The sequence below is a fragment of the Ovis aries genome, chromosome 2 (assembly GCF_016772045.2).
Source record: "Ovis aries strain OAR_USU_Benz2616 breed Rambouillet chromosome 2, ARS-UI_Ramb_v3.0, whole genome shotgun sequence".
In the NCBI taxonomy this organism is placed as follows: domain Eukaryota; kingdom Metazoa; phylum Chordata; class Mammalia; order Artiodactyla; family Bovidae; genus Ovis; species Ovis aries.
Genome location: NC_056055.1, coordinates 245814485 through 245884667, shown reverse-complemented (window position 1 = coordinate 245884667; position 70183 = coordinate 245814485). Strand labels below are relative to the sequence as shown.

At 51.0% G+C, this 70183-nt stretch overlaps 2 protein-coding genes and 2 long non-coding RNA genes across 4 annotated transcripts in view; 1 reads left to right on the top strand and 3 right to left on the bottom strand.

Moving 5' to 3' along the window:
- The window catches only part of LOC132659356 (uncharacterized), a 15169-nt gene extending 5240 nt beyond the window's left edge, over positions 1–9929 (bottom strand). The window contains exons 1-2 of the long non-coding RNA XR_009599681.1: positions 9871–9929; positions 1–8477 (exon numbers count right to left, since the gene is read on the bottom strand). The exon at positions 1–8477 is cut by the window's left edge and continues 5240 nt beyond it. This is a non-coding gene — a long non-coding RNA (uncharacterized LOC132659356). The remainder of the gene's footprint in view (positions 8478–9870) is intronic.
- A 7901-nt stretch (positions 9930–17830) lies between these two features.
- On the bottom strand, positions 17831–21838 carry CAMK2N1 (calcium/calmodulin dependent protein kinase II inhibitor 1). Its single transcript, XM_027965576.3, has 2 exons — positions 20738–21838; positions 17831–19155 (listed from the first exon to the last, which is right to left on the bottom strand). Exons 1-2 carry the CDS (start codon positions 20901–20903, stop codon positions 19085–19087), a joined length of 237 nt encoding a protein of 78 aa, XP_027821377.1. The 5' UTR covers positions 20904–21838; the 3' UTR covers positions 17831–19084.
- Positions 21839–33948: 12110 nt separating this feature from the next.
- Positions 33949–41721, bottom strand: MUL1 (mitochondrial E3 ubiquitin protein ligase 1). The gene is made up of 4 exons (XM_004005160.5): positions 41507–41721; positions 37924–38011; positions 37157–37277; positions 33949–35884 (listed from the first exon to the last, which is right to left on the bottom strand). Exons 1-4 carry the CDS (start codon positions 41624–41626, stop codon positions 35161–35163), a joined length of 1053 nt encoding a protein of 350 aa, XP_004005209.3. The 5' UTR covers positions 41627–41721; the 3' UTR covers positions 33949–35160.
- A 98-nt stretch (positions 41722–41819) lies between these two features.
- LOC105611487 (uncharacterized) lies at positions 41820–45899 on the top strand. The gene is made up of 2 exons (XR_009599465.1): positions 41820–42068; positions 42316–45899. It is a non-coding gene; the product is annotated as an uncharacterized LOC105611487 (long non-coding RNA).
- The last annotated feature ends 24284 nt before the right edge of the window (positions 45900–70183 follow it).

The window sequence follows — 70183 nt, the reverse complement described above, 5'->3', positions numbered from 1 at the left end:
GTTAAGCACTGTAGCAGCCCCACTTGCCCCCCACTCCGTCTTTCCCACCCAATCCCGAAGCCCCTCTTCCATCCAGCAGCACCAGTGAGCGTTCAGAAGCTGAAAGCGAGCCACGTCACCACCCTGCTCAAAGCCCTTCGCACTGTGTGCCCAGACGCTCAGTCATGTCCAACTCTGCGACCCCATGGACTGTAGCCCGCCAGGCTCCTCTGACCATGGGATTCCCCATCAAGAATACCAGAGTGGGCTTACCATTTCCTTCTCTGGGGGATCTTCCCGACCCAGGGATCAAACCCGAGTCTCGTCAATCAGTTCAGTCGCTCAGTTGTGTCCAACTCTTTGCAACCCCCTGGACTGCAGCACGCCAGGCTTTCCTGTCCATCACCAGCTCCCTACCTCTCCTGAATTGGCAGGCAGATTCTTTACCCCTAGTGCTGCCTGGGAAACCCCCTTCTCACTGTGACCAGAACCAAATCCAGCATAGCCTGCGAGGCTCTGAGCACTGGGGCTCCTCCAGGCTCATCTCCAGGCCCCAGACTCCCTGTCCTCTCTGTCCCTGGAAGGTGCCAGGTTCTCTCCCCCAGGTCTCGTCACGCATGCCTCCTCCTCAGAGGGGCCTCCCCCGCCCACCTGAGCTAAAGAAACCCTTGCCCCTGTCATCCCTATCTCATCGCCCCCATTACCGCTGAGTTAGCTTTGTGCTGTGTCTGTGGAGCTAACCCAGTGCAGCTGAGATCCTGTGCCCTCTCCCGAAACTCCCTCCCCCGGCTGGTGCTGGGGTGGCGTGGGCAGCGAAAGTCAGCCTGCACGGGGTGTGGAGGGCGAGCGCGGAGGGGCAGCAGCTGGAAGCGTATAGCACAGTCTGAAGGCCGGTGGGGTGCGCCCTGACTGCTGCTCTGTGGCCCACCCTTGGCAAGGAGCAGCCCCTGACCCTGCAGCCCTTCCACCTCCCCGATCGCCTCCTTCAGCCTCTGGGAGTCCTGGACCAAGTGAGTGCGCAGCTCCACGGTGACAGCGGCCAGCTCACCCAGGAGGTCACCCCGGCATCAAGGTGGGCGTTGGGGAGACACGTGGGTGCCAGTCTGTCCTTCCCTCCTTCCCAACCCCCAGACCGGACCTCAGAAGCAGAGGAGCAGCCTGCACACACGGCCCCACTTGAATAAGGTCTCTGTGTGTTAACAAAGCCTTGTTCTGGACCATTAGTAACAATGCTTCTCTCTGATTAAAGCCTGGTGGCTCTTATCTCCGTTTGATCTCAAAGCCAGCTGAGTTATAATGTGCTCACTGTCTTTGTCCCCACTAGAGGGGAAGATCCTTGAAGGCTAGGATCCTGCCCACTTTCTCTCAGCTGTACCCTCAGCACGTGGAACCGATTCTGGCACATAACAGGTGCTTAGTGGTTACTGAGGGATGGAATAGCTGCCATTAGACAAAGGTACCATTGACCTAAAAAGGTGACTGGTCAACACTGTGTCCACACCAAGGTATTGGATTGGCCAAAAAAGTTCACTTGAGTTTTGTCTTTAAGATGGTATGAAAAACCTGAACGTTTTGGCCAACCCCATATATGCACAGCACGAAGGAGACCCTTCCCTCTGCCTCTAACTGCGTCCTGCCCAAAGATGGCCCTCAACTCACGAGCACCCCTCCCCCTCACTGCCCACCTCCTCCAAAGAATGGCCGAGGCCCTCCACCTCCCCAGCCCACCTCTCCCGGCTCCCAACCTCCTGCGTTCTGCTTCCAGCCTCAAGGTCACAGAGGTGACCAGCCCCGAGGCCACCGTGCCCGGGTACCACCAGGCCCTGGATCTCCCCTAACCCTATTCCCACTGCCCTTTCCTCAAGCTCTCATCCCATCTCTGAGAACAGGCCTCTTCTGGCCTCCCAAGCTTTCAAGGGACTGTTCCTCAAGGCTCTCCCCTCCATTCCCCCTTCTCTTCTCTTCTCCCCCCAGCTTCTCACCATGTATCCCCCCCCCAGACCCCAGCCCAGTAATACCCACCCTCATCATCTGACCCTTTGCCTCCAGGATCATAACCTCAAATCAGTAGTATCTCCCAGTCACGACGTCTCTCTTGCTAACCCCCATTCCCAACGGTCTACCAAAAGTGTGACATTTTGACACAGTCTCAAATGCAGGTGCAGCAGGCGGACGTGTCCAAGCGCAAGTTTATGCTTCTTGCTGAAGCTGAAGCTCCAATACTTTGGCCACCTGATGTGAACTGACTCATCAGAAAAGACCCTGATGCTGGGAAAGATTGAGGGCAGGAGGAGAAGGGGACGACAGAGGATGAGATGGTTGGATGGCATCACCAACTAGATGGCCATGAGTTTGAGCAAGCTCTGGGAGTTGGTAATGGACAGGGAGGCCTGGAATGCTGCAGTCCAGGGTGTTGCAAAGAGTTGGACACTACTGAGCGGCTGAACTGATTATCAAGCAGAAGTCCCAAGCCACATAGCTGACCTTCAGTCTATTGAGTCTTGAGAACAAACGTTGGGACAGGGAGGGGAATGTCTCAAACCACTCATCAGACGGAACCAAGCTCAGTACCATCCCTGCCATCCATGACACCCTGTCTCATGTGCAGGACTCAGCACACAGTAGGACTTTAGAAACATGGGCTGAATGAAGGTGAAGATGGATTAACACATGGAGAGCAAGGCCTCTCTGAGGGATCTCACTGCCGGGAGACTGTCTTTTTTGCTGATTAAAACCCAGGGAATGGGCTTCCCCGGCGTTTCGGTGGTGAAGGGTCTGCCTGCCAATGCAGGAGACATGGGTTTGATCCCTCATCAGGGAAGATCCCGCATGCCCAGGAGCAACTAAGCCCAAGCACCATGACGACTGAGCTGTGCCCTGGAGCCCAGGAGCCCCAGCGTGTGCGAGGACTGAAGCCCGCATGTCCTAGAGCCTATGCTCAGCAGCCAGAGAAGCCCCACCACGGAAAGCCTGCACACCACAGCTAGAGAAAACCCGCGCAGCAACAGAGACCAGCACAGCCATAAACTGATAAGCGAAGTTATAGATTAAAAAACAGAGGAAAAGGAAGTTCCTCAGTTTTCCTTGCATCTCCCATGTATACAGGAGGTCTATGTGTTATAAAACTCGTGCCTGTTTTTCTCTGTTTTAAAAGAAAATAAGGAAGGGGGTTGGACTACTTCGTGGGAGGCCAAAGTAAGGACAGAGAGGCATGGGGGCATGATGTGAATCCCCAAGGGAGAAAGTAAGAGAGGGCCTCCCAGTAGTGATGACTGAGACCCAGGGGTCATTGAGTGGGTGAAACCTCTACCCTCAGCTTGTAAAACTTCCTGCAAGGCTTTGTAATTAGACCCAGGGGAGGACAATCAGATATCAACCACTCTTAGGCCTTTCTGGTTACACCACCCGCCTGGACCCCACAACACAGCCAGCCCAGGGCACAGGCTGCGAGATGTGAGCTGAGTCCGAACACTCCCCCAGTCTCCAGCCCCTCTGCAGGGGGAACACGGGCAGGGCATTTAACACTCCTGGGGGGACTCTCCCACTAATACGATACCTGACTGTTTGCAACAGGCCCATCATCCAGGTAGGTGTTACTGTCTCCATTTAACAGATAAGCAAACTGAGGCTCAGAGATGTTAAATGCCTTACCCAAGAGCTAGCAAGAGGTTTTATGAGATCTGAACTCAGGCCCGCCTGACTGGGACCTCCTCCTCCTCCCTACTCCAACGTGCTGAAATCTAGACCCAAATGAAATTCACAGTACAGGCCCACGTGAGAAGTTCAATCATGGAGTTAGTGCTCACATTTGGTGCTCAGAATACGTGATAATGACACACAGTTGGTGTTGTTCACAATAGGCATTTCACGGCGCACAATAAACGCACACACTAGATCACGGTGGCGATGACAGAGAAAGTGTTACAGGAACATGGCAACACCCAAAGGCCCATCTTCACAAGTCGGTTTATCAATCTAATTGTCATCTAGCAAGGATCAGGGCTCTGCGGACTGGTGCCCTTGACAGGTAGGGGGTAGGGATGGAGGAGTCAGGGAGAGTGGAGAAGAGAACCAGGAAAGGCAGGAGAGTAGGCAGGAGGGACCAGACGGCAGAGAGGTCAGAGTGCAGGGACGAGGAGGCGTGTCAGGGGCCTATCCCATCTTTGCAGCTCTGATGGGAAAGAATCCGCCTGCAATGCGGGAGACCTGGATTCGATCCTTGGGTTGGGAAGAACCACAGGAGAAGGGAAAGGCCACCCACTCCAGTATTCTGGCCTGGAGACTTCCAGGGACCGTGTAGCCCATGGGGTTGCAAAGAGTCAGACACAAATGAGCGACTTTCCCTTTCACTTTGTCAATGACTCTGTTGGGCTGAGGCCCCACCACTGGTCAGAAGAATCTCAGTGGCGATGGTGATGGCAACGATGGTGCCCAACATGAAGTCTCTCCTGAGGCTCCAGGTGGGTGTCGGATTCCACCTCTCTTTACTCAGGACTTTGAGATTGCCCTGCCACCTCAGTGCCTGGCCGCCTCTCTGCATCCCACACCACAAGCAGATCTGAAGCCCTAGGATCTAAGTATTTATCCACCATTAAATAGCTTGCTGGACTTCCCTGGCGGCTCCAAAGGTAAAGAATCTGCCTGCAAGGCAGGAGACGCTGCAGTTTCATCACTGGGTCGGGAAGATCCTCTGGAGAAGGGAATGGCAACCCACTCCAGAATTCCTGCCTGGAGAATTTCATGGACAGAGGAGCCTGGTGGGCTATAGTCCATGGAGTCACAAAGAGTCAGATATGACTGAGTGACTAACACATAGATGCACGCGCACACACAAATAGCTTCACGATGGACCATGGATGGAGAGACAGATGGAGAGATGGATGGGAGGATTAATGAAAAATAGTGGGATGGGGATGTGAGAACTGGTAAGATGTTGCAGTAACGGTTATCATGGTCACATCAACCCTTATCCTAAAAAGAATCCAGAGAAAACTCAAGGTCTACCATAGACCCGCTAGGTCTGGGACCATCATCCCAAAAGACTAGGATTCATGCAACTCTTGGTAGAAGAACCTGAAAGAATCCATGGGCCCTTACTCTCGAAAGGTCAAGACAGCTTTTGCACACCCTTCTCTCCACCAGGACGCAGGACAGTGTCCACGATGGAGTCGTGCACATTGCCAGACCTAACAAAATTGCACTTGCATTGGCCCAGGAGTAATTACTGAACGCCTACTGTGTGCTCAGCACAGTCATTTGCCGGCCAGCTGGCCAGCCTTCCCTGGAAGACTGCCGGCCCGGCCAGCTGACTGACGGAGCCGTATCAGCTTACACAGCAGTTGGCGTTTCCTTCACTGTAAATGCCCTTGTCTCGCTGGATAGAGGGAGCGTGTGATGATGACAGGGTGGTCAGAATGATTTAGTTTCATCTCTGACGCACCCTGCCTGGGGAATTCTCACTGTCATCAGGTGGTGACAGCTTGTCGTTGTGGGTATTAAACAGCTCAGCTCCTTGTTTCAATAAGCATCATATAAAATTATTAAACAAGCCGATGAGAGACAAAAGGGTCAGCCTGATCTGTTTGGGGAAAGACTACCCTAGAACTGCTGACCCAGGCAGAAGAAAAATATATTGACATGCGTGTGTTCTCAGGGCGTCCCAGGTGTTAATTATGGAGGTGACCTGTGATCACGCCCCTTGAGTCCAAAAGGAAAGGATTCCTGAGTCTGTCTCCCCACTATTGTGGTTTGGGGGGAAAGCAGTTTATTATCCTCTCAGGATAATAAAAGAAATACATCCCTACTGTAAAATATTTAGGCAATATATTTTAGAGACTATTTAGGGAAATGGGGAAAAAAGAAAGTAAAAATCACCCAGTAACCTCATTCCCGCAAAAATACAGCGCTGACCTTTTCTTCCATCTTTTTTTCTTGTATATATTTTCCATAGCTGCAAAGATAACAATAATTATTAAGAGTAACTAGGGCTTCTCTGATGGTCCTTGCAATGCAAGGGACGCGGGTTTGATCCCTGGTCCAGGAAGACCCCACATGCCATAGCAACTAGCCTGGGGGCCACAACCACCAAAACCCTGGAGCCCTAGAGGTCATGCTCCGCAATGAGAAGCCATCTAGCAAGAGTACCTCCCACTCACTCACTGCAACTAGAGAGAGCCTGGGCGAAGAGACGAGGACCGAGCACAGCCAAAAATTGATACAGAAGAAAAACTAAATATGGGGAAAGAATCTGAAAAAAAAGTGGATATGTGTACGCGCATCACTGATTCCCTTACACGCATCACTGATTCCCTCTCTGCACACCGAAACCAACACAGCATTGCAAATCGATACTCTGAGAAAACGAATTACTAAATCTTAAAACAATATACACCAGGCATTGCTTTAAGTGCTTTACATCTATTTACACACTTAATCCTCCCTAAAGAGGGAGGACTATTGTTACGAGTATTTTACAGATGAGTAAACCGAGTCTCAGAGAGATCAGGTTGCCTGAGTTTGCAGGACTAAGAGGCAGAGCTGGGATTCAAACCATTCCTGCACACCGTTCTCCTATCTCAGGTCCAATTTATAGTCTCCTTTTTGTCTTCAGCATTATGACATATACACTTTCCCAAGGCAAGAGCTACAGAAACATTATTTTTAATGGTTGCTAAATATTCCAAGTCGATGGACTACAGTTTACTTAGTCATTTCTCTATTTTAGATATATTTTTTTCTCCAAATTTTCAGGGTTCTGAAACCCTCTCCAGCACAGCAGTGAACGAACCCCCGCAGAAGAGAGCCACTGCCTCCCACTCTTTCCCTTCCAGAGAATGCTCATCCCCACACAGCCCATCACCGCCACACAAAGCTGGCCCCCGCTCCTTCCCAGGGCTTGGAAGCAACAGCTCCTGGCCCCCAACTCTCCACCCCATCCCCCGAGGCAGAAAGCTTGCAATCAGAATTATGAGCAGACTATATTACACCCTGGACCAAAAATATTACATTTCCATGCTTGCTTTAGGCAAGACAGTGTGGGCAGTGCGCCTGTCCACTGGCCACCTGGACAACACACCTCAAGTCTTCCGGCCTCGGTTTCCTCCTTGGAAACAGAAACACCAGTGGGACCCCTGCCTCCCTTGAATGACAAGTGCTCAGTGAAGATCAGATGACACAATTGCCATAAAAAAGGCTTTCAAAACTGAAAAAGAGCTCTACATATGCAAGAGATTGTTATTATAGCGTTAAGTCGACAGTGTTCCCTGAGGAGCTGCTTCGTGCCAGGCATTTGTGTGAAGCCCTGGGGACATGGAGACCCACAAGAGAGCCCCAGGGCCAGCCCAGAGGGAAACACAGTCTGATAGTGGCGGACTGACCAGCAGTGACACACAGAGGAGCGAGTGCTTGGGCAGAGAGGCGCACAGGGCCGCAGGAGCCCAAGTCAGGGAAGGCTTCCTGGAGGAGGTAACAACTCGGCTGAAACCTGGGGGATGAGTTTGGCGAGATGCAAAGAGGTGGGAGGCTTGAGAGAACAGCATATGCAAAAGTGCGGAGACAGAAAAAGAATGACATTCTGGAAAGAACAACGTGGCCAGGGTGTAGCGGGTTTCTGGAGAAGTGGAAGGAGAGGAGGTTTGTGGTCCACACCAAGCATCTGCTCTTTTAACTGCTGCTGATCCTGTAACCGTTGAGAGGATGAGGAAGGGGAGGCACGACCCACACCCAGCAAGCAGCACCACCCTCTCTCCAGCCTAAAGGCCGCACAGCATCAAGGGACCGGACCAGGGGAGACAGTCTGGGATTTACAGGTGCCACAATTCATCAAGCCGAACATGGCAGGGTTTAGAGGCCTCTTCCCAAGCCTCTGCACACCCTCACCGCCCCCCATCCCCGCCTACCAGCTCCACTGCATCCCCGGGATACCCCAAAGCTCAAACTTGATGGATTCCCCAAGAAGTTCAGGCAAAGAACCTACTAAGGCGCTGGGTATTCATTGTTATCGCCTTTAAACCTTTCCAGGACTTCTCTGGTGGCTCAGACGGTAAAGCATCTGCCTACAATGTGGGAGATCCAGCTTTGACCCCTGGGTCAGGAAGATCCTCTGGAGAAGGAAATGGCAACCCACTCCAGTACTCTTGCCTGGAAAATCCCATGGACGGAGGAGCGTGGCAGGCTACAGTCCATGGGGTCGCAGAGTCGGACGCGACTGAGGGACTTCACTTTAATCTTTCCAGCAAGCCTGTGAGACCTGGATTCCTGGTTCCATTCCACCAATGAGGGCCAGAAAAGTCAAGTAATAGGCACTCGTGAAATGAAAAGTGGGTTTAGGATTCAAGGTGGTGTAGGCATCAGAGGCGGAGATTGAAGCCTCTGAACAAGTCCCCACCTGGCTGCTCCCAGGCCGGGCTGATATTTGCACCTCGAACAAGGAGCCTGCAGACGGCACGGCAGCTTGGGCAGGGGACGCGTCGGATGCCACATCTGTCTCTCCCAAGGCCCTGCAGGTAGGGGACCAGGATCAGATTAAATCAGGATCTCTCCGCATTCACCAGGGGATGTGGTACAAACCCCATCCCAGGCCCTAGACACATTCTCGCGCAGACTGCCTTCCGGGTTTGGTTCAAGTCCAAGAATCTAGTCCTTTCTGGCTCAGCTGGGACTCCAGGGAAACCCCAACCCGCTTGCCCTCTGGGCATCTCAGAAATGCTCCCACACAAGCTCCCTTCTTGCCAGCGGAAGAGCCAGGCTCTAGGGGCCTGGAGGAGACGAAACCACCCAGCGGCTTCCTCGGCCAAAAGGCAAGGGAGGCAGGAACTGCTTTGTGTCTCCAAACGAGATCCTCAACCTTTCTGCGCCTCAGTTTCTTCACAAGGGCAGGAGACTCATGGGCCCACTGGAGTCCATTGGAGGGTATCTGTATTTCCTGCTCAACAGTTATTTAGATGCTGTTCTAGACACTGGTGGGCTTCCCTGGTGCCTCAGACGGTAGGGAATCTGCCTGCAATGCAAGAGGCCCAGGCTCGATTCTTGTTTGGAGAAGATCCCCTGGAGAAGGGCACGGCAACCCACTCTAGTATCCTTGCCTGGAGAATCCCATGGACAGAGGGGCCTGACAGGCTGCAGTCCATGGGGTTGCCAAGAGTCAGAGAGAGAGAGGGAAACACCATCCTCGGGAACCTTCCATTCTCTGGTGCCTCTGTTCAATGGAGCTGTTCAATGGAGATTGTAATAGTGCCTTTCTCATGGAGTTGTTGCAGGGATTAAATAAATGAGTATCTGTAAAGAACTTAGTATAGGGCCTGACACTTAAGAAGTGGCTGTAAAAGTTGACTGTTAATAGGAGTAATACCCTCCTCCCTGGGTTATAAGGATTAGATGAGATCATATCTGTAAAGTACTAGGGTGTGACCAGCTACTTCCTCAAACATCAGCCAGTATAATCAGCCCATTTTAGGGAGGGGGCCACTGAGGCATGAGACTAAGGGACTTGCCCCAAATCTCACTTTGGTTCCTGGTAAAGGCTCTTAAGTAGATTCTAAACCAAGAGTTAGCTTTGGTGCGCTGGGGGCTGGATGGTTCTGGGTGCCATAAGAAGTTTAACAGCATCCATGCCCTCTACCCATGGACCCCCAGAGCTCTACCCTCCTCCCACGCTGTCACAACCACAAAGGTCTCGGGACATCGCCAAATGGCCCCTGGAGGGCAAAACTGTTTCCCAACCCCACAAGCACTGCTCTAAACTGACCCTTGAGCTCACATTTCAAGAACCGCCCTCCCCGCCCCGGCCCCCCCTCCCCCCGCCTTCCCCGCCCCAGATCTGACCCGAAGGCCCCTCCTCTCCCCATCGCCAACATAAATGCCCTGTTCCAACCACCCTCCCAGAGAACCCACCCTTTCTCAGGCAAACCTCAAACTTGCCAGGCTCCCTCCGTCTGCTCCGGGTCTTCCCCACCCCCGCGCCCATCCGAGGCGGGCTGAAGCCCCACCCACTCACAGAAGGACCTCTCAGGGCCCTAGAACTCGCTGGCTGTGGCCAGCCCTCCAACCCCTATCACGATCAGTCACCAACCCTCCAACCATCACGATCAGTCACCAACCTGTCTGTGCTTGCCTGCTCCCTGGGCCCCACCCCCACCCCCACCCCGCCCCCGCTCCAGACAGAAGCAACTGGAGGGCAGGAGCTGTCCCCGACTCCTCTGTGTCCCCAGCACCCGGCACAGCGCTAGGCATGGCCACTCACGGGTGCCACTGGCCCTCAAACCAAGGTCAGCATCAGCTCACTCTGCTTAGCAGTGGCTGAGAGTTCAGGGCGAGAGCCAGCCTCGGACTGCTCCCACTTGTGGCTCCTTCCTGACTGTGGACAGGATAGTAAAGTCCTCCAGGCCTCAGCTTCTTCATCTGTGAAATGGGGATGATGTACCACGTTGATAGGCAGCACCGCTGGGACAATCAAATGCTCCTGACTCCTAACCCAGTGCGTGCTCGCTCTCGTGCTCGCGCTCTCTCGCTCGCTCTCTCTCTCTCTCTCCCCCAAGTTCCCCCTGAGGCCTGACCATCGAACTCCCTCCCGGGATGGGGAGGAAGAGGGGCTACTGCGAACTAGGATGTGAACAAGCCGCGGGGGCAGGGAGGGCGGAGGCCGCCGGGGAGGCCGCCAGACGCGGTAAATAATTCACGCAGATGAACTGGAGATAAAGTGCGGCTTCGTGGGGGATTGAGTTCAGGTCGGAGGAGGCTCAGACGGCTGCAGGGCACTTGTGGTCTGCCCTGTGTGAGAGGGGAGAAGTAATGCGGCTCGGTCTGCCGGGAAAACGCGGCCCCAGGTGCCCGGCCCCGGCCACTCCCTGTCGGTGGCGGGAGCTCCCCGGAACTGCCCCGCGGGGCGACCAGCCTCGGCCGGCGGCCTCCGCCCAACCGTCCCCATGGCAACCGGCTGGCCTGGTCCAGGGTTCACCGCCAACCGGATCCTCAGCCTCCCCTCCCCCAAGGGAGGATGGGAGTCGTAGGCCCAGAGCCTTGCTGCTCTCCCGGCTGCCGCGAGCGGTGCAAAGTTGCCTTCTACCCTCGGCTCTTATTGGAGCTCTTGGGCTCAGCCTCCCCGGGGTCAGTGCCAGCTCCACGACTGTCTGGCTGTGCCACCTTCGGCAGGTGACTTCATTGCTCTGTGCCTCGATTTCCCTTATCTGCAAAATGGGAAGAACAATACTAACTCCCTCCTAGTGCTGCTGTGAAAAGTAAATGAATTAAATACAAAGAGTGTAGAACCTGGCCTAGAGCCAGCACCTGGTAAATATTGCTTTCCACTTCGGGTACAGGAGCCCCAGAGCCACAAAATGCCTGAACCCTGCGAGGAGCAGCACAGTGTCACTGACACATTTGTGGTCGGGACGCTGCTGCCAGTCTTTTCCAGGACACCCACTGCGGATGCTGGCGGCATGCCCTTGGTGTTCCCCAAGGATTTCCTAAGCTTCCTGTGGGCCCACCCCACCCCACTTCTCAACCTCTTGAGGCCTCAGTGTCACCAGATGGTCATTGACCAGACTCTGAGGTCTCTGAAGGCCAGAAGAAGCCTTGTTTTCATCAGCCCTGTCTTCCTGGGGCCAAGCATAATACCCTCCCCACCCCACCCCTGGCAGTTGAGTCCTTGAATGAATAGGGATTTAATTAATTAATTAGTTAATTTCCTCTACCCAAATGCCGGCCTAGACTGCCTCTTTCAGCCCTCAGCCACGGGGCTGTCTGTCTCTGCAGACGTTCATTTCCCTGACAGCTTTTGGCCATCACTGCCTGACCCCACCCGCCCAGCCCCCTTCCCAGCTCTGCTAGGATTTCCCATGGCCCATTTCCCAGGTCCGCCTGGCCTCCCCGACCTCCCTTCCCCTCTAGTGACCCTTTGTCCTCAAACAGCTGCTTCTGGGTCGAGGACCTTCCTCCAAACCCGTGGGTGTGTGCGATCAACCAAGTCCTCATCTCAGAGAGGGAGGGTGAGCTGGAGGTGGGGGCCTAGTGCCGGCAAGGTGGGACTGTCTTTCTGGGACTCCCGGTCCCTCTGGAGAAGCGATTAGGGCCCATGGACGCAGTCTGTCTGTCCCTGGGGGCCACCCCACGAGCTCCAGCCCTGTCTCCCAGCTGCCAGGTTTCCCCGGATACAGCCCGGTCGCTGAGGATTTATTTTTGCATATGGTTTGGGAGAATCTCTGTTTCTGGAATAATGACAACCTTCTCCCCACCGCCTTCCCTCCAATAGGCGGATTTTATAAACCAGAGCAGCTGCCTGAAGGTTTCCAAGAGAAAATTCTGCACAGTTTCTAATCAGGGTGACAGCTCTCCCTCCACAGGAAGTTGCTTTTATTAATTTTGTTTAATCTTTTTCTTTTTTTTTGTAAGGCTCCATCTATCGGTTATCAGGCAGCACCTTGGGTCTCGTGGTGTTTTTGTTTTTCCCCCTTTTGCCTGGAACTCATGATTCCATCTAAACCCCAGTGGACTTGCCCAACACAGGGGCAACGTCAATCAGCTGAAAAGTGGGTCACGCATATCGCCTAGGCAGAAAAATCCCAGTAATTTATGAAGATAGTCCCCTCTCTGGGCCTCCCTGGCGGCTCAGCTGGTAAAGAATCCGCCTGCAATACGGGAGACCTGAGTTCAATCCCTGGGTTGGGAAGATCCCCTGGAGAAGGGAAAGGCTACCCACTCCAGGATTCTGGCCTAGAGAATTCCATGGACGTCCATGGGGTCGCAAAGAGTCAGTACAACTGAGAGACTTTCACTTTCACTCCCCTCTCTAGGAGAGGGAACATAACTTCCCACCCCTTAAGTGGGCCAGAATGAGTTCCTTCCAAAGAGCACTGTATGGAAACCGGAAGGAAATGAGTAATTTTGCCGTGGAGGATACCTGACAAATGCTGCCTCAGCCAGGTGATCAAGGTCAGCATCAACAGTATCCGTTATGTTGATAGCGTGTACCCTTGATGGGCTTCCCCGGGGAGCTCAGCTGGTGAAGAATCCTTCTGCAATGCAGGAGACCCTGGTTCCATTCCTGAGTCGGGAAGTTCCCCTGGAGAAGGGATAGACTGCCCACTCCAGTATTCCTGGGCTTCCCGGGGAGCTCAGTCGGTAAAGAATCTGCCTGCAATACGAGAGACCTGGGTTTGATCCCTGGGTTGGGAAGATCCCCTAGAAGAGGGTATGGCAACCCACTCCAGTATTCTTGCCTGGAGAATCCCCATGGACAGAGGAATTTGGTGGGCTACCGTCCATGGAGCCACAGAGTCGGACACCACTGAGCAACTGAGCACAGCCTTGAGAGGATGTGATGAGAATGGTCTTCCTCTCAAAACCCATAACCCCAATGGAAGCATGAGAAAAGCTCAAACAAACCGCAATTGAGGGACAGCCTACAAAATACTTGAGCAGGACTCCATCAAAAACAAGGAAAATCTGAGAAATGCTCACAACCAAGAGAACCCTAAGGAGACATGATGACTTAATGTTATGTAGTATCCTGGGTGGAATCCTGGAACAGGAAAGGACATTAGGTAAAAACGAAGGAAATCCGAATGAATGGTGGATTTACAGTTCCTAGTACTGTGCCCATGTTGGTTCCTTGGTTGTGAAATGTCATCATGGAAATGTCAGATGTGTGAGAACAAATTGGGGGTACTTGACAACTGTCTACTACCTTCATAACTTCTCTGTAAATCTAAAACTATTCTAAAGTAAAAGTTTGTATTTTTTAAAAGTGGATCCTGTGTTTGGGTTTCAGGCTGTCCCCAAGACCCAGTTTTCTTAGCTTCCTTTTTGCCAGCAAGTAGGATCTGAGCTGCTGATTTGGGGGATCTCCAGGCTCCTGGCTCCCAACCTCATTGCCATGGCAACTGTCATCATTTCTCAAGCCTAGGGAAAACTCCCATTTCTTCACCATCGGATGCTCAATTAGCCTAGCACAGGACCCGCCCCAAGGTGGGTGCTAAGTCAGTTTTTGTCAAGTGAATGAAAACTTTGGAGGACCTGTTGATGGAGGGGGTCCAAGAAGAAAGCCAAATTCTTTCCTTCCCAGGGCAGGAAGTCAGTATCTGCTAGCCTCCATCCAGAGAAGGAAGGCTTCTGGCAGTCTGGTTGGAAGGGGATAGGAGACTCTTCTCAACTGCCTTTGGAGAGCACACACACAGGTTTACTTAGGATCGTATTGATTAGGGTATTTTGGGGAACCGACGGGGTAATGAGAGGCAAAAGGAGTCCTCTACCCTACCCCCTGCAGTGACACCTCCCCTCGCCTCTGTCCCCTTGGAGTATCAGCCCTGGGGTACCAAAAACCATCTGCAAAGAAGCTTCACATACTGTGAACTGTTTGCTAGGTCTTGAAAGTCCATTGCCTGGCACGCAGTAGGCATCTCTTGTGCAATCGTGTGATGACTGCCCTTTATAAGGCACCAGACCCTGTGCTCAGGTGGAGTGGGAGTTCCTGTTTAATCCTTTGTGCCTTTGGCACAATCCCATTTTCCAGAAGAAGAAACAGAGGCCCTAAGAACTTGAGAAACTGGCCCCGAGTCTCAACGAGAAAGTATATAAGAGAGGTTTCAAATTCAAGTCACCCAAGTCCCAAACTCATGCCCTCTGCGTGCCCAGGAGCCACCCTGAAATCTACCCCTTCTTTACAAATTTTATTTATTTACTTAGCTGTGTTGGATCTTAGCTCGGCACGCAGGCTCTTTGCTTGGGACGCGGTGTCTTTCCCTGCAGCGCAGGGTTACTCTCTAGTTGTGTACAGGCTTGGTTGCCCCAAGGCATGTGGGATCTTAGTCCCTCAACCAGATATCAAATCCTCATCCCTTACGTTGGAAGGTGGATTCTTAACCCCTGGACCACCAGGGAAGCCTGAAATCTACCCCTTCTGCTAGGTCTTGAGGGCCAAGAACCAGCTGCCTGCTGTCTGCAGAAGTACCCTCAACTCGCCCCTTCATCTGTGGCCTCCAGACCAGCAGTAATTTTCGAGTCTCTTTCTTTTAAAACTGACTTTGCCAATTTCCCCCTTACAGGTGTTTTTGGATATTCCTTCAGGCTGTCAGCCTGGACAGGCCAAGGAGGTGGAATCCAGAGAGCTGGATGCTTATTACAAGCATTCAGTTAGTGAAGTTGGAACAATGCGACCCCCGATGTTCGATTCATGCCTGGAGGCTTCAAGACACCCTCCCCCACCTCAAACCTTGAGTGGCCTTTTCCATATTTATTGATACCTAACCAACCAGATACTTCGAACATATCCCGTATTTGGTATAACAATTCGATGTCTGCCCAGTCCCCAAAGTGCCTTCTCAACAAATGTTTGTCCCAATGTTCCAGTGTATTTAAAAGATTTATATCCTTCTTTCGCTCGGGAAGGGCAGATTCAGCCTTCCCAGCCTGAGAATCCTGCCTTGGCAAAGGGGAAGGCCTCCAGCAGGAAGATTTTGATACATCACTTATCAAGGAGGACCGGAGCCTTGCCTGAGGGCTCACAGGCTCCCCGCTTCCCAGCAGAGGGCAGCTCCAGCTCTTAGCTGACCACATCCCAGCCCTGCCTCCCTCTGACCCCTGATGTAGTTATCTGTTGTCAGAATAGCGGGAGAGCCCAGGCTGAGAAGAAACAACCAACAAAAGGATCTTTAAGGCTGAAGGACAATGGCTGCAGCTGGGACTGAGCCTGGGGTCAGATGACCCTGTATCCCCATCCTGGAGCCTGGACTCCGGGTTCAAGTGCGCTTCATGCCTTACTAGCCGAGCGACCTCATGTGTGTGTGTGTGCGCACAGTCGCTCAGTCATGTCTGACTCTTAGCAGCCCTTTGGACTGTAGCCCACCAGGCTCCTCTGTCCATGGAATTTCCCAGGCAAGAATCCTGGAGTGGGTTACCATTTCCTCCTCCAGGGGATCTTCCTGACCCAGGGATCGAACACACGTCTCCTGTGTCTCCTGCATTGCCGGCAGAGTCTTTGCCCAGGGCCACGGTGAGTGACCTCGTACAAGACACCTAGTGCCCCTCCCAGCCCTGGTTTCTCCTGTCTCATCAGGACATGGTTCGTAGAGCTGTGGCAAGCCTGGCATACAGTAGGAGCTCAATGGGAGCGGATGTCGTGCCGTCCTTTTTGCCCCTCTGGGGTGTCGAGTCCCTCATCGACTGAAGAGACGGAAGGGCTGTGAGTTTCCAGGGTTGCTGGGCTTGGATTCTGTAAGGCTCAGAAAGGAGAGTGTTTCGTAATTGCATGGTGCTTTGATCAAGTAAGTGGTAATTACTCCTGGGTGCGGACAGAGACCTACCTTCTGAAAGAATCTTTTCCTTTGGCTCCTACCCTTCTTGGCAAATTGCTGCTGCGCAGAGGGTGGGCCCAGCCCCTAACTCTCCAGAGCCGGGCTCCCCAGTGCCTAAAGGTCATCAGCTCTGAGCCCTGGGATTCTCTGGGGTCAGGAGGGACGAGGGCCAGGTTTGGGAACAGAGTCTCGCCCCTGGGAAGATCAAGCTGGCACGCCCCCCGGCATCCTGAAGGCCCCACCAGCTCCACTTGGCCTGCCATTCCTGATGACGACAGATACGGACTCCACTGGTTCCCTGGAGGCTCTGGGCCTCCACTTCCTGAGAAGCAGGATGAGCCATCCCCCTCACTCCCCGCAGGCCCTCTGGAACCCCTCTTCCTCCCGGCTCCCCCGCCCCCCACCCCGGGGCCTGTCTTACCTGATGTCTGAGTCACACTCAGGCTCCTGCCACCAAGAGCTGTGTTGTGACTCCCTGGCAGACAGTTTTACAACAAACACATTAAAAGCTCCCCGAGCTGGAACTCCTGGATGCCAGCAGCCCAGGAGGAAAAAAACCAAAACTCTCCCAGCCTTTCTTCAGCCAAAATCTTTCTCGGAACCCCTCCTCCCCTAAGGACCTGCTCCACTGTCATTAACTGTCCTGAGCCCAACAAGGGGCTGAGAATTTTTCTTCATAAGGAGACTTTTTGAGCAGCAGTTGAAGGAGGGCCAGAGTCTGGGAAGCCTGAGACAATGGAATCAGGCTGCGGGCCTCGGAGGACCAGGCTGTTCCCTCCAGAAAGGACCTGGGGACTTGGGAAGGCGAAGGTGCCGGGCAAAGAGCACAGCTCCCCCTCAGTCCTGCCTTTGAGGAGGTGGCCCATGATGGATGGTCTGGGCATCTCATGCTGAGTGCTACTGTGCGCTGGGTGCTGTGTTCATCCTCCCATCAACCTTTGAGGTGGGAGCTGTATTACCCCCATTAAACAGATTTGAAAACTGAGGCTTCAACAAGTGAAGTGTGTGTTAGTCACTCAGTCGTGTCCGATTGTTTGCGACCCCATGGACTGTAGCCTGCCAGGCTCCATGGGATTTTCCAGGGAACGCTGGAGCTGGTTGCCATTCCATTCTCCAGGGGATCTTCCCGACCCAGGGGTTAAACCCGGCCTGGATCTCCTGCATTGCAGGCAGATTCTTTACTGTCTGAACCACCAAAAATGAATAGACTTGCTCGAATGCCTAGAGCTAGGAAGTGAAGGAGCTGGGATTTGAATCCAAGTCTGCCCGCCTCCAAACTTTGCCTTTCACAAGACTGACTCCCTGCCAACCAACACACCCCACCAGGGAACTCAGGGAAGCAGGGAGAGCCCAATGCAAATCCAGATTGGATGCACTTGCCCTTAGGGGACGGCCTTGCCAATCCACTTGTCTTTTCTATCATTTGAGCCCAACCCACAGTGGCCTCCACACTGCCTTTTTGCCTCTCCAACCAAAGCTACTGTCCCCTCCTCCCTTCTCCAGCCAGCAGAGACAAAAAGCAAATCCCCCCTTCCCTCCCAGCCAAAGCTGAGAAAAGAGCGCAGTGAGACACAGGAACAGCTCTTTTATTGTACATTGGAGAAATAGCCCTGTGTGCTGGTTCAAGGTGCAACATACAGAATATCGAATTAAGAAAAGAGGGGACAACAGGGTAGGGTAAGGAAGAAACCTCTTGAGGTCCAAAGTTGCAACAACAACAACAAAAAAAGGGCAGAAGATTTCCTCACGCAAGAGGCATTTTTGCAAATACCATGCAAAACAGGCAGCTGGTGTGCCTTAAGAGAACCCCTATAAATAACAGAAAAAGACACTCCAAGCATTCCTTTACGTGGACTCAGAGCACAGGGAAAAGAAAAGAAACCAAAATGCCTTTTGGCATTTCAAGATATTTGGCACTCTCGTGATTACATTTTTTTTACAGTCCATTAAAGAGAATAAACTGACACAATATTAGAGAAAAAAACAGGCTGCTCACACAACAGACTGCAGGGAGAGGTTAGAAAAAGCTCAAGCATTTTTTTTCTCTGCTTTTTTTATGTGTTTTTTTTTTTTCCTGACATATAAAATGTGTTCATTTGCATTAACTTGGGCAAATAGCTTGTAGCAACAAAGAAACACAAGCTTTACAATTCATTTTAAAATAAAGCAAGGATTCCTTCTATGCATGATTCCTTAGAAAAGTTCTCTTCTTGTTTTAAACACACTCTTGATAACTTCAAAAGATGACCAAAATAGGATGGAATATCTATAGAGATATTTTCTGATTTGTTTTGTACATCCAAAGATAACAACATAAAAAAAAATAACCGAACAGCATTTCACATCCAAGTGCACAGAATCATTTTTGCAAGATTAAATAATGTAAACATTGGGAACAGCCAAATCATTGAAGAATGCCAACACCTCAAAACACCCGGTGTTGCTTCATTATTTAAGTGGTTCAAAATCCAGATCTATAATTGCGCAATATTCACTGTATATAAAAAGAAATGGATATTAACTTTGACAAATAGCTGCAACTGAGACTTTTTATTTCTTTACATGTGTGTATATAGTGATTTCTTTAATTTTTAAAAATTTTTTTTTCATTTTTATTTTTGCAAAGGAGCCCAGAGCCTTCTCCTTCTCGCCTCATCTGTCTCCCGGCCTGACACGGATACAGGTTGTTGATTTCCTCGCGGGTAGCAAGCTAGTAATCAATTTCAAAGTGCTTTCTCTTTTCATGCTCTTTTTGCCAATATCTGTTAACCGCCGGTCTCACTCTTATTCTCTCCCTTAACTCATTGTCTTTGGGGGAGTTAGACACCAGGAGGTGCCTTGTCTGTCATATTTTTCAGCACGTCATCAATCCTATCATCTTCAATAACAACTGCAAAAAAAACGGGGAGAAAAGCAGAAGTGAGCGCTCTTATTTGGGCCTAGCCGGGGGAGGGTCTCTGACAGGCAGCGACGGAGGGAAAGAGAGGGAGGGGGCTCCACACTCGCCGAACAGCCCCATCCTCCTCGTCTCAGCCCGGGGTCCGTCTCTGGCTTTCCTCTGACCCACCTCCACCCCGAGGCTGCGTCCCAACACGGTTCTGAGAACTGGAAGCTGAAAGGGCACAAAACCCGCAGCCCTGCCTGCAGCCCGGGCGCGCACCGGCCTGGTTTTCACCCCGCGGCATCCCCACCGCCACTCATCCTGGAGAGCGCATCTCTTTCGAAAAAAGGTTCCGGGGTCAGAGAGGGGGCTGGGACCCTCCCCGGGTGCCCCGAGCGCCGCGCGGGGGCAGCCAAGGCGAGGGGGGTGGGTGGTGTTCAGAGGTGCGCGAGCCAGCGGGGACGTCAGGGGGCCGATCACACAGCGTGCAGCCCGTCGGGGGGTTCAGGCTTCGCTGGGGCCAGCCCCCCGCCCCTCCGCGCTGCCTGCGGGCGGACTTGGCCTCTCCGCACTCGCGGCTCCCGAGGTCGGAGCCTCTCTCAGCTGCCGGCCGGGGGCTCGCCCGCCTCTCCGCATCCGCCTCTCCATCTCTGCCTAGCCTGCCCATCCTCGGTTTCTCCATCATCTCCCAGTGCGACGGTCACCTGTCGAGGTCTCCAGGCCTCTCTCTCTGTGTCCGGGGTGTCGACCGCCCTCATTGTTTCAGCGGCTCCTGCGTCCCCGCTAGACTCGCGGCCCCGGCTCGCGGTCTCCCCGGCCCCGGCTCGCTCCCTCCCGAGCTTTGTCTCGGGCTCTGCTCTTCCCGGCCTCCCCCTGCCTCCGCCAGCGGCTTCCCTCCCTGTCTCTGTGCCTCGGTCTCTCCCGGCGACCGTCGGTCTCCCTCTTGGTCCCCGCGCCTCTGGAGCTCCTCTTGGAGCCTCGCCGAGTCCCGGTCTCTCCCGGGCTTTTCCAGCTCCCGCGCCGAGCCCCGGGGCTCCGCAAACACCCTCCCCCGGCCAAGTAACAATGAAAAGCCCCTGCGATCCGGAAGCCCCTCGTATTCCCCGCAGGAACCGGGCCTCCGCCCGCAGTCCCCGCGCCGTCCCCTGGGGAGCCCTAGGACCCCCCCCCCAGCACACACACACACACACACACACACACACACACACACACACACACCCGGGCTGTAGATGGAGTGCAGCTGCAATTACATTGCGCAAAAGGGGCGCAAAAGGGGGCAGGACTAGAAATCAGAAAGCAAACTTTGGCTCGGGCAGGGACCTGGGAAAACCTTTCTGCCCCCTGCGGCAGCGAGTGGCCGCCACGCCCCCTGGGTGACCCCAAACTCGGGTCGGGCTGAGGGGGAGGGGATCCCAAGGCCAGCCGGAGCTGAGCCCGCAGTGCGGGATCCCCCAGCCCCCACTCCCCGCAATTCTGCGCGACGAGATTTTAGTGGGTCGGAGCGGTCCCCCGGGTGCCGGAGACCCTAGCGAACAGCCACCAGGCCGGGGTGCCCGAGAAACGGGAATCGGGGAGTGGGGCGCGAACTCACCCCGCTTGCTCCGACCGATCTGGCCCAGCTTGGGCGGCCGCTTGTTCTGCCCGGCGCCGAAGAAGTTGTTGGTGTCCTGCAGGCGGCAGGAGAAGACCTGGCCCACGTCGCCGCCGTCGCCGTAGGGGCTCAGCTTCTCGTCGCCGTAGGGCAGCACCTCCGACATGGTCGCGTCCGGGGGCTCCGCGGCGGCACCTCCTCCGCCCGCGTCCCCGCCCGCGGCGGACAGGGTCAGCGGCGCTGGGGCCGGGGCAGGCCGGCCGGGAACGGCCCGCGAGCTGCGGCGGCGGCGGCGGCGGCGCCGGCGAGAGGCCCGGGGCGGCGGTGCGGTGGCGGTGGGGTGGGGGCGCCGCTGGATCGGGAGCGCGCGGCCGGCCCGAGCGACCCCGCCAGCGCCCGCGGCTGCGCTGCGCTGCGCTCCGGCTCGGCGCGCCGGGGAATGCTGCTCCGGGAGAGGCGAGCGGGACTCACATCCTCGGCGCGCTCGGGCGCGGGGCTGCTGCCGGGCCGGGCGGGGCCGAGAGCCGGAGGCGGGGGGTAGGCTGAGCCGGCGAGCCCCGAGGGCGCGGGGCCGAGGAGGGCGCACCCCGGGGAGCCGGGCCGGCCGGTCCTGCGGCGGCGGCGGCGCAGGTTCGGGGAGGCTGACTGGGGAGCTGCGAGCGGCGGGGCTGCGAGGGGCGGAGGGGGAGGGGAGCGAACGAGGAGGGAGGGCACGGGGGGCGGGGGGCGGGGGGCGGGAGAGGATGCCCGGAGGGAGGGGGGAGCGAGAAACCCGGAGGGAGACGCGCGGAGAAGCGGAGACGCAGAGAGAATGGGAGGCAGGGGGACTGACCGAAAGAGACAGGGAGAGGAAGGAGAGAGAGAGGGGGCGGAGGGAACGTCCAGCTCGGGATCCGAGAGGCCGGCGGGCGACAGGAGATGGGGATCGCGAGGGAGAGAAAGGGAAGGAGGAGAGGAAGAGGGAGCAGGAGGCGGCTGGGACCCGGAGCCAGCCCGCGAGCGAGATATGCCGGCCGCGGCGCGGAGGCGAGGCCGGGGGGAGCGCGGGGAGGAGCGGACCCGGGCCGCGGGGAGCGATCCCTGGAAGCCGGGCGACGTCACGGGGCCGCGGCTAGCTTCCTGCCCCCGCCCCCGGCACCCGCGTCCTGCCCGCGCCGAGGGGGCCCCCCGGCGAGCCCCGCCCCGACCCGGCGGCCTCCGGGAGCCTCCTCCCCGCCCGCTCCCCCCGCACCCCCTCCTGCGGGTGTTTACCCGGTCCCGAGCTGGTGCGCGGCGGCTGCGCGTGGGACCAGCCCCCACCCCGGCTCTGCCTCCCGCCGGGGCAGGGGAGGGGGGCAATGGGGGGGGTTCCGGGAGCGGGGTGCAGGGGACCTACGACGCGCACACGGGGAAGGACAGATGGATGCCGGTCTCCCTGGAGGCCAGAGACGAGACCAGAAGTCGGAGGGCACCCGGAGACCTGTGGACCCATCTCCCCTGCCGGCGCCAACCGGGGAGCCCCTTGCCCCCATCACCACGCGACCACTTTAGACTCTCGGGGCTTCGCCCCTTGGGCCTCACACTCGCCCTGGAAGGCCCGGCTCCCCGCCCGGGCTCTGGACTGGGGCCGCAGCGGGGCCTCAGGGTGGAGGCGGAGGTGGGGCGGCCCCGCCTCCCCGAGGAGAGGGGAGCACCTCATTACGCCGGGCTCGCCCGGGATGCCCGGCCCTTGGCGCCCGCTGCCTCCTCTAGGGACGTCGCAGGCCTCCAGCCCTCTGCCCTCGGGGACCTCCCTTCCAGCAACAGCCACAAGCCCTGGGGAGAGACGATGGCTTCGGGGCCGAGGAGCAGGCTCTGGATCCCGGGAAGGAGACACGGGGGCAGCCCCCAGAGGCCTGGGAGGCGTGCCTGCCGAGCAGATGGTAACTCCGAGGGGGGCAAGGTGCGTGAGGAGGGCTCGTTATCCTCACTCAGAGTCAACAACACCTGCCCTCCCCCCGGAGACGCCTTTAGCAGCAGAGCCAGCCTGACCACCGAAAGGGGCGGCTGTGCCAAGGGCACGGAGCGTGATGAGAGCAGGGCAGGGGAACACATCGTGGTCCCCCGATGAGTGTCAGCTGGCTAGACCAGCTGCCCTTTGAGGAGTCCCACCAATAGCAAAAGGGCAGCCTCAGCTTCACTTGCCCCTTAAATCTAGAACTCTGCGCGGTTTCAGTGCTAGAGGGGTAAAGGGGCATCCTGAGAGGGGCCAGTCCAGCCCCCTCCCCAAACTGTCAAAAGAGAGGCTGGCCTCCCCAGGCCAGACGCCCCAGGGAGATGGGAGGAAGGGGGCTGAGAACCCGGGAGGCAGATGCAGTGGGCATGGCCTCTGGACTCAGGCCTGAGCTTGAATCCCTGTCCTGCCATTGGCTCGCGGGGTTACTTTGGGCACGTCACATCCCCTCTCTGAGCTTCCATGATCTCAGCTGTGAAATGGGGCCTGTGGCTCACTAGCTGCCTGTGTGCCTCACAGGACCGTTAGGAAAATAAGGTGACATCAGGCTTCCAGCGCCAGGCCGGGCGCAAATGTGCACCGAACACTTGGGAGATGGCTTAGCGAGAAGGAACAGAAGCACTTCATTCATTCCCACTTCAGAGCCGCCAGAGCTGGAAGGATCCGCAGAGAGGACCCAGTCCAGTCTCCTCGTTTACGGTCTGGGAAACGGAAGCCCAGAGAGGGTCAGGAACCTGCTCCAAGTTTCCCGGCTTGTCAGTGGGAGAAGCCGCAGGCCTCTGGCCTCCTTTGCTTCGCTCCAGAAGCCGCCTGTCTCCATTCATTAAGGCTTTCCTGAGCGTCTGCTCTGAGGTTCGCACCAGGCCAAGCGCTGGAAGAGAAAACAAAAGCATCAGAAGTAGGATGATGGTTAAAAGAAGCTCTTGGTCTTGTATCAGGCTTTCTCTTCCTCCCCTACCCCCCAAAAGCATCCTCACATCCGTTATTGACCTTGCTTCTCAAACACATTTTGAGACAGAAAGAGGAGACAGTACATCCCTGTTTAACTGTTAGCAGAAACAGTATGAGTGACTTGCCAAGGTCACAGGCTATAGTGATGGAGCCAAGAAAATCTACTTTTCCCAGCTGTGACTCCAGGTCCCCATAGGGGACACCCCACACTGGCCACCGAACACGGGGCTGGGACCACCCTGCTCATCTCATACGCCCCCGGCTCCTTCCTTATTGCCGAGTAGCAAAGCGGTGTCCATGCTGAGCAGCCACCACAGTCCCACCATTCAGAAGATTCACAGAAAGGCGGAGAGGGCTGGTGAGTCCCTGCACGCACAGCGGGCGAGAACAAGGAGAGAAGCCATCTGTCTGTGTGTTTACCTTGTGCTGTTGTTTAGTTGCTCACTGGTGACTTTCTGCAGCCCCATGGACCGTAGACTGCCAGGCTTCTCTGTCCATGGCATTTCCCAGGCAAGAGTGGGTTACTGTCTCCTTCTCCAGGAGATCTCCCCAACCCAGAGATCGAACTCACATTTCCTGCATCGGTCAGCAGGCGGGTTCTTTACCACCGAGCCGCCTGGGAACCGCGATGTTTGCTTCGCCTTGTCCCACAGAAGGTGAAAGGGGGCAGCATCACACCTTCCCGACTCAGTTGCCACACCCTTACTGAGCCACGCATCCCTCTCAGGCACATGGCACTTTGCAATCAGAAAGGTGTTTCCATGACTGTTCCCTTCACAGAGCCTCCCTTTAGCCTTCAGAAGTGGCGGGGCCATGTCACGCAGGCCCATTTGACAGATAAGGTTCCTGGAGGTTAAGTGATGCCTCCAAGAGCACACACTCGCTCTTCAAGAGAAAGTGTGAGTCAGTATGGTGTTCCTCCCTCCCTACGCCGCCGCCCCCCAGCTGTCCCTATTTCAAAGGCCTCGCTCCGTCCTCCACTTGTTCAGCCTTCCGTGGGCCATTGCTTTATTCCGGAGCCCCAGACGTGTACCCTGGGTCTCCATCCATCCCTGTCTTACCTGCCAAAGCCAAGCGGCTGGCTCTGAGCCAGACGTCTAGAGCTGTGTTAAAGATGCCAGGTGCAGATGGAGGAGCGGACCAAGTAAGGCAGGAGTGGAGACCCCTTTGTACACAACCCATCAAGGAAGCCTGCGTCTAGGGCAGCAGTCCAGGGTGAAGGGAGCGGCCTCCATGAGGGCAAGCCAAGTTCAAATTCCTGCTTGTCATCTCCTAACTCCGTGGTTCTCTCACCTCATGGTGCCTCAGTTTCCTCACCTGTCAAATGGGGGTAAAATTGTTTCTACTTGGTGGCTTGTTCCAGGGAAGGAGATTATATATGTATCACGTGCCTGGCACACAGTAAGTCCTCAGTAAATGGAGTTATAATTATTAGCTGTTGACTCTCTTTGTGACTGAAGAAGCTGATTCTCTCCTCTAGGCCTCTAACTCTGCATCACAAAGTGGGAAACTTGGAGAAAAATCACATCTTTTTTTTTTTTCAGCTGCAAAATCAACCAGGTCTGTCAAATCTAACGTAGATAAAACCTTGCTTGAGGCCAAGGTGGGAGCTTCCCCCTCAAACCTCACCTGAAAGCCCTTTCACCAAACCCTGGGGCTCTGCAAACTGAGAACCACAGGACAGGGACCATCTCAGTGAGCTTTTTCAGCACGAATACTCCACGGTTAAAGATGCATGTTTGCAAGGCCTTGCCGTGCCCTGAGCCTGGCACTAGGGTCCGCACAACAGAAAAAGAGAGAGCCAGCCCCAGATGGGCCCCAGCGTCAAATAGATGCTCTGCCTGCCTTTGCTCCCTGGTTCCCTTCCCCTCTCTCCTGCCCAGATGGGGAAACCAAGGCATGGTCTGCAGCATCAGAGAGTAATGGGGAGACTTAGAGAAGAGGGAGGCTACAGGATGCCTCAGCCCTGGGGGTGGGGACTCTCCTGGCAGCTCAAGCCCAGGTTCCCGTGGGGCGGAGCCCTGGGAATGCTGAGCCTGATGGAGCTGGCTCAGACCCTTGATGGTCCATCAGGCTGGGATGCAGTGCTCCCTAACGGCCAGCGGGTCACCGCCAGAGATGCCAAGAGTCCTCCCAGCAGGGGACACCCCTCTGAGCCAAGGCTGGATAAACACCCGCGTTGCCTCCAGCCTTCTCACCTTGGTGACTGGAACCTGGTGCCACCAGTTCCCCACCCACCTTGAAAGGCTGGGCCTCTGCCGCCCCCCCCCCGCCCCCCGCGCATATGTACAAACACACACACGAACATAAGCACAGGGTGAATAAAAGCCTGGTAGCCTACTATGTGGAGAAGGCAATGGCACCCCACTCCAGTGCTCTTGCCTGGAGGATCCCGTGGACGGAGGAGCCTGGTGGGCTACAGTCCACGGGGTCGGGAAGAGTCGGACACGACTGAGCGACTTCACTTTCACTTTTCACTTTCATGCACTGGAGAAGGAAATGGCAACCCACTCCAGTGCTCTTGCCTGGAGAACCCCAGGGACGGGGGAGCCTGGTGGGCTGCCATCTATGGAGTCTCTCAGAGTCTGACACGACTGAAGCGACGTAGCAGCAGCAGCAGCCTACTGGGGGTGGCTCAGACCTAGACTCAAGCAACAACCCAGGAAGAGCTGACTCACCTTTCCTTCATTCAGCAAATACCTGCAGAGGACTTTCGTGACAGCCACAGTTCTTCCCTGCAAAAACTCAGAGGAGTGGCTTCTTCGCTTTGCCTTATTTAATCACCAAGACCCTTTCTTCAGATAAAATCTTACAGGAAACCTCAGTAAATACAAAGTAGATAAAGGGCAAGCTGCTGGGGAGCTAGGGGCTCAGGACCCCACCTTTTAGGTGGGATCCTCCCCAGAGGGTCTCCAAAGAGTGCCCAGAGTTCTAGAAAGCTCTGCACGAAACTGCCTCTAGAGTTCGTCTGGTCCCACCACCTCCATCACAGGCGGGGGAGTGGGGGCCCACGGTGGGGACTGGACTCCTGCCCTGGGTCTCACACCCCTGCACATCACTGCAGCTCAGAACGGTATCTGGAGGGGACCTCCGGCCACACACACAATCAGTCACAAAATAAGAGGGTTCTTTGCAACAACAAAGTCTGCTGTGTTCCTTTAGAATAAAAAGATCAGAGGGCAATTTTTAAAAAGATTTTATTATACCAACGACCCGGCAAAGTGAGAGTCCCACGGGCTCTTCAGAATGTCAGAAACAGTGAGGACAGGTGAGGGCAGCCAAAGAGCCCAGTTTCACCAGGAGATGGTGGGTGTGGGGTGAGGGGTGGATCACTGGTGCCCTGCCTGCACTCTCCCTGCTCAGCCACTGCACACCCTCACGCAGAGGGTGGGAGGGACGGGGGGGAGGGGGTGGGGGGGGGGGGGGGGGGGGGGGGGGGGGGGGGGGGGGGGGGGGGGGGGGGGGGGGTCCTCGGACCTCTGAGAGACCAGCCCAGAACCAGCAGGCGGGAGTCGCTGGGGCTCCGCGTCACCCTGGGGGACAGTTGCCTCGCTCAGGCCCAGGCCAGGAGGAGAGCTGTGGCCGTGTCTGCGTGACCCTGAGCGTTGCAGACAAGCCCAGGGATGACCGTAGCCTAGCGGACAGACGGTGGGGATTCAGGAGGCTGGCATCCGTGGTCTGGCTTCAGCACCTGGGCTCTGAATATCTAACCAGGCTCCTGAGAGGCCTGAAGTCTGACTCAAGAACCCCTGACCTCATCAGTGGATGAGCTGAGTAAACCATGACCACTAACGGGGACTAAGGAGGAGCTGACCCCATTGCGTTCAGAAAGGGTAGGCCCCTGACCACAACTCCATCTCTGGGAAGAGCTTCCCACACCCCGGGAACACATATCCACACTCAGTAACCACACAAGAAGTTGAGTGAGGAGCCCAAAGCAGTACACCCGGTCCTGGAGAGGCGGCAGGTCTGAGTCCGGGCCAGCCTCTCAAACGTTGGGTGATACTGCCTCCCTGTGGACACCTGGGAGTCAGGCAACCCAGGAAAAGCCTCTTCTAGTCTCACTTCGTCCCACCCACGACCGACCGAGGGGATAGAGGTTATGGTCCAAACCTCTTGCACACGGAGGTCAGCCCTGTGGGGGGTCAGCTCCGGGAAGAACCGTGTGACCGTGGCCTCTGAGCCCAGACTCCCAGCAAGGGCACAGGCCGCTCTGGCCTCTCGGGTCCCACACGGTTACTCGGGCACGTCCCCATCCAGCAGATGCAAGGTCGTTTGGTGTCCATGACAATCTGGAAGGTCGGCAGGACAGACAGGGATCTTGGTCCACTGCACAGTGGGAAGGAGTCAGCCCCAAACGAGGAAGGTGAGCTGCCCAGCTGGAACCAGAGCCTGGGCCGAGAGCCCAGGCCTCCCAACAACCAGCTCAGAGCTCTGTCCGCTGGACCTGGTGATGAGCAAGTGAAATGAGGGGAAATCAGCAGCTCAGCCCCAGCTCCACCCCTTCTTACCTGCACAGCCTTCCAGCGGTCACTTTGCTGTCTGAGCCAGATTTCCTCTCAGTGGTACAGTGGGGGTAACCAGATAAGCCTCAAGGGGATACTGAGGATCAGGTGAGGTGCTGACTGGGTCTCTAGGAGGAGACCTAGCAGGACAGCTGGCCAGCAGTCAGCTCCACGCGGTAAGTCCCACCACCTGGAGCCCTCCAGGGCCTGCGAGGGTGGAGAGAAGGGCTTTCTCTTCCTAGGAACTCCTTGGGTAGGAGGAAGGGCAGCAGCTGGAGAAGCCAGGGCCTGGACACAGAGGCCCTCCCTACCCTGCCCTGCCAGACCCTGGGCATCCAGAAGAGGAGAGACGGGTCTGGGAGGGGAGGTGCCTGGTGCAGGTGAGAAAGATGCGAACAGAGACAGACTCACAGAAGCAGATGGAATCCAACAGAAGCAGAGAGACTAAAAAAGCCCAGAGAGGAAGACAGATCCACGGGAAGAGGAAGAAACTCGTTCACACACTCAAAGACAAGAGGCAACAGGGTAGACGAGAGGCGGGCCTGTCAAGCACAGTCGCTGACAGTTCTATCTCTTTGCAGAGGAGGAGACAGAGAAACTTGATACCTAGGCAAGAGGGCAGAAGGCAGAGACAGGACAGAGGAGAGGATGGCAAGGGAGCAGGCCAGGCTGGGAGAAGCAGGATTTCTCCACTGAGAAAAAGCTTCTGGGGAGAAAAATCAAAATCTATGCCATGCAAATTTTTTCAGCATCCCTTACCAGTGTGAAGTCATCTGGGTATTTTAAGAACATGTGATGCATTATGCACGTCTTATTTTTTTGTTGAAAGAAATCATGGTTAGTATATTTAAAGATGTGAATGCCGGGAAAATTATAGGGAGGGAAATGTGGGGTTTTTTCCCCCCTGAATTTTCTGGGATTCTCAGTATTTTCACATCTGCACCCGGCTTCCCGGTGTGTTGGGCAGACAAAGGAACTAGAGAGAACATTCCTGCTCGTCCCCTTCCCAGCCTGTGCCCAGCTGCGTCTGGTGTCAGCAGCCCCAGGTCCTTCTCAGGCTCTGTCCTCAGGCCTCTTCTCCAGCCCCCAGGAAAAGGGAAACTTGAACCCGCCTTTGGAAGCGCCACCTCAGCGTCGCCTGCAAGGCCGCTGGCAGCCGCAACCATAGGAGCACAGCGCCACCTGGGGGCCATGGTGGAAATCAAAGCAAGAGAGGAATCCCATCACAAGCCCTGGGGCAGCGAAGGGCAGGAAGAAATGCATATTATGCGCCAACGTACCGCAAACACGAATGAAGCCCCATCTGATGAAACATCTTAAATACTAGGGAAGGCCGTCGGGGGGTGGGAGGCCTGACGTTATGGCCATGTGGACATTTATATTGGTGTGTACCCCTGTCTCCAGCCTGGAGACCATTCAGGTTCAAGATACAAGGTGTCTGGTGCGCTAGGTGCTTAATAAGACTTCAGCTGAGGCCCTCCAGGGTCACAGCCCAATCCAAGAGGACTCTGGAGTTGAGTCACCGAAGGTGAGGCCACGGCTCCGGCGGGAGCAAAGGGTAAATGTCAAGAGCAGAGGGCCCTCCCCCAGGCCGGGGCAGCTCCTGGGACCGGTGCCAGTGTCCCTGGCTTGGCCCCATGTGACCCACGCTTGCAGAAGGGAAATGCCAGGTCCCTCGGCTGGCATCTGAAAGACAATAAGGCAGCAGCTGCGAGCGAAATGACTAATGAGCACTCTGGGGAGCAATTCAGGACACTGCACACGGAAACTTATCTCATTCAAAATTGATCAGCTATCACTCTCTAATTAGGGAGAAAATGTGCTGATCTCCCCGGCTTTCCGGGAACGTGGTCCTGGGGCTGCGGCAGGCAGCTCTGCTGAAGAGGGCCCTCAGGCCTCAGACAGCAGCCCTGAGAAGGGCTTTGAAACTGTCACCCTGCAGCCTCGCTCATCCACTTGCTGTGTCCCAGACAGGCCAAATAGCAGAACTGGATGGAGCCTTGGAGAGCTAATCCAGCCTGCTCCTTTTACAGACACAGCTGAAGCTCAGAGAGGTTACACCACTCCATCGAGATCACACAGCAACAGAACCCGAGAGGAAGTCAGCTCCCAGCCCAGACCATTTGCCACCAGGCAGTGATGCCGGCCCGACTTCTCCTGTGTGGAGCCCCGGAAGCTCTGGGCAGCTCATCGTACATGGTGTTCTCACGTAATGCATTGCAGCTCCAGGCACTGAGAGGCCCCTGCCCTTGTTCTTTACAATCAGGCCATTACCCTCACCTCTGGTCCAAAAACCAACTCCCACAGGCAGCTTTCCAGGATTATGGGCCCACATCCATCATCTCATTCACCAGTTTACTCATTCATTCCATGTACATTCAGCAGTTAAGAGCTGGGGTTCTGAAGTCAAAGTGCCTGGGCTTAAATCCTGTCTTTCCTGGGTGCTTGAGTGAGACACTTGACCTCTCTGAGCCTTGATTTCCTTTTGTTTAAAGTAAGAATAATACAAACACATAGCTCACAGTGAAGATGAAGTGACATTAATCATGTCCATTCCTTTGCAGGCCCTTAGCAAAGAGTAAGCCCTAATGTGAGCTCTAATTAGTGTAGAGTGACAGCCTAAAAAAATGGTGCTGGAGCAGAAATAAGACACAGTTCCTGCCCAAGCGTGGGCAAGATGGCTCAGAGAAAGAACAGGGGACTGGATAATGGACTTCAGAGGAAGGGCACCTAACTCCACCTAAGTGGGGAGGGTCAGGGGAGGTTTTCTGAAGGGAAAACCTAAGGCTGAGTTTTAAAGGGTGAGGAGGTGAAGAAAGCAAGCACCTAACACAGCAAGGTGAAGAAAGGACCAGAATGCCAGGGGCAAGACTCAGCAATAGCAGAGGCCAGGAGGCAGGAACAGCAAGCGCGCTTAATGACGCTCAGAGGCTCGGTGTGGCTGGAGCCACAGGTGAGAGACAGACGGACGGGGAAAGGCCTGGAGGGACGGCCAGGGGCTGGCTCACACACCTCCATGTGCCTTAGAGGACCCAGAGCTTAAGCCTGGAGGAGACAGGGAGCCTGGGGACCTTCCAGGCTCTGCTTCTCCTCAAGCAGAGAAGGCACGTGGTCAGACTGGTGTTTCTAATAGATCATTCTCAGCTCTGTGGGATGGATGTTCTCTGCTTGGCTCCCCTTCAGCAAAGATACCCTACCCTTGGTGGCTTTATTTTGAACTGTCAGGGCATCTGCTCTAACCAGGCCAATCTCAAAGGCCCTGCCAGCTACATTCTGTGAACCAAAAATGCTCCAACAGCCATCACCCATCCATCTGTAGGGCTTATTCATTTTCAAACAATCAGGCCACTTTAAAAGACAACGCTGAGTGCTTTGAGGGCAGAAACTGCGCCATATTCATTTCTGAATTCCCAGGCACAGAATACATATTTAGCTGATGTTTGGGGGATGAATAAATGCCCACCAAGGATACCAAAACTTGAGAGCTCTTCCTCTGAGCAGCCCCAAGGCCCTTCGTGCTCATCCACATCAGATCTGTCCACATCCAGGCTAGGACCAGGGTTGCAAACGGTGTCAGAGTTCACCCTAGTTTGTCATGATGCTTGCTGTTTGAATTTTCCATCGTAATTCTGAATGAACTAGGATTTCGAGGACCTGCCTTCTGGCTCCTCCTCCATCAGGATAAGCCTCAAACTGCTCTCTGTAAAACCAGGGGTGACTGGTGATTCTCAGGGTGCTAACAGGCTTCAAAAACACTGTGCGTAACATTCACTTCTCTCTTGGACAGTTTTCCTTCTTAGCCTGTCAGGTTCAATGCGATTTAAAGGGAAAGGGCTTTATGCTCAGACTTTGATAGCTTTGAGCAAATCACATAAGCTGCAAAAAGGGGTGATATAGCCTCCACTTCCAGTTCACTCTAAATCTAAAAAACACACCTGATACCAGGAGAGCCCAACACTACCAGGTTGGTGATGATGTGTGGCCATCAGTAAACTGTAACCCCACCAGGAAGTTCTCATTGGTACAACGGGGTGAACAATGCTCACTTTGTTGGACTGTGAGCATCTACCCGTATCAAGTACCTCGCAAAGAATTTCAAAACACCAGGAGCAATTATTCAAGACCATCCTGGCTGAATGCTGTCTGGGGCGGATTCAAGTGGCTGAGCCTAAGGGTTGAATTGAAATTCACCACAATCCCATGGTTAGTCCCCCACCACCAGCTTGCATGGACTTCCTTGATAGCTCAGTTGGTAAAGAATCTGCCTGCAATGCAGGAGAGCCCAGTTCAATTTCTGGGTCAGGAAGATCATCTAGAGAAGGGATAGGTTACCCACTCCCATATTCTTGGGCTTCCCTGGTGGCTCAACTGGTAAAGAATCCGCTGCAATGCAGGAGACCTGGGTTTGATCCCTGGGTTGGGAAGATCCCCTGGCGAAGGGAAAGTCTACTCACTCCAGGATTCTGGCCTGGAGAATTCCATGGACTGTATAGCCCATGGGGTCACAAAGAGTCGGACACCACTCAGCGACCTTCACGTTCACTCTTTCACCGGCTTCCATCCCACAGATCAGTCTAAGCCCCTTCAAGCCTGCTGGAAAGGAGCTCCTTAAACCAAAGGCGGGGACTTGCGTGGGTGACGGAGAGCATGGGGCAGTCTCAGCCCAGCCAGGCTAGGACCTCGCGTGGACCTCAGGTCTGGAGTCTGGGTGCGTGTGAGCTCATGTTCCCAATCAGCTGTCACCTAGAGGCTGCTCCTGTGCCTCTCACTATGGGCACCTTAACTCCCTTGGAGGAGCCTTCGAGACAGAAGAATTGGTCTGCCCAGGGTATGAGTCGGTCTGGGGAAAAGGGCAGGCTGCCTTCTCTGCTTTTCATTCACTTGATCAGATTTACTCATGAAATCCACGCCGAGGGCTGAGCGCTTCATAGATTTAACACAAACCCTCCTCCCCCACTCACCCCTACACACGGCAGTTCACTCATCCTCATAACCTGGGCTCTCTTTCAAAGCGCCTGCTAAAGGGACACAGAACAGCAGATGCTTTTGAGATGCGCCAAGGTCAGCCCCACCAGTCCCCCTCCCATCCTGCCACCCCAGCCCAACGCATCTATATAAAGCCAGGGCCGTAACACCTCCCCGGCCAGGACTCACTGGGCATGTGGGCTGTCACCAATGGGCCTCCTCCCCGAGAGCATGGTCTCCTCCACTAACACAGGGAACATCATCTTGTGGGGCGTCCTTACGAGCACCAAGGGAACTGCCCCACCGCTGGTGAGCAGGAGGGTCAGGAGCCTGAACAGCTTGGAGTTTCAATGTAGACCACCCGCCTCACGAGTTGTATGCTTTTGACCCAGGGAACATGCCCCCTCGGGACTGGCTTCTTTGCTTGTAGGATGAGATGCCGTGCGAGCCCGCAGGGCCTTGTGAGAATTAACTCACCTTGAAATTCAGGTCGGAAGGAGCACCGCGTACATCTGCCAGTGCCCACCTGTCCCACTCTCACCACAGGTGAAACCTCACAGCCTGCGTTCAGGATGTCAGGACAGCGCTCTTCAGGGACAGCTCTGGGCAAGGCCGGGCATGACCTGCACGCAGTCTCCGGGCTGCCAAGGCTCCCCACTCAGCCCTCCTCTTTTAGCGTCACCAAGCTGCCCCCACCATGGGGAGGCCCAGACCACCTTGCAGCCAAGGTCTCCAATTCATCCTATTGAGACCGGACGCCATCCCCCCAGGGAAGCGTCAGCCTAGCCACCGAACCCGTTCACAGCAACATGCTCACACTCGGTGAGAAGGAGTTTTATTAGCGCTGTCCACACTGGACACTGCATACAGCTGGTGTCAGCCCCCGAGAGCACACCCCCTTCCCCTGCACGAAGGGCAATGAGGGCATGGATGCTCAGAGCCAGGGAAGGGAGAAAAGAAAGTGCTGTGCACGTGACTTTAGTGACCCTGGACACTTGACAGGCAGTGCGAGGGGCTCGCCCGCTTCTCTCACTCACAAACTCAAGTGGGACGGGGAGGGGTGAAGGGGTGGTGTGATGACGCCCCTGGGGTGTGAGCTCTTCAGTGGCGGGGTTAGGGCTAGCCTAGACAAGGCCCCAGGCTCAAGATGCTGGCTGCTACTTTTCCTTGGTGGGAGCCTCCATGAGAAGCTGAGAAAACTGCAGGCCGGGATAGCAGCATCCTTATTGCTTCCTTTGGGGCTAAGACCTTTCCAGCTCAGCCTGGGCAGAGAAAACCAGAGCCAGCCCTCAGCCGGTTCGGGCCTCTGAGTTCCAAGTCAGGGCGGACTGCGTGCTCCCAGCGCCCTCTTTAGGTCCTGCGGCCCCAGGAAGGCTGCAGCTAGGCAGCCCTGTCTGCACCGTGCCAGGGGAACAATGAATGGGCACCATTCCAAGTGGCCCTGCCAGCAACCTGCCTCCCTTCTCCGACCAGAGTCCCAGCCTGTTAGGCAGAGGGCAGCCGCTGCATTCACTGCCTTTTATGCTGATCCACGTGCGCATACATGGGAATCCGGCAGGTAAGGGACATGACCAGCCTGGAGACTCTTCCCGGGGAGTTGCAGGGTAAGCAAGGGGGAGGAAGACTGCCCCACAGCCTGCTCTCAGGCGGCTCCTCAAAGCAACTCTGCTCTCCCCTCTGGCCAGTCTTTCAGGCTCTGGTCCACAGGGACCCACACCTGGGGGGAGAGGGGGGAGTGGGGAGAGGACAGGGACAGAAAAGCTGGAGGCCACGGACTTTGGCGCTTGGGCGGTGAGCTCTTCTCAGCCACACACGGGCTCACCTGGCTCCAGGGAAGGGACACGGCACCCCCATCACCCGCGCCAGGGCGGGGCATGGGGTTGTGCGCCTGTGCTCCAGGCTGGCAAAGGCCACCCCACACTGGACAAAGGCAGCCTTCCACGGCTGGTGGCGGCCCCGTCACTACTCTTGTAAGGGCCCAGAGATGCTAAACACCCCAGAAGCGGGACAGGGTCCCCCCGCACCCCGCCTTAGCTGTTGTACAAGCGTACCACCCGGCTGATCGCCTGCCTGCAGATCGGGCACCGCCGGGGTTCGGGCAGCGCGCGGTAGCACTCAGTGCAGGCGCACACGTGGCCGCACTCCAGGAAGACGCACGACCGGAAGTTGCTCAGGCACACGACGCAGGCACCCTTTGGGCCTTCTCGGTCCTCCTCGGGACGGTCCTCCTCGGGACAGGTGCGCTCCCGGAACTCCTCCTCTGGCCGCCGCCGCTCGCGCCGCCGCCGCAGGTACTGCTTCCGGAGGAGGAAGAAGAGACTGGCGCAGGCGGCGAAGCCGAAGACCAGAACCAGGACCTTCCAGAGCCGGACGCTGGACTCCTGCCGCTGCAGCAGGCTGTCGAAGTCCTGGCCGCTCAGGTAGTACTGCATGCCCGGCCCCTTGGGGGGCTGCAGGCGCACGCAGCTGTGGTCCAGCACCAGCTCGCCCACCCCCGTGAGCGGCGCCCCCACCTTCAGCATCTCCTCCGTCTCCTGAATGCCCTTGGGCCGCTCCCCACTGAGGTAGTGGCCAACGACGTCGGTGAAGGACGGCGTGGAGGGGTGGAACCTCTCGTACACCGTCTCCAGGCCCAGGTCCACCGCGTCCAGGGGCTTCAGCACGCGCACAGCCACGCCCGCGCCGTCCTCGTGGGGCACCAGGTCAAAGGGCACCGTGTTGGTCCTCTGGTGAATGACCTTGGAACAGTCGTTCCTGCAGGAATGAGGGCGCATGGTAAATCAGAGGACCGCAAACACCTCACAGCCAGACAGGGCTGGAGACCACCTGGAGGCCAGGGCAGGATCAAGCGTGAACCAAGAGCAAGAGAAGACGACAACAGACACCACACTCGTCCAGCGCCTCAGAAGAGGGAAGCGCAGGTTTTCCGGTTCTCCGGCCGCCTCAGTGGGCAACAAATGCCATCAGAGATCACCTCTACTCTTTTTATCTCCCTCTGCCCCTGTTAAGACAGATCGATTTTTATCTTAAATCCCTCAAAAAACTTAAAAACAGAACTACCATATATGACCCAGCAATCCCACTTCGGACCATGGATCTGGAAGAACTGAAATCTAGATCTGGAGAGAGATCTGTGCTCCCTGGCTCACTGCTTATTCACAGCAGCCGAAACACGGCAGCACCATCAGTGACTGCCGATGAGTGAACCTAGAAAATGCGGTCCATGCATACAGCAGGATGCTACTCAGCCTTTAAAAAGACAAGAAAAGAAAAAGGAAATCTCACCACATGCGACAACATGGTGAACCTGGGGGACATCAGCAAAGCGAGCTAAGGCAGCCACAGAAGGACAGGGACTGCAGGATTCCATTTGCATGGAGTATCTAATGTAGCCAAACCCATCGAGACAGGGCAAAACAGGGATTGCCAGGGGCTGAGGGAAGAAGAAAACGGGGAGCTGACGTTCCCCAGATGTAAAGTTTCAGTTCTACAAGAGGAGGAAGCTCGAAATCTGCTGTACAGCCTGTGCCTGCAGCTAACGGTTCTGCGTTGCTGCACTTACAACTGTGTTAAAAGAGGAGATCGCAGGTTAAGCAGCCTTAATAAAAATTGAATTCTTAATTTTTAAAATTTTAATTATAATTTTTACAATAAAAATTAAGATAAAACTCCAAAACAGAACCCCCCGAGGACCAGTTGGAAAAATGGAACTCCATATTACAGCATGGAGCACTGGAAATCATCAATCCATACCATCAGTCAGGGCTTCTCAACCCTTAGTGTGCATATCTACAGACTGCAGGTCCCCTACCCTGGAAATTCTATCCAGGCAGATCTGGAAGAGGCCAGGAATCTACCTTTGGACAAGATGCCTAGGAGACTGCAGTGGCAGAGATCTCAGTGGCACTGAGAGGCTGGTCTCCACCCTGTCTCAGGAGGAGCTTGAACACCTGGAGACAGGGCCAGGACGCCAGCTTCTCAGCTGACCATCTTCGAGGTCTGGGCCCCTGGAGCAAGGATACGCACCAGAGGTGGGTTGTCCGGTTCCACACCATCTTGTGCTCCTGAAGCGTCAGCCGCTGAATCACCCCCTTGCAATTTTCCACAAACTGGCTGTTAAGCGTTTCTTTAACAGATCGAACAGCTCCTAAATGGAAACAAATTATTTTACTTCTGTAGAACTCTTCTGTCCTTTCCTTTAAAGTAATTTAGATTTTGTTTTTAGTCTGAGTCAGTTTAATTAATCAAAGTGATGACACTGTTATCGCCAGCAGTTATGCTTTGGGGGCACTCTGCTGAGCAGTTTACATGGATCACGTCATTTCAGTGTTATTACCACCCTGTAAGGTATATTCTGGGCTTCCCTGGTGGCTCAGACAATACAGAATCTGCCTGCAATGCAGGAGACCCAGAGTTTAATCCCTGGATTGGGAAGCTCCCCTGGAAAAGGGAATAGCTACCCACTCCAGTATTCTTGCCTGGAGAATTCCGTGGACAGAGGAGCCTGGCGGGCTACAGTCCGTGGGGTTGCAGTCAGACACGACTGAGCAACTTTCACTTTCAGATCAACTTTCACTTTCAATGTATATCTTAGAGATGGGGCAATGGAGGCTCGGAAGCTGGGGTAATTTCCTCAAAATCATATAGCAGTAACCCAGGTCTTCCTGACCCCAAAGTCCAAATTCTGAACCCCCACCCCAAGGCTACAAAAGACCGCCAATGTCAGCCAGGAAGATCTGTATCAAACTTTGAAAGACTGAGTTATTTTTCATTTTACCAATAAATAAACATACCTTCAATAACAGCATAAGGCACACACTTCCCTGGAGCTTCTGAAAGAATACTCTTTAAGTCTTCACCTAAGTGGATTCTTTTAGCTCCCTAAATGGAAACAACAGATTGGACTGACTGTTCAATACTGACATGCTCAATCAAACAAGTGAAGAAAGAAAATGACTCTTTTTTTCACGTTGAGAGAATAAGGGAACCAGGCAGGAAGGTGACTAAGGACGGTCAGATTCCAAAGCTGTGTCCCAGCTTCACCATATAAACAGGCACCTTGTTTCCGCCACCTGCAAATGGGGCTGCCATGTACCCCAGTTAACCAAACACACAGTCCTTTTCGGTTTCACGTGCTAAGATGAAAATATTAAAGGCACTAATCAATCTGCATACCGTGACTGAATGTAATTTGATCTCTTCTTGATGACACAGAACCATGCATCCAAAGAGTTTACGTGTAAAAGCACATAAACCAGCGCCCTGTACATGGCAGGGGCTTGGGCGGTGGTAGGCATTATCATCACCAGGCCCTTGTCAGTTCATGCTCTGCATCACACATTATAATAAAGCACTGCCTTTGCACTGTAGGGCATGGCTTTGTGGACGGTGCTAAACATTACCCTCCACCTCCGTCTGCCTCCTTCCCTCTCATAAACAGCCGAGCACAGCCACCTCTGCCGCTCCCTTCCTCTCACAGTCCCCGGTTTTCCATTCCTTCCTGTTCTCATCCCAATCTGCTATACTTGGGAACCAATCAAGCCTGCTACTGCTCCATCAAAATAAGGTAAAATTAATAAAGCCACTGAACATTTCCTGAACCAGGCCCTGTGCTGGGGGCCAAGGATTCAGGGTCGAATGAAGGAAACGGTTCCTGCTTTCAGGTATTTTCATCAACACCATCTTACGGATACCAGGCAAGTAACCTCGAAAGAGGTGGTAGTACTGGATAGGTATTAAGGTCCCTCTGAGTTTAAGCTGTTGCCACCCAGTAAACAACAGGAGCAAGGTCAATAAAAATTATTACCCACACACACTGCGAAGGTAATAAAAACAACGGGCAGTAACAACTAACACTCAGGTTTATTTACTCGTTTATTGTCGGTCTCCCCCTCCACTGGGCTGTAAGCACAGGAGGGCTAGGGCCTTGCTGGTCTTGCTCACTGCCGTCCCCCTAGTGCCGAGATAGTGCCTGACCCATCAGTTCAGTTCAGTTCAGTCGCTCAGTCGTGTCCAACTCTTTGCGACCCCATGAATCGCAGCACGCCAGACCTCCCTGTCCATCACCATCTCCCGGACTTCACTCAGACTCACGTCCATCGAGTCCGTGATGCCATCCAGCCATCTCATCCTCGGTCATCCCCTTCTCCTCCTGCCCCCAATCCCTCCCAGCATCAGAGTCTTTTCCAATGAGTCAACTCTTACCCATCTGATGAAGAAATTAGTGAATAACTAAGCACTTACATATACTACATTCCCAGCACTCTGCTAAGCATTTTAAATGCATAACCCCATTTAATGCTCACACCATCCCTCTGCGGTAGACATTATCATCCCCAATTACAGATAAGGAAACTGAGGCTCAGAGAGGTGAAGTAATTTGCTCAAAGTCACCTAAATAGTCAAGTATCCACCACAGGATGGTCTAAACATTTTTTAGAAGGAAAGGAGGTGAAATTCAGTCAGAAAGCCTGCGACTAAATCAAGCTTCAAGGCATCTATTGTGACTCTGGGCAACTTAATTTATCACAGTCTGTTTCAAAGCATGTAAAAGGTGGGGAAAACAATCTTACAGGATTTTCATGTGAATTAAATGAAACTTCAGGTGTGAAAGAATCCAGACCAGGGGCTGGCACACAGTAGGTATGCAATAAATATGCATTCCCACCACTGTGAGAGATGTAAAAGGGTAAGACACAAATCCTAGTCCGGAATTTTTGTAATCAGATCAAGAAAATAGAGCTTAAGCTAGAGTCCCAACTGTTTTTCCAGGCAGGAGCTACTTATTTCATCCTCATTGAGGAACTAATTGGCAAAGCTTTTAAGGTCACCCAAAGATGGATCCCAGAGCACTCACTGCTTCAAAGGGTCCCATCTCTAGCCAACTTGATGCCAATGCGATTTCTGATTCAGAGTAAGAAACTGAAGTATCAATTACAACCACAGCCAATCATTTCAGAAGTAATTTAATTAAGCAGACAAGAAGGCAGCTGGAATCTCACCAGGCTGTGATTCACACCCCAAATTCAACTCCCTGGTAATTAGGTGCATTCCAAAACTCACACACTTGTTGCTAAGCTCTCAACGCATATTATCTGATGATAATGAAGCGTGTCAGGTTGAGGCATCCACCTTCCAAATAAATGTCAAATTAAGTCCTGCTGTATTATGAAATTTCAGCCAGGACTTCCCTGGTGGTCCAGTGGTTAAGAAGCCATCTGCCAGTGCAGGGGACACAGTTTGATCCCGTCCATGAAGATTCCCGCATGCCTCGAGGCAACTAAGGCGTGCGCTCCAGAGCCAGTGCTCTGCAACCAGAGAAGCCACAGCAATGGCAAGCCTGCGCACTGCAACTGAGGGGAGCTCCTGCCCAAGCTCACCACAGCTAGAGAAAGCCTGGCACGGCACTGCAGAAATCCACCTTCTTGAAACAAGAAATTTCACCGAGCACAAATCCACAAGTATTTATTGAGTGTCTACTCTCTGTTAAGCATTGAGTTTGAACCTAGAAAGGAGGAAGGGTAAGGTCTCGTTTCTGACCTAATGAGGTTCATCTCTCATGAGCCACTCACACATTCATAATAAAGCAATGTGGTCAACCCAAAAAAAAAAAAAAAAAAAAAATCTACACTCTGAATCAAAAGACCTAAGTTTAAGCTCCAAACTGACACTGTACAGACCTTTCCTCTGAGTTTCGACTTCTTGATTGGCAGGTTGGAGGTATCTTTTCATCTGCCTAAAATTACTGTGAAGCAGAACTAAAACCAAGATGGGAATATGTTGTGTAAATCGTCAGGTGCTGCATTAGAAAAGTGAGCAATATTCTTAAACGGCCATAATATAAAAAGCCAGAGTCTGCAGAAGCAAGGAGCTGTCCCCTCCCAGGCACCTGCACGCTCGCCTCAAATCCTCCTGGGCTCTGCTCAACTGCCACCCTGTTTAAAAGAGCAAACCTCCCTTTCTCCAGCACTCCCATTTCCCCTCTTCTCTGCACTAGGCTGTAGTTTTTATCCCCACGTGTCACACCATCTGGTTGGACTAGAATGCACTCTCCATGAGGACAGGAATTTGTTCCACCCAGGCTCGGCGCCTGGGGCATAGCAAGTGTTCAATAAAGATTTTTTTCGTCAACAAAGTGATGAAGTCAAGGTTTATTCTGAGTAACGAGAGGGACTTGGGGGAAAGGAGGAAGGGAAGCCGTTATCACGCGACCCGAACTCTGATCCTGGCTCCTGGGGGCCGGGCGACGCCCTCCCAGGGCCTGGTTCCTCTCTGGGGCCTTTTCCCGAGGGTGGAGCGGCCCACGGCAGGTCGGGGGGCTCACCGTTCCCCCGGGGCGGCATGGCCGGCTGAGGCCGGGCGGGCTCGGGCACTGACCTTGAGCTCCTGGGCGACCTGGGCCTTCTGCCGGTACACGGAGTACAGGAAGGCGGTGACCACAGAGCTGGTGCCCAGGAGGATGAACTGACCCAGCGAGGGCCGCCCTCCGCTCTCCATGGCTGCGCCGAGCCCTGGCGAGGCCGCCGCGCTAAAGCGACCCCGCAGCGCTCGAGCGAGCCCTCACCCCTCAGCCTCCCGCCACCCGGAACCACACCCCCGGAGACGGCTCCTCCCGGAAGCCCGCGGCCAGCCGCCCGCCGAAGGCACAGGACCCGGAACCGGAAGTGGGGAGGGGTAGGGCGGGCAACACAGACCGGAAGGTGCTGTTGCCAGGGTGATGGACCAGCATCAGCTGCCTTCGCTGCAGTCGGAGATCCAGGAGTTGGCAGTGCGGAATGGTTTGCGGAACCTGAGCGATCTCTCGTCCCTTCGCGACCATTTCAACTCTGGCCGTAGTTGTATCGCTTGCGGTGCCAAGGTTTCAGGCCTTCTGCTTTCCTGGGGTTATTTCCTGGTTGTTCGATGACTCCGCCATTGGATGGGAAGGAAAGAACGTGGGGTAAGCATTTAGGGGGAGTACACATTTAAGCTTCAGGGCAAACCTTGGGTCTTGGCTTTTTTTCTTCAGCTTTAGAAGACAGGCCAGAGAGGTTAGTGGATGTGCTCAAAGTCACACTGCTACTGGAGAGGAATTTACCGGACTGCACAGCTTATTACCTCCAAGACAGGAGGTTAGATCACTAAAGTAACTCTTTAATCTGCCAGCACCACACATAACAACTTACTTTACTAATTTATAATTACAGCTACAACTGTTGTTTTCCAGTAGTCATGTATGGATCTGATAGTTGGACTATAAAGAAAGCTGAGCGCCGAAGAATTGATGCTTTTGATCTGTGGTGTTGGAGAAGACTCTTGAGAGTCTCTTGGATTGCAAAGAGATCGAACCAGTCCATCCTAAAGGAAATCAGTCCTATTCATTGGAAGGACTGATACTGAAGCTGAAACTCCAATACTTTGGTCACCTGATGCGAAGAGCTGACTCATTTAAAAAGACCCTGATGCTGGGAAAGATTGAAGGCGGGAGGAGAAGGGGAGGACAGAGGATGAGATGGTTGGATGGCATCACTGACTCAGTAGGTATGAGTCTGAATGAACTGCGGGAGTTGGTGATGGACAGGGAGGCCTGGCATGCTGCAGTCCATGGGGTCGGAAAGAGTCGGACCTGACAGCGACTGAACTGAACTGTGACAAAAAGTTTCACCAACATCAAACCACTTAATCCTCACCGCACAGTTATAGAGCAGATTTCAAAATGTTTTCTGATCTGTACAGCAGTGATTCAATATGTTTGCAGATTATACTCCACATAGGTTATCACAAGATAATGCCTGTAATTCCCTGTGCTGCACAGCATGTCCTCCTTGCTTTTATATTTGGTGGCATGTATCAGCTAATCACTTAAGCCCTATGTCGTCTCTCCCGACCGCCCCCCTCCCCTTTGGTAGCCACAAGAGTATTTTCTGCCTCTCTGAATCTGTTTCTGTTTTGTATGTACCTTTATTTATATTGTTTTTAAATTCTCCATATAAATGATATCTTACAGAATTTGCCTTTCCCTGTCTGACTCATTTCATTAAGCATAATATTCTCTAGGTCCATCCAAGTGGCTGCAAATGGCAGTATTTCAGCCTTTTTTTAATGAGTGAGTGAAATATCACAGCTTCTTAATCCAGGTATCTGTTGCTAGGCACTTGGGTTGCTTCCATGCCTTGACTATGCTCAATAGTGCTGCTATAACACTGAGGAGTATTTATTTTTTCAAATCAGTGTTTTTGGTTTTTTTCCAAATATATACCCAGGAGTGGAATTGCTGGATAACTTTATTTTTAATTTTTTGAGGAGGCTGCAAACTATTTTCCACAGTGGCTGTACCAATTTACATTCCCACCAACAGTGTACAAGAGTTCCCTTTTGTCCACATTTTCTCCAACATTTGTTATTTGTAGACTTTTTGATGATACTCATTCTGACAGGCGTGAGGTGATATGATTGTTGTTTTGATTTGCATTTCTCTAATAATTAGTGGTGTGGAGCATCTTTTCATGTGCCTGTTAGCCATCTGTGTGTCTTCTTTGGAAAAATGGCTATACAAGTCTTCTGCCCATTTTTTGATTAGGTAGTTGTTGATGATGATATTGTTACTGATATTGTTTTATGAACTGTTTGTATATTTTAGATACTAACCTCTTGTCAGTCACGTCATTTAAAAATATTTTCTCCCATTCCATAGATTGTCTTTTTATTTCGTCAATGGTTTTCTCTGCTGTGCACAAGTTTTAAGTTTAATCAGGCCCCAACTGTTAATTTTCGGTTTTATTTCTGTTGCCTCAGGAGACTTATCCAAGAAAATAGTGCCACAGCTATGTCAGCAAGTGTTCTGTCAGTGTCCTCGTCTAAGAATTTTATGGTTCTCATTTTTTTTTTCCCCCATGTTTTAAATTTTATTTTTCTATTGAAGGACAATTGCTTTATAGAACTTGGTTGTTTTCTGTCAAACCTCAACATGACTCTACCATAGGTATACATATACCCCTCCCTTTTGAACCTCTCTCCCGTCTCCCTCCCTACCCCACCCATCTAGACTGATCCCAGTTCTCATTCTTACTGTTTAGGGCTTTAAGCCATTTGAGTCTGTTTTGTATGTGGCGCGGCATGCGTGCATGCTCAGTTGCTCAGTCCTTTCTGACCCTATGGACTATAACCTGCCAGGTGGAGAAGGGAGGGTCCAACACCAGATTTCTTTCTTTCTTTTTTTTAATTGTAGTTGATTTACAGTGTTCCCAGTGTACAGCGGGCTTCCCTGGTGGCTCAGAGGGTAAAGCATCTGCCTCCAATGCAGGAGACCTGGGTTCAATCCCTGGGTGGGGAAGATCCCCTGGAGAAGGAAATGGCAATCCACTCCAGCATTCTTGCCTGGAGAATCCCATGGAAGGAGGAGCCTGGTAGGCTACAGTCCACGGGGTCGCAAAGAGTCGGACACGACTGAGCGACTTCACCGCCGCCAGTGTACAGCAAAGTGATTCAGTTGTACATATGTCTCCATATGTGTTCAGTTACACATATTTATCTGTTCAGTTACATGTGTATCAATTCTTTTTCAGATTCTTTTCCATTATAGGTTATTACAAGGTGTCGAATGTAGTTCCCAGTGCTATGACCTTGTTGTTTATCTATTTTATGTAGAGTAGTGTGTATCTGTTAATCCCCCTTCCTAATTTATCTTTCCCCCACCTTTCCCCTACATAAGTTTGTACTCTATAAAAGATTGTCATTCTTAAAGCAGTTTGCTCTTAAATAGCTCTGCCTTTTTTTTTTTTTTTTTTTTTTTTTTTGCCAAAGGCTGAAATCCTTCAGTGGCCAGGCTGGACTATTGCGACATTTTGAGATTTCCATCATGTGGACCTTGTTAGAAGTGATGGACGATGGGCACTTTCAGCTGCAGCCAGATGTCCCCAGGGCGCGGTTCTCAGCTCAGCATGACTGTCCTCATTGAATCACAAGTTACAGAGGAGCCCTCTGACTTAGAGAAAGTGAGGTTAAGTTCCCAAGAGGAAAGTGAGGTGCCAGGCAGAGGATCTAGGAGGAGCAACCGGAAGGGGAGGGGTTTACTAAGGACAGCGCCACCGCTGGAAGCATTTCACAAAGTCCCTGAGTTCCCAGTGAGTCACTGGGTAAATGCCCTCGCAGGCGCTCCGTTCTGGTGAGACATTCGGCAGGGTCCAGGCACCAGGGAGATTTGAAAGATGAGACCTCCTGCGTTAATGTTGCCACACAGCTGTGCCGAAGGAAATTTAAAAAAGGTTAACAATCACATCAGGTTGTCACTCACTTTGCTTACAGAGCTTTCCCATGGGAAAGCCCTTAACTTAATCATTATTAGGAATTATCAAGTGTCAGCATACTTTTAATGGCCATTTAACCCAGTGGAATGCAGGGATTGATGCAGGACATGCCCTCTGACCTCAGGCAGGGTGTCGGGGAGACCTTTTTCTTCTTATAATGAGGTAAACCCCGTCCCATCCCCAGGTGACCACAGAGCTGTTTGCTGTCACTGTAAGTCTGCATCCTCTAAAAGTTCGTATAAATAGAATCACATGGTATGTACTCTCTCTTCTCTGGCTTCTCTCAGAATAATTATTTTGATATTTATCCATACTACTGCATGTCAATAACAGTTTATGCCTTTTTTTTTTTTTTTACTGCTGAGTAATGTTCCATTGTATAAATATATCACAATCTGTTTATTCATTGACCTGTTAATGGACATTTGGATTGTTTCCAGTTTTTAACTATTACAAATAAAGCTGCTTTGAGCATGCGTGTCTAAGTCTGTGTGTGGATGGATGCTTTCATTTCTCTTGGGTAAATTCCTCAGACAGGAATGTCTGGGTCATGCATCAGACGTATATTTAACTTTTTAAGAAACTACCTAGAAGTTCCCAAAACGGTCGCACCACTGTACATTCCCACCAGCAGTGGGTGAGAGTCCCACATCCTTCACATCCTCAGCAATATTTGGTAGAATCAGCCTTTTGATTTCAAACATCCCGATACAGTGGTCCCCAACCTTTTTGGCACCGGGGGCCAGGTTTGTGGAAAACAATTTTTTCCACAGATCCAGGAGGGACGATGGTTTCAGGATGATTCAGACGGATTACATTTATTGTGCAATTAATTTCTAATATTATTACAGTCCGTGGAATTCTCCAGGCCAGAATACTGGAGTGAGTAGCCATTCCCTTTGCCAGAGGATCTTCCCAACCCAGGGATCAAACCCACATCTCCCTGTGGAGATCAAACCCACATCTCACTGTGGGCAGATTCTTTACTAGCTGAGCCACCAGGGAAGCCCAAGAATACTGGAGTGGGTAGCCTATCCCTTCTCCAGGGGATCTTCCTAGCCCAGGAATTGAACCGGGGTCTTCTGCATTGCAGGCAGATTCTTTACCAACTGAGCTATCAGGGAAGCCCATTATTATGTACAAAAAAGATCTTCATGACCCAGATAATCACAATGGTGTGATCACTCGCCTAAAGCCAGACATCCTGGAATGTGAAGTCAAGTGGGCCTTAGGAAGCATCACTACGAAGAAAGCTAGTGAAGGTGATGGAATTCCAGTTGAGCTCTTTCAAATCCTAAAAGATGATGCTGTGAAAGTGCTGCACTCAATATGCCAGCAAATTTGGAAAACTCAGCAGTGGCCACAGGACTGGAAAGGGTCAGTTTTCATTCCAATCCCAAAGAAAGGAAATGCCATACAATGCTCAAAGTACCGCACAATTGCACTCATCTCACACGCTAGTAAAGTAATGCTCAAAATTCTCCAAGCCAGGCTTCAGCAAAACGTGAACCATGAACTTCCAAATGTTCAAGCTGGTTTTAGAAAAGGCAGAGGAACCAGAGATCAAATTGCCAACATCTGCTGGATCATGGAAAAAGCAAGAGAGTTCCAGAAAAACATCTATTTCTGCTTTATTGACTATACCAAAGCCTTTGACTGTATGGATCACAATAAACTGTGGAAAATTCTAAAAGAGATGGGAATACCAGACCACCTGGCCTGCCTCTTGAGAAATCTGTATACAGGTCAGAAAGCAACAGTTAGAACTGGACATGGAACAACAGACTGGCTCCAAATAGGAAAAGGAGTACATCAAGGCTGTATATTGTCACCCTGCTTATTTAACTTATATGCAGAGTACATCATGAGAAACGCTGGACTGGAGGAAGCACAAGCTGGAATCAAGATTGCCGGGAGAAATCAATAACCTCAGATATGCAGATGACACCACCCTTATGGCAGAAAGTGAAGAAGAACTAAAAAGCCTCTTGATGAAAGTGAAAGAAGAGAGTGAAAAAGTTGGCTTAAAACTCAACATTCAGAAAACTAAGATCATGGCATCCTGTCCCATCACTTCATGGCAAATAAATGGAGAAACAGTGGAAACAGTGGCTGAGTTTATTTTGGGGGGCTCCAGAATCACTGCAGATGGTGATTGCAGCCATGAAATTAAAAGACGCTTACTCTATGGAAGGAAAGTTATGACCAACCTAGACAGCATATTAGAAAGCAGAGACATTACTTTGCCAACAAAGGTCCGTCTAGTCAAGGCTATGGTTTTTCCAGTAGTCCCGTATGGAAGTGAGAGTTAGACTATAAAGAAATCTGAGCGCCAAAGAATTGATGCTTTTGAACTGTGGTGTTGGAGAAGACTCTTGAGAGTCCCTTGAACTGCAAGAAGATCCAACCAGTCCAACTTCAAAGAGATCATTCCTTAGGTGTTCATTGGAAGTACTGATGTTGAAGCTGAAACTTCAATACTTTGTACACCTGATACGAAGAGCTGACTCATTGGAAAAGACCCTGATGCTGGGAAAGATTGAGGGCAGGAGGAGAAGGGGAGGATAGAGGATGAGATGGTTGGGTGGCATCACTGACTCAATGGACATGAGTTTGGGTAAACTCTGGGAGTTGGTGATGGACAGGGAGGCCTGGCGTGCTGCAGTCCATGAGGTTGCAGAGTCGGACACGACTGAGCGACTGAACTGGTACTGATTATTATTGCATGGTGGTGTATAATGAAATGGACCAGTACCATAATGCAGAATCTGACAGGAGTCAGAACTCAGGTGGTGATGAGTGACAGGGAGAGGCCATGCATACGAATGAAGCTTCCCTTGCTAGCCTCCTGCTGACCCCTGATGTGTGGCTCAGTTCCTAACAGGCCGTGGACCGGTACCATTCCAGGGTCCAGAGCTGGGGACCCCTTTTCTAGTAGGTATGTAATGACATCCCATTGTGGTTTTAATTTGCATTTTTCTAATAATTAATTACATCAAACATCTTTTATGTGCTTGCTTGCCACCCACATATCTTTGCGAGAGAAGTATCTGCTCAAATCTTTTCCCTATTTTTTAAATTGAGTTGTTTTGTTTGCTAATTATTGAGCATTCTTTGTATATTTTGGATACAAATCCCTTACAAAATATGTGATTTGCAAACATTTTCTTCAGTATTGTGGCTTGACTTCTCATTCTCTTTGTCTTTTGAAGAGCAGAAGTTCTTGATTTTTATGAAATCCAGTTTGTCAGTTTTTGTTTTTTTTTTTATGTATCATGCTTTCAGTATTGCATTAAGAAGTCTTTGCCCAATCTAAGACCACAGTCATTTTTCCCCTAGGTTTTCTCCCAAAAGTTTGATAGTTTTATGTTTTACATTTAGGTCTGTGATTCATCTGAAGTTATTTTTTCCCAGTTATATTGAGAAATAAATAAAACATCCATTACTGTGTAAGTTTACGGTATAGAGCATGATGATTTGATTTATATATACTGTGAAATGATGACCACAACAGATTTAGTTAACATCCATCATCTCCTATAGATACTAAAAGAAATTTTTAAAAAAATTATCTGTGTGATAAGAACTCTTAGGATCTGCTATCTTAACCACTATCTATCACACAAGTTAATTTTTGTATGGGGTGTGCCAAGCACCGCCCTTTCCATGCCATTCTCCCATCTGCCTACAAACTGGTTAGGTGCTTTTTTTTAGGTCATGCGGAGTGGCAGGTGGGATCTTAGTTCCCCAACCACAGATCAAACCTGTGTCCTCGGCATTGGGAGCACCAAGTCTTAACCACTGGACTGCCAGGGAACCTCATTAGGCATTACTTTCCTCCCCATTTGCAGATGGGGATCACTGAGGTGAAGCCGCAGCTCACACAACTCTTTCTTTCTCCAGAGCTCCATGCCCGAGCACTAAACTCTACCGACTTTCCCCTCTTTCATGGTGTTTGGCCCTAGAAACTGCTTGTTGACAGGTAGGAGTCATTCCCGACCCTGAACCACACACATTACTCCTATTCGAAGAATTAGTCATGAACAGAACATTTGGGAAACCCTAGAAGACAAGATTCCACCGAGAAAAAGGGAAACAATTTGTAAAATAATCTCTAAGGGTCCTTCACCTCCCTCTTTCTATCTCTGCTATTTCCCCCCTGCTGCTGCTGCTGCTAAGTCGCATCAGTCGTGTCCGACTCTGTGCATCCCCAGAGATGGCAGCCCACCAGGCTCCGCCATCCCCAGCATTCTCCAGGCAAGAATACTGGAGTGGGTTGCCATTTCCTTCTCCAATGCATGAAGGTGAAAAGTGAAAGTGAAAGTGAAGTCATGTCCAACTCTTCACGACCCCATGGACTGCAGCCCACCAGGCTCCTCCGTCCATGGGATTTTCCAGGCAAGAGGACTTGAGTGGGATGCCACCGCCTTCTCCGATTTTCCCCCAGGAACAGGTGTGATCAGTGCTGCAGTGGATACGTTCAGCCACAGCGGGGCAGCAAGAGCACGGAATGCAGAAGGCAGTCAGGAAGCAGCGGGGGCCTGGAGAAGGGAGATGAAGGAATAATGGCCCATGTCAGGAGACTTAAGGGGAACCCTGAGGCTAACTGTGGCCCCACAAGGGGCTGTGTCAGGGGCCCAAGTAAGCCCCAGGCCCTGTGACTACCTCTGCCTCCAGCCCCACCTGGGAAATGCCGAATCCTCATCCCTGCACACTCAGCCCTCTCCCCTCCCACCCTCATTCACCCACCCTTAACACCCACCCACCCTTAATTATTAACAGCAGCTGTAGCTCAATGTATAAGGACAGGATGACTCAATTCAGGCTTGGGAGTCAGGTGCCGGGCTCTTCCATCAGCTCGTTGGTTTACTGACCGTGCGATTGCCGTCAAGTCCAGCACCTACCCGAGTCTTGGTTTCTCATCTGTAAAATGGGAAAATAGGAGTAGATGATTCCCTGGTGTCTTCCAGCAGGAGTTCTAGTCAAGAGGCTTGAAAATTGCAGGAAGAGGGGCTTCTTGGGGTCTAGTGGCTAAGACTCCACGACGGCAGGGCACTAGGGTTTGGTCCCTGGTCAGGGAACTAGATCCCACATGCCATAGCAGAAGATCCCGCCTGCTGCGAGGAATACTGAAGATCCCACGTGCTGCAACTAACACTCAGCAAATACATTTTTTATAAAGCTTTAAAAAATAAGTAAAAAATGAAGGAAGAACCATTCTCCTGCCCAGTTTGAAAAACCATCTGATATTCTAAGCCTTAGTTTTCTCAGCGGAAAAGGGAGGATAATGTTCCTGCTTTCTGCACAGGACTACTGTTGGCCCAGATAAGCTGATGTACGGGAAACTGCTGGAGATATATTAGGACACTTTCTCTTTTTAATTAGTTTGTGTTGTTGGCTTGCAGATCATAGGCAAAGAAGTGAATCAATATGAATAATTCTTGTTTCTTAACTAGTTGAATCTGGTCCTTTGGTAGGTTAATGGTATAGTTGGAGGCACCAGGTAAACAAATTCAAAATTTAGTAATAAAACTACTGCTGAATGCTGACAAAGGTCCATCTAGTCAAAGCTATGGTTTTCCCAGTAGTCATGTATAGGCATGAGAGTTGGACCATAAAGAAGGCTGAGCACTGAAGAATTGATGCTTTTGAACCATGGTGTTGGAGAAGACTCTTGAGAGTCCCTTGGACTGCAAGGAGATCCAACCAGTCCATCCTAAAGGAGATCAGTCCTGGGTGTTCATTGGAAGGACTGATGCTGAAACTGAAACTCCAATACTTTGATCACCTGATGCAAAGAGCTGACTCATTTGAAAAGACCCTGATGCTAGGGAAGATTGAAGGCAGGAGGAAAAGGGGACGACAGAGGATGAGATGGTTGGATGGCATCACCAACTTGATGGACATGAGTTTAAGCAAACTCTGAAAGATAGTGATGGACAGGGAAGCTTGGCATGCTGCAGTCCATGGGTCCATGGGGGTCACAAAGAGTCGGAGATGCCTGAGGGACTGACAACAACTGCTGAGAAGCAAATATGACTACTCAGATGGGGCTTCCCAGGTGGCTCAGTGGTAAAGAATGCGCCTGCAACGCTGGCAATACAGGAGCTCTGGGTTCAGTCCCTGGGTGGGGAAGATCCTTTGGAGGAGAGCATGGCAACCCACTCCAGTATTCTTGCCCAAAGAATTCCACGAACAGAGGAGCCTGGTGGGCTACAGTCTGGGTCACAAACAATCGGACACAACTGAAGAGACGGAGCACGCATGCACACACACAGTCCTCAGATACAGACAGCATAGAAGACACACACAGTCCTCAGATGCAGACAGCATAGAAGACACACACGGTCCTCAGATGCAGACAGCATAGAAGTTTGGAGCAGACAGACATTCCCCATAGGCTCAGCGGGCAGGGAATATCTATAGTAGTAGCAATTACTGAACTACCTATGACGCGCCAGGCACTGACAGAAGTATTTTACATAGAAAATCATAAGTCTTTGATTCAAAGGGATTTTAAGGATCATCTTACAATACCTGCAACTATATATCTGTCTGTATAATTCTTCACTCAAGGCCCGTCTCCCCTGCTAACCTCTAAGCTGAATGACCCCAGGCATATTTCTGTCTTGTTAACTCTACATCCTCAGTATTGAGCCCAGTACCTAGTATATAGTAGGTGCTCAATAAACAAATAAACAAAACCAGTCCAAACTCACTCCCAATAGGAGAAGCCTTTCTACATTGACCCAGAGATGGTCACCCAGTCTTTGCTTGAATGGTTTCTTTGCCCCTGGTTCTACTTTCTTGAGCTTTTGTCCATTTTGAGAGAGAGGCTGAATATAGAGTCCTAATGCACACCTCAGCAACATCGTTTGGGTTCTGCAAGTCATTAGCCTACCTAATTCTGATAGAAGGAAGGAAAGAAGTTTGGTGGCTAGAAAGGGTGTAGGGTCAAATGAAGAGCTTTTCCCAGTGGTGGAAGGGAATTCTCTATGTGCGAGGCAGATGGAACCAGAAGAGAGAACAGACTGTCAGCACTGGGGAGGAAGGGACCAATAAAGGACCCACTGTGGGACCTGTGCAGCAGGGTGGCCAACCTTGGCTCAGTCCCAGCCAGTTATGATGGTCTCCTCCTCCTTGCCAGAGACTGGCTTGGGAGTGAACACATGATCCAGTTCTGTTGGGAGAGAAGGTCTGTGGAGGGGCTTCAGAAAAGTCCTCTCTTAAGCACAGGCTAAAAGAGATGGTCCCTTTTATTCCCCTGACAAAGGCAGGAGTTAGTACTTCTGGCAGGCACAGCTGGTTCCGGTCCCACTAGTTTCAAGAAAAATTCTGGAACTGAGTCTCATGGACTGCCTTGGCTCACATATCCATCCCTGAGCTAATCACTGAAGCCAGGGGAGGCAAAAAGAGAGCAAAAAACTGGCTTGAAACTCAACATTAAATAAACTAAGATGATGGCATCCAATCCCATCACTTCATGGCAGGCAGAAGGGGGAAAAGTAGAAATGTTTTCAGATTTTACTTTCTTGGGTTCCAAAATCACTGCGGACAGTGACTGCAGCCATAAAATGAAAAGACCCTTGCTCCTTGGAAGGAAAACTATGACCAACCTAGACAGCATATTTAAAAAGCGGAGACATCACTTTGCCCACAAAGGTCCATATAGTCAGTGCCATGGTTTTTCCAGTAGTCATATACAGATGTGAGGGTTGGACCATAAAGAAAGCTGAGCACTGAAGAAATGATGCTTCTGAACTATGGTGCCGGAAAAGAGTCTTGAGAGTCCCTTGGACAGCAAGGAGGTCAAACCAGTCAATCCTAAAGAAAATCAACCCTAAATATTCATTGGAAGGATTGACACTGAAGCTCCAATACTTTGGCCACCTGATGTAAAGAGCCAGCTCATTGGAAAAGACCCTGATGCTGGGAAACATTGACAGCAAAAGGAGAAGAGGGAAGCAGAGGATGAGATGTTAGAGAGTATCACCCATTCATTGGACATGAATTTGAGCAAACTCAGAGAGATAGTGAAGGACAGAGGAGCCTGGCATGCTACAGTCTATGAGGTCGCAAAGAGTCAGACATACTTAGCAGCTGAACAATAAGAGCAAGCCAAGAAGAAATGACACAGTTCAGTTCAATCCAATAAATAACAGTCGAGCACCTTCTGTGTAACAAGCACTGTTCTGGGCGCTGTTCCCTGAGGAAGGAAGGATGACTTCTCAGCATCCATTCTACCAACCATAAGACAAGTTAGAGAGGTAGGAGCTCTGAGGTTACAGATGATATCTGAACAAGTTATAATCAACACAGTCATGTTCCCTAATTCGTGGCTTGTGTTACCAAGCCAGCTGTTGGCAGCAGTGAAATGGGCCACGGTTTACTTTCTTAGCCTAGAAACCTACTGACGTTGACCCAGTTGTCTGTGTTCTTCAGGCGATGCCTGTTAGTATTTAAATGTATTTGGCTAATTTAATCAAATGATATGTTTCTAGCTTGCAATGACAAAATATCAGCAGAGTTTTTATTAGCCAATAATTCATTCAGTCACAAGACACTGAACTTAACTCAGGCTAAAGACTAAGGCACACCCGGGAGGAGTCTAGGGTACAAATTTAAGGGTGCTCATTCTCAGGAGCATACAAGCAAGCCTGCCTGGCTGCAGTCCTAGTCAGACCCAATTCAAACTAGCTTAAGCCAAAATAGAAAATTATAGATGAATATTCTAAGCAGAAGAGGCACATGGTGAAGCTGGTCTCTAGCACACATGGATCCAGGGCTCAAACGCGCCAGTATTTGCTAATTCTCTCTTTTTCTCCCCTTCCTCTCTCCCCTCTCTATTCTTCTGCTTGTCTCTGCCTTTTCACTTCAGTCTCTCACCACCATTAGTCTTTCTCCTTTCAGTTAGATCACAGTTGCAAGCAGCATTAGACTAAGGTCTTCATTTTGCAAGGAAAACTGGGACAGATGAGGCAAAGAGGGGGACCCTGAAGGGGAAAAAAAAAATCTCAGGGAAGACTTCCCATTGGCTATCCTGGGTCACATGTCTGTGTCTGGACCAATCACTGTGGCCAAGGCTAATATAATTGCCTGATCTGGGACACGTGCTCACCCCTGTGGTCTAGAGGCTGAAGGTTGGGACCAGAAGAGAGGAGGGCCTGATGGGCAGACAAAGACAACTCTTGGTATTTTAAATCTGAGACACTCTAGTCTTTGTTATTTTTCTACTGAAAACAATTATTTTTAAACAACACAGCTTGATAACCTGAGGTTTCTAAAAATTGCACCAATTGAGTTACAGAAAAGTAGATACCTCCCCTGATCAGGAAGAGGTAGTGGCAACAAAGGCTGAAAAGATACATTAGAGCCAGATCATGGAGGTCCTTTCATTATTTCAGTAAAGCTGTGTCCAAAGCCTCAGGTGCCAGCAACTGTGGAGTTTGAACTCTCTTCTGTAAGCAGCAAGGCGCTTTTGAGCAGAGGCATGTCAGAGTAAGAGAAACTGCTGAAAAGTCACCAAACAATGTGACCGTCAGCTGTTGAGGCTGGAAGAGAAACAACACACCCATGTGCTAGAAAGGACTGCAGATAAATCTCTGGCTCAAATCTGAGGGAGAGAAGGCAGGGAAAGACCACCAAGGCAACCCGTCAGCTGACAAAAGCCAAGTATCTTCAGCATTTCCCAGCCAGCAATCCCTTGGTCTGTGAGCAGTTGGAACTCATTGCTTTCACAGCTTTGAGTTTCCAGTCCACAGGCTGAAAGCACTGCAGTAAACTCATCTTTCTGTTTTGTTGTATTTAGCGGACAGACTTTGGTTTGTTCAGAATGGATACACTGAAACATCACCAGCCTTGACATTATGTAGTAGTACAACCATGCTGATGAGGACGCTGAGGCTGTGAGGGGGCCACGCAGCTAGAAAGTGATGGAGCCTGGATGTGGATTGAACCCAGGCAATGCCACTCCAGAACCCACCCTCTTTAACCTAACTGCCCAGTTCAGAGAAGCCCCTCAAAATCCTTCTGTCTGGAACCATGTGCTGTGCTGTGCTTAGTCGCTCAGTCGTGTCCGACTCTTTGTGACCCCATGGACTGTAGCCCGCCAGGCTCCTCTGACCATGGGGATTCTCCAGGCAAGCATACTGGAGTGGGTTGTCATGCCCTCCTCCAGGGGAGCTTCCCAACCCAGGGATCGAACTCAGGTCTCCCGCATTGCAGGTGGATTCTTTACTGTCTGAGTCGCCAGGGAAGCCCAAGAATACTGGAATGGGTAGCCTATCCGTTCTCCAGGGGATCTTCCCTATGCAGGAATCGAACCAGGGTGTCTCTAATGAGAAAGCCTGCACTTCTTCAGGGAGGAAATATGAGCAGGAGTCCAAGCCAACAAGATTCTCTCAGGTCTCGGGCTCAGCTACTAATGAATATTGACAGGGAAAAAAAGAGAAATCTCATGTTTCCTTGATTCTAAGACACGCCATCCATTTAACTGAAAGTAGGGAAAGAAAGGATTTCCCTGGTGGCTCAGCAGTAAAGAACCCGCCTGCCAATACAAGAGACTCAAGTTCGATCCCTGGGTCAGGAAGATCCCCTGGAGAAGGAAATGGCAACCCACTGCAGTATTCTTGCTTGGAGAATCCCATAGACAGAGGAGCCTGGCTGGCTACAGTCCATAGGGTCACCAAAGAGTCAGACAGGACTTAGTGAACAAACAACAAAGGGAAATAAACATTTCACTGAATATATGGTTGACGATAAAAACACATCCTGATTTCAGAAACATTGTAACAGGGAAAGTGTGCATCTTTGGTTAAGAAAATGGAGCACCTAGTCCAAAAGGTCTTTGAGAAACTTGTCAGAGACCTTTTCTTCAATCTTCCTCGAGTGTGCATAGTGTGGCCAATCTTTTCTGTAAAAGAACTTAAAACGAAGCTGGGTTCTTTTATTTCCACCCCCACCGACATCTGTGCCAGAGCTAATCACTCCCTGCCTGCCTGTGCCTCATGCTCACCTCTCCCAAGCCACAGAGTAATTTGGGTGTTTACTTATCTCCCCTGAAAGGTTCCGGGCTGGAGAAAGAGGCTCGCAGCCTGAATCACGTCCTAGTCGCCGCCGATGCCGCAGCCCGGGACCTGGCACATGGTGGGCTCTTAGTGAACATTTCCTGAGGGGTCACGTGAGTGACTCCAAGAGCCAGTAAAGGTGAGAACTGGTGCAGAGTGACCCCTACACCCAGCCCGCAGGGGTGTGTGCACCACACCTGGTAGAAGCCGAGCGTTGCTCCAGAGGCTTGAGCATCAGAGGCCGAAGGAGAGGAAGACAGACCTCCTTTCAAGCAGAGGGGGTAGGGAGATGCATTGGTTCCGTGACCTTGCAGGAGATGCTGTCACCCTGGGTGGGGTGCGGGGTCCGGCCTCTGGCCCTGCTATTGCCCAAACCCATCAATTCTGGAAGGAAACCTGGTGCTGCTAAGCTCACCTTCCCCCTCCTCAACTCACAGGCAGGAAGAAGGCGGGACACATTTTCTCCCCAAAATATGCAGAATGGTGGTTGCCAGGAGCACTGGGATCTGCATGTTACTTGACATCCGTTTTTTTAGAAGTTCGGTTGCCATGGTAACAAAATACCATTTGCGAGACTGAAGATGCATCTCTGGCTCAAATCTAAGAGAGACGAGGCTCTTTCTAGACATCTCCCGGAGTGGCGGGGCGGAACCAAGTCTCCCAGCTCGGGGACTCTGATAAATATCAAAGATTTAAATTAAAGTGCACTGAAGCAGCCTGGGGTTGAAAAAAAAAAAAAAAAGGCTGATGGAAGGGAAATGAAGCTCCCATGAGGCTGCCTGGATTGCGGAGCTGCACAACACACTCCCCAAAGCCAGCCCAACCACTGCTGACACTGCCTGGCACATTGGGGGCAGGTGATTTCAAACAGAGTCTCTGTTGCTGGTGGCACATATCTCAAGTACAGGCAAACACAGTCACAGCCAAAACAACAGATGTTCATTCAAGAAAATATTTACTGTGCATCCACTGTTAGCCATGAATAGCCCTAGGCACTGAGGATATGGGCAGAAATCCTTCCCAAGGAGTCCAGATCCTCAAGGAGACAGCTGATCAAGTATTAATAATATGTGGTTTATTAGAAGGTGGGCTAGGTGAGGGGACTAATACTACCGCCCTCCAAAGTTGTTCACATCCTAATCCCTGTGAATTTCTGAATACATCACCTTATGTGGCAAAAGGGATTTTGCAGATGTGATCAAGTTAAGGATTTTGTTGTTGTTTAGGCGCTAAGTTGGGTCCAACTCTTTTGCAACCCCATGGACTGTATCAGGATTGCCAGGAGAAATATCAATAACCTCAGACATGCAGATGATACCACCCTTATCGCAGAAAGCGAAGAAGAAATAAGAGCCTTTTGATGAAACTGAAAGAGGAGAGTGAAAAAAGTTGGCTTAGAACTCAACATTCAGAAAACGAAGATCATGGCATCCTGCCCCATCACTTCATGGGAAATAGATGGGGAAACAGTGGAAACAGTGACAGACTTTATTTTGGGGGGCTCCAAAATCACTGCAGATGGTGGCTGCAGCCATGAAATTAAAAGACGGTTGCTCCTTGGAAAAGTTATGACCAACCTAAACAGCATATTAAAAAGCAGAGACATTATTTTGCCCACAAAGGTCCATCTAGTCAAAGCTATGGCTTTTCCAGTAGTCATGTATGGATGTGAGAGTTGGACCATAAAGAAGGCTGAGCACCAAAGAATTGATGCTTTTGAACTGTGGTGATGGAGAAGACTCTTGAGAGTCCCTTGGACTGCAAGAAGATCCAACCAGTCCATCCTAAAGGAAATCAGTCCTGAATATTCATTGGAAGAACTGATGTTGAAGCTGAAACTCCAATACTTCGGCCACCTGATGTGAAGAGCTGACTCATTTGAAAAGATCCTGATGCTGGGAAAGATTGAAGGCAAGAGGAGAAGGGGAGGACAGTGGATGAGATGGTTGGATGGCATCACCAACTCGATGGACATGAGTTTGAGCAAGCTCCAAAAGTTGGTGATGGACAGAGAAGCCTGGCATGCTGCAGTCCATGGGGTCGCAAAGAGTCAGACACACTTAAAAAAAAGGAAAAAGAAAGTGGGTGGACCAGGATGGGGGAAGAGGAGGTGACAGGAAGGGTCAGATCCTGGATACACCTGCAGAGGAGCTGACATGGACAGTTCAGCCTGGCGAAGGGAGTAAGGGAAAGAGAGGAGTCGAGATTGATGCTAAAATTCTTGGCCTGAGTAACTAACTGAGAGGCTGGCATGGCTATCCCCATTTTTAGTCACTTGAATTTTGAGAAGTTTATTTGACATCCAAGAATGGAGGTTAGGAAAGAGAACAGACTCAGAAATGGTCCAGGCTACAGATAGAATTTGGAAGTGAATTGAAAGTCACTCAGTTGTGTCCGACTCTTTGCTACCCCATGGACTATATACAGTCCATGGAATTCTCCAGGCCAGAATACTGGAGTGGGTAGCCTATCCCTTCACCAGAAGACCTTCCTGACCCAGGAATCAAACCAGGGTCTTCTGCATTGCAGAGGGATTCTTCACCAACTGAGCTATCAGGAAGCCCTTAGAATTTGGAGGTGGTTAGTTAATAAAAAGGGACTTCCCTGATAACCCAGTTGGTAAAGAATCCAGTTGCAAAGCAGGAGACCCCGGTTCGATTCCTGGGTTTGGAAGATCCCCTGGAGGGGGAGCATGGCAACCCACTCCAGTATTGTCTCCATGGACAGAGGAGCCTCTCCCCGGCGACAGAGGAGCCTAATGGGCTACAGCCCATGGAGTCTCGGAGAGTCGGACACGACTGGGTGACTAAGCACAGACACAGCTTATAAAATGGTATTTCAAGCTAAGGGCCTGGATGCGGTCACCAAGGGAGCGTGGGGCACTTCCACATCTCAAGGTCCAGGACACAGGGAGATCTCAGCAGAGGGGGCGGAGACGAGTGGCCATTGAGAGAGGAGGACAGCAAGCGAGGACGTAAAGGCAGAGCATTCAGGAGGAAGAGGTGAGCCATATCAGATGCTGCCGGGAGCCCAGCAAGGTCCACGCTAAGACTCCACCGCTAGAGACGGCAGCTTGACAGTTGTTGGTGACCTTGAGAAGCACAGCGGCAGCCAAAGCCGGATGTGAGCAGGTCCAAGAAAGTAACAGGGAAGAAACTGGACCTAGGAAGCAGAGAGCTCTTTTCCTCGTTTTTCTGTACAAAAAAGAAGCAAAGAAATAGGGATCGGCTGCAGAGATGATGTCAAATCCAGAGAGGGTTTTACTTCGGCTTGGTTTTGTGTGATGGGAGAAACGATAGCACGCTGGTATGCTGATGGGAAAATGATCCAAATGGCAGAGGGGGTGGGTAATGATAGCACAGGATGAAGTGGGGGGCTCCCTTGGAGTGACGGCCCCAAGCGCACAAACAGGGAGAGGCTCCAGGCGCCAGTGGGGGACTGGCTTTGGGCAGTTGGTCCATAGCAGCTGAGAGGGAGGGTGGAGACGAGCGCAGATGCCAGTGGGCGGGTGGACGTGCGGCTGAGTCTGTCCGCTTCTCATTGCCCCAGTTTTCTCAGGGAACCAGGAAACAAGAGCCTCAGCAGAGAGTAAGGACAAGGAAGGAAGTGTGGGGATGTGAAGAGTGAGGAGGAGATATGAGCTCATCAAACAGGAGAGGGAGAGAGTGAATGCCCTAGGGAATGTAGCAGAACTGCCTGGCAGGCCTAAGGGCTTACTCAAGGCTGTGGTCATAGCGGACTTCCCTGGTAGCCCAGTGGTTAAGCATTTACCTGCCAACGCAGGGGACAAGCGTTCAACTCCTGGTCCGGGAAGCTTCTACGTGACTGGGGGCAACTAAGCCCATAAACCACAGCTACTGAGCCCGTGCTCTGGAGCCCACGCTCTGCAACAAGAGAAGCCACCGCTGTGAGAAATCTGGCCCCGAAATGAGGAGCAGCCCTCACTCACTGCATCTAGAGAAAAGCAATGAAGACCTGGGGCAGCCAAAAAGTAATTGCGTAAAAAAGGCCAGTGGTCATGAATGCGGAGTGAGCTGTGGTTTCTGTCTTTCTCCAACCAGGCTGCACTGCACGGGTGCAGACAGGGAGTAAGCAGACAGTGGACGGAATGAGATTTGGGATTTTGCTCAGGTTAGATATAATAACCCAGGGGATGGGAAAGGCATTTGAGGGGCTTGTGGGAGGCAGAATAATGGTCCCCTGAAAGATGTCCACATCCTCACCCTTGGAATCTCTGAATATATTAGACTAGGCGGCAAAAGGGAATTACAATAAGGTTGCAGACAGAATTAAGGTTGCTAAACAGTTGAGCATGAAATGGCTCATGAAATGGCTCATGGAATGGAGAGGTTATCAGAGGTTATCTTGTGTGGTCTTCTCTTGTGTTGTTGGAAGAGGGTGTTTGCTATGACCAGTGCGTTCTCTTGGCAAAACTCTATTAGCCTTTGCCCTGCTTCATTCTGTACTCCAAGGCCAAATTTGCCTATTACTCCAGGTGTTTCTCACTTCCAGGTGTTTTTTGCATTCCAGTCCCCTATAACGAAAAGGACATCTTTTTTGGGTGTTTGTTAGTTCTAAAAAGTCTTGTAGGTCTTCATAGAACCGTTCAACTTCGGCTTCTTCAGTGTTACTGGTTGGGGCGTAGACTTGGATTACTGTGATACTGAATGCTTTGCCTTGGAAACGAACAGAGATCATTCTGTCACTTTTGAGACTGCATCCAAGTACTGCATTTCGGACTCTTTTGCTGACTGTGATGGCTACTCCATTTCTTCTGAGGGATTCCTGCCCACAGTAGTAGATATAATGGTCATCTGAGTTAAATTCACCCATTCCAGTCCATTTTAGTTCGCTGATTCCTAGAATGTCAACGTCCACTCTTGCCATCTCCTGTTTGTCCGCTTCCAATTTGCCTTGATTCATGGACCTGACATTCCAGGTTCCTATGCAATATTGCTCTTTACAGCATTGAACCTTGCTTCCATCACCAGTCCCATCCACAACTGGGTATTGTTTTGGCTTTGGCTCCATCCCTTCATTCTTTCTGGAGTTACTTCTCCACTGATCTCCAGTAGCATATTGGGCACCTACTGACCTGGGGAGTTCATCCCGGATGCTTTAAATTGACATCCTGTAGGGCTCATCTGTGTATGCACCCCAGATAACGTAGGGCCTAGAAAAATGTAGAAGCTCAAAAAGTGACACAAGGTGACCCTAACCGCGAGGCAGGAAGAGAGGTGCAGACCTAGAGAATGACTGTGTGGACAGGGTGGGGTAGGGGAGGGCGGGGTGAGTGTGGAGACTAGGGCTGACATAAACACACCCCCATGTGTAACACAGATCCCTAGTGGGAACCGGCGGCACGGCACGGAGAGCTCAGCTCAGTGCTCCGTGGTGACCCAGGCGGGTGCAGTGGGCGGGCAGGGAGTCCACGAGGGAGGGGATATATGTGTGCCCGTAGCTGACTCACGCCATTGTACAGCAGAAGCTAACACAACTTTAAAGCAATTGCACTCCAGTAAAAAAAAATAAACTGAAAAACTGACATTATGTAGGGGTTTCAGGTTTTGACAATGGCAAGGTCAAGGGTATGACAGTGAGGATGCGTGCTGAGATGGGTGGAAGACAGGATCCTCAGGGGAGGGACGGGGAGGCAGGAATGTCAGAGGACCGCTTCATGGAGGTTGAAGTGGCAGGGAATTAAGCAGCAGTGGCTGAGCAGAGGACACAGGAGCTCAGACCTCAAGAGAGATGGTCCCCGGGGCTGGTAGATGATTAGAGCAAAGAGAAGCATTGGGTAGTATGGTCTAGCGGCCTAGGAGACTTTAGGAAGGAAAAGACGGTTTTGACTTGGGAGCAACAAGCACATCTGTTCGTTTAGCACATATCCTGTGACATACAGCCCTCTCCCCAGCAAGACTGTAAGCTCCAGAGTAGGGGACGCATATATCCCTTATTCTCCTCCATACCGTGTCCCTACATATCAAGCGGTCAGAAATCGTTTGTTGAACGGCTGATTGAGAGAATGAAGATATAAAACAGATAAACAAGGACCTGCAATATAGCACAGGAAACCATATTCTGTATCTTGTAATGACCTATAATGGAAAAGAATATGAAAAAGAAATATATGTTGTTTATATGTTTATAAATATACATATAGCTGAATCACTTTGCTGCACACTAGAAACTAATACAGCATCGTAAATCAACGATACTTCAATTAAAAAATTTTTAATTACAAAAGAGTTACTATATGCAGTTAGACGAGGGAGGCCAAGACAGGGGGATTCACAGGGAGGTTAGTGTCAGCACAAGATGGAGCCGAAGACATTCCCTCCTCTGACCCCGTCTTTGCTCCCACCTGCTCTGGCTCAGGGCCCGGGGGCGCTGTAGGGGTCTCCTCTTGCCTGCATTCCTGAGATCAAGCTGTATCCCAACACCAGCCTTGGTTTAGGCAGCTCTGTTGTACAAACATGACTTTTCTTTGCACTGGACTGTAATTTGAAGGATGCACCAGCTTATCCACAAATACAGGTGCGCTGAAGGTAATGTTTTCATCCGTCACCTATGCTGCCCTCCTGTATTCACACCGCTCAGTTCCGAGACATCTGATTGTAGACTAATGCTATTCTGAAGGCGCCTTTCTGCTGAAAATCCTTCAGAATGAATAGCAATTTTGGTCACATTCCTCTTTTTCTTTATTTCTTAGTCACAAAGGCGCACGCACAATTTTTCCAAAGGTTAAGAACACGCCACACAGACTTTAGTTACTGATCTGTCGGTTGCTAGCTGTGCGGCCTTAGGGAAGTTGTTTCACCTCTCTGAGTCTCTGCTCCCTCATCTGTAAAACAGAAATTATAAATGTCAGTAGTTCCTATCTCGCAAAAGTAATCATGTGGGTTGGCTCTGATAAAGGAAAACGTTTTGCATAATTCTGACCACTTAAGTAAATACTGGTTTGTTATTATTAGAAACGAATAGAGCCGAACGAATTAGAATTGAAAACAGCTTCAAGAAAAGTCAAACAGTTACAGCTTCAAACGAGTCTGCAGCAGACTTCTGGATGTTCATGAGCATTCCAGAGCAAACTATTCTTTAAAAAGAAATGAAAGTGAAAGTCGCTCAGTCGTGTCTGACGCTTTGCGACCCCATGGACTATAGCCTGCCAGGCTTCTCTGTCCATGGAATTCTCCAGGCCAGAACACTGGAGTGGGTAGCCTTTCTCTTCTTCCAGGGAATTTTCCCAACCCAGTGATCGAACACAGGTCTCCCACATTGCAGGCAGATTCTTTACCGTCTGAGCCACCAGGGAAGCCCAGTATGCACACACCAGTGTTTACCGATTTAGCACCAAAAGGTATGCACACACACACACACACACACACACACACAAACACACACCCCCTCATAACTGAAATACATTCACACAGTAAAGCATAGTTCATTTCTATTCATCACTTATATAATCATTTACAACCACCTGGATACAGAGAAAATTGTACTTTAAGAGCACTGAAAAACCTTGCCAACCTCTCTCTAAATGAAACAGTTCCCCAGCCTTCCAGAGAAGCATTGTACCAAATGCCATCTACCTTTTTTCAGAGAGGAAAGGCGAGCAGTCCAAGGTCACAAAATGAGTCACTGACGGAAGTAAGACTTTAAAAATAAATAAATAAAAGTGTACGTGCTATCCTTTAAGAATAATGTACTGACCTGCCATCAATTAAGGGTTGGCTCTAAGTTGTTTTTTTCAGACTGGAGAGAATGAAACCTGAGTCAAATAACGGGAACACATCTCACTCAGCTATTCAGCAACCATCTTTTGAGTTCCTGCTGTTTCAGATGCCAATCAGGGCCGTGTGGAGTTAGGAGTGCAAAAGACAGATGTAGAGGACTTCGCTGGTGGTCCAGCGGCTAAGGCTCCACACTCCCAATGCAGAGGGCCCAGGTTAGAGTCCCTGCTTGGGGAACTAGATCCCCCATGCCACAGCTAAGAGTCCACATACCTCAACTAACGCTCCTGCGTGCCGTGACTAAGACCCAACACATAAATAAGTAAACATTTTTAATAATAATAATAATAAACAGATGTATTCCCTGTCCCAGGAGTTCCCAAAGCCTTGGGAGCCTTAGGAGTAGAGGAGGGCAGGAATTAAATAAATGATTACACAAATAATGAAAGAGTGACTGTTCTGATACATGTTTCGAGAGATACAACCAAGGAAGTCCGGACAGTTGGTTCAGGGAACTATTTTCCTAAGAGAAGTGACTTCTAAGACAGCTTGAAAAATGAGCAGGCTGGAAGAAGAGATGAGAAAGAATGGGAACAGCATGTGGAAAAGACCTGGGGGGCAAGACAGCGCTTAGAGGTTAGAGGCACTGGGTACAGCATGGTTGAGGCCCAGAGATGGGGGCAGACAGCACCTTGTAGGGAAGCTGAGCAGGGGGAGAAGGGGGTGCAACCCGAGCCTTGGAGCCCATGTGGCGGGCCGGGGATTATATTCAAGTCCCTTTTGGTAAAACTACATATTTGCAAAGCAGAAATGGAGACACAGATGCAGAAAGCAAACACATGGACACAAAGGGGGGAAGGGGGTGGTGGGGTGCATTAGAAGGTTGGGCCTGACACACACTGCTGCGTATTAAACAGGCAACTAATGAGAACCTCAGCGTCCCTGGTGGCTCAGCTGGTAAAGAATCTGCCTGCAATGCAGGAGATCTGGGATCGATCCCTGGGTCGGGAAGATCCCCTGGAGAAGGGAAAGGCTACCCACTCCAGTATTCTGGCCTGGAGAATCCCATGGACAGAAGAGCCTGGCACGCTACAGTCCATGGGGTCTCAAAGAATGGCACACGACTGAGCGACTCTCACTTCACTTCCTTTCAATGAGAACCTGCTGTGTAACACAGGGAACTCGACTCCATGGTCTACGGTGACCTAACTGGGAAAGAAATCCAAAAAAGACGGGATACACGTGTACAGCTGTTTCACTTTGCATACAGCAGAAACTAACGCAACACTGTAAAGCAACTACACTCCAACAAACATTTTAAAACAGAAATCCGTAGCGTAGTGGCTTGAAACAAAAATAACTTCATTATCTCACAGTTTTTGTGAGCGGCTGCTTGGCAGCACAATGCTGGTTCAGGGTCTCTCACGAGGCAGATGTCAGCTGGGGCGACAACCAGCCGAAAGCCTGGCTGGCGAGGAGGGGCCGTTTCCACAGCAGCGCCCTCACCTGGATGGTGACCTGGCGGAAGGCCTTAGCTCCTTGCCAAGGTCTCATGTGTCCTGTGTCCTCATGACACGGCAGCTGGCTCCAGCCAGCAAGAGTGATCCAGGAGAGAACAAGGCAGAAGCCACCCTAACCTTCGTGTTCGAGCCCCGGAAATCAGCCGGCGTAATAGCCAGAAAACGTCTTCATTACTCAGGTCGGCCCGATTCAGGGTGGAGGGGGCCACACACAGGCATGACTACCAGGAAGTGGGGTTCACTGGGACCACCTGAGAGGCTAGCTCCACCAGGAATGTCTTACACATCACTACCTGTCTCCAGGTGCCCCCACGGTGTCCAGTTTGGAACTCATGCATGTGTAATCAGTAGATCAGTTGTGTCTGACTCTTTGCAATCCTATGGACTGTAGCCCACAACGATCCTCTGTCCATGGGATTCTCCAGGCAAGAATATTGGAGTGGGTTGCCATTTCCTCTTCCATCTTTCCAACCCAGAGATGGAACCTACATCTCCTGTGTCTCCTGCACTGGCAGGCAGCTTCTTTACCACTGAGCCACCTGGGAAGCACCCACCCAATAAAATGACTCCTTTGATGAGGGAATGTCCAACCCGGAAGGAATTAGTCCAACTTCTTCATCTGGCACGACCGTGTCCTACTGAACGGATACATAAATAAATGTGGATTAATCGACTGACATGCATTTGGGTAACTTGAGCGCCATGATGGACCATCAGAGGAGCACGGAGGACGTGGAGAACCAAGATAAAGTCCCCGTTCCTTCCCCAAGCCTGCCTAAACAAGGGAACGGAAGTGGCGTAACCTTGCACGGAAAAGGGGGCGATGACAGCCGCTGAGGGTGTTGAGGACATGTTTGAGGGTGGAAGGAACGTGGACAAGGGGGAGCGAGCGCAGTGGAGCAGAAATAATGGAAACCCAGAAAGAGTCAAGTCGTGCCCTGCTAAGGAGCCCCAGAAACCCAGGCACCCCACACCCCAGACATCTCTAGTGACAGCAGATCGGGTGTGAAAACTGAGGATCAGTGAGAGCCTGCAGTGAGAGCCCTAGGAATTCTCCCCTCTCCGTGGCAGCATGGAGATTCCCACCTCAACCCCTGAGTCAGAAGACCGGAGCTCTCCTCTCTGGGGAGACCTACCCCAGATGCCTCTGGACTGAGGACTCCAGGAGTGACAAAGGGTGTGGAGGCTGTATCCGGAACAGCCAGCCCACCTACTGACCAGTGAGACCCCCAGGAGGCCCCATCTCCACTCTGCCCCCAGAATCCTAGCAGCCGGGTTTATACACCCCCGCCCCCACGGGCAGGAGGCACCTGGAGCTATCCCTGGGGACCCCGGCCAGCCCCAAAGAAGGGACCTACAGACCTCAGCACTGGAGGGTTGTTAAAAAAGGAAATGAGGGACTAACCTGGGGGTACAGTGCACAGGAGTCCGCCTGCCAATCCAGGAGACACGGGTTTGGTCCTTGGTCTGGGAAGACTCCATGTGCTGCGGAACAACTAGGTCCACGTGGTACTAATACTGAGACCCTGCGCTAAGCCACAGCTACGGAGCCTGCGCACTGCAGCTACTGAAGCGGGGGCACCTAGAGCCCATGCTCCAGGGCAAAAGAAGCCGGAGGACCCCAACGAGGAGTGAACCCTGTTCACTGCAACCAGAGAAAGTCCTTGTGCAGCAACAAAGGCCTGCTGAAACCACAAACAGAAAAAAAAATTTTTTTTAACAGAGCTGGATGGTGGTTAAAGTGGTAAAAACAGATTTTAGGGGGTGAGGGGGAGGCGAAGAAAAGTGGCAAAAAAAAAAAAAAGAGAGAGAGAGATTTTATTTAGGAATGATTGCAATAGAGAAACCTCAGGATAGAACTGGCATCGATTCCAAATACAACATGAACAAAGGGGCATTTCACGGCCGGCTAGGGTGGGGGTTGTAGTACAGGTGAAAGGCAAATTACTAAGAGGAAAAATCAGAGCTAAGAGGGGATTCTGACTAAACCACAAAGGCAGACCTTCGAGTCTGCCATGAGCGGTCAGTGGTCAGCAGGGGGACGACGGGAGGGTGAGGAATTTGACCAGATCGCATCAAGGGTGATCAGATATCCAGGGTATGGGATTCTGTCTACACTGACTTAACAAGATTCTTCCTAAAATTGGGTGATGCAGGATGGGACAAGGATGGGTCTAGTTGAGAAAAGGATTCAGAGGAGCCTGAGTCAAGTCTGCTCAACGAGTCTTTTGTCAGGGTTTCTTTGTAAACCTGGCTGAGCACGTCTTCAGATAAGGAGGCCCACACGTGACAAGCTCTGTTCATCACCTTCCATCTCCCGTACACAGCGCTTCAACCAGTGTTTGAGCCTCTCAGACAGGACTAGATGACAGTGATTATCAGACATTAGAGGAAAGCTGGAAGCATGACAGAGTTGTATATCTTTCAATTAAAAAGCAAAACAAAACAGGGAGAAAGAACTCGAGCAGCAGAGCAGTTCATGAAACTGAAAAAATAAAAAAAACAAAAAAACAACCTGTTAGAAACAACTATGATTAGAAAACTCTAAAGATTTCACAAAAAAACCTTAGGATAAACGAATTCAGCAAAATAATCAGGTATAACATCAGCATGCAAAAATCTGTTACATTCCTAGCCAAGAACAATTTCTAAAAAGAACATTAATAAAAAAAATTTCATGTACAATAGCATCCAAAAGAATAAACTACTTAGGAATAAACTTCACCAAGGAAGTGAAAACTACAAAATATTTTTGGAAAAAAAATAAAGACAACACAAATACACAGCAGTGAAGACATCTGTCTTCATGGATTGGAAGTTAAGATGCCAATGCTACTCAAAGCAGTTTATAGATTTAATGCAAACCCTATCAGAATCTCAACGGCATTTTTTTTTTCCAGAAAAAGGAAAATCCATTCTAAAATTCACATGGAATCTCAAGGGACCCTGAAAAAGAGCAAAGTTGGAGGTCTCATACTTCCTTATTTCAAAACTTATTACAAAGTTTTATTTGAGTAACCCAAACAATGCAGTACAGGCATAAAGACAGACATAGAGACCAAGAATAGAATAGAGAGGGAAATAAATGCTTGCACGCATGACCAAATGATTTCAATAAGGGTGCCAAAGCCAGTCAATGGGAAAAGGACAGTCTTTTCAACAAATGGCATTGGGAAAACTACATATCAACATGTAAAAGAATGATGTTGGATCCTTACCTTATACCATATACCAAAACTAACACAAAAACGGATCAAAGACTTAAAAACAAGACCCAAAACTATAAACTCTAGGGGGTTAATACCCAAAATCTATAAAGAACTCCTATGATTCAACAGCAATAACAAAAGAATAATCCAATTTTTAAACAGGCAAAAGATTTGAATAGCCATCTCTCTAAAGCAAATGTACAAATAGCTAATGAGTGCATGAAAAAATGCTCAACATCACTAATTAGGGAAATGCAAATCAAAACCACAATGAGATACCACCTCCTATCCATCAGGGTGGCTCCTACCAAACAAGAGAAAGAAAGAGTGAGTTGAGAGAGGAAGGAAGAAAATAACAACTGTTAGTTAGGATATGGGAAATTAGAGCCCTTGTGCAACGTAAATTGGCACAGCCATTATGGAAAACAGTATGGTAATTCTTCAGAATATTAAAAATAGAATTATCATATGATCCAGCAATTTCTCGTCCCATTATACATCCCAAAGAATTGAAAGCATGATCTCTAAGAGATATCTATACACCCATGTTCATGGCAACATTAGTCACACTAGCCAAAAGGTGGAAGCAACCCAAGTCTCCATCAGTGGATGAACGGATACACAAAACATATGTGTACAATGGACACTGTTCAGCCTTAAAAAGGATGTAATTACTGACACATGCTACATCATGGATGAGCATTAGGACATTATGCTAACTGAAATAAACCACTCACAAAAAGACAGATGCTCTATGATTCCACCTATATGAGGTATCTAGAGCAGTCAGATTCATAGAGACAGAGGGTTAAATGATGCTTGCCAGGGGCTGAGGATGGGGGGATTGGGGAAGAAATGGAGTATAGAGTTTTGATTTTGCAAGATGAAAAAGTTCTGAAGATCAACTGCATGACAATGTGGATATACTTGACAATCCTGAACTGCACACTGAAGAATGGTTACGATGGTAAATGTTACCTTACATGTCTTTTATCACAATTAAAAATTTTAAAGCAATTATAATTCATGTTTTGAGAGACACAGGAGATAATATTACATCCATGAATAAGAGTAGGCTGTTATTTAAAAAAAAGAATAAGAATTTGCTCTTAAAATGAAAAATTATGAGAAGAAACATAAAAATCCAACTACAAAATTGGGAAAATAAAGTTGCGGTAATGTCCCAGAAAACAGGACGTTTTTCAAAATGGAAAATTGGAAAGAATATTTTGAAAAAA

Coding starts and splice junctions, on each gene's coding strand:
- CAMK2N1 (XM_027965576.3), bottom strand. CDS start 20,903: ATGTCGGAGGTGCTGCCCTACGGCGACGAGAAGCTGAGCCCCTACGGC. Junction 19,156..20,737: donor GATCGGTCGGAGCAAGCGGG/GTGAGTTCGCGC, acceptor TTTTTTTTGCAG/TTGTTATTGAAGATGATAGG.
- MUL1 (XM_004005160.5), bottom strand. CDS start 41,626: ATGGAGAGCGGAGGGCGGCCCTCGCTGGGTCAGTTCATCCTCCTGGGC. Junction 37,278..37,923: donor GCCTTATGCTGTTATTGAAG/GTATGTTTATTT, acceptor GTTTCCATTTAG/GAGCTGTTCGATCTGTTAAA. Junction 35,885..37,156: donor AACCGGACAACCCACCTCTG/GTGCGTATCCTT, acceptor TCATTCCTGCAG/GAACGACTGTTCCAAGGTCA.